This window comes from Rhinopithecus bieti, unplaced genomic scaffold (genome assembly GCF_001698545.2).
Source record: "Rhinopithecus bieti isolate Rb0 unplaced genomic scaffold, ASM169854v2 scaffold_21601, whole genome shotgun sequence".
Classification (NCBI taxonomy): domain Eukaryota; kingdom Metazoa; phylum Chordata; class Mammalia; order Primates; family Cercopithecidae; genus Rhinopithecus; species Rhinopithecus bieti.
The window spans coordinates 393647-461470 of record NW_016810227.1 but is presented as its reverse complement, the minus strand read 5'-3'; the positions used below and the strand labels follow the sequence as shown (position 1 = coordinate 461470).

Here is a 67824-nt window from a genome sequence, read left to right as displayed (position 1 = left end):
TTCCTAGGTATTTCAGGTTTTGTAGCCAAAATTGAATACAGCCAATTTTCTAATTTGAATGAATGTTATCCTAGGAGGTTAGTATCTTTAGCATATTATAAATGCAAATGTAAATACTTTCTAGATAAATAACATTACCACAGTCCTAAAATTATTTCTACAGTTTTAATAGTCAATGTCCAGCACATAATCAAAATAGCCAGACACACAAGGGGATAAGGCTATATTAATAAAACCAGTTCCTCCCCCTACACACAGAAAATAAAAATTTAAGAGACTCTGTACATTGGAGTTATCAGACACAGACTTTTAAAACACTGTGCTTATTACACTCAAGGAGATGAAAGATGCAAATGAGAATTCCAGCAGAGAATGAGAAAAAAATTTTAAATAGTTAAATGAAAATTATAGTACTGAAAAATATGCCAGCCCCCCATCCCCTTAGGCCACATTGCCAGTGGAAACTCTGTGGGGGACCTGGAATTCAATCTCTATCTGACAGTAATAAGGCAGGGCTCGCCACCAACTCACCCCTGCTTTCTTGCCAGAGGAGTGTCATAGGAGGCCAGCTAAAACAAAAGATTTAAGGCAGATATAGAATCTCATAACATAATACTCCAGAAGTCAATGATTCAATAAAAAATTACTCATCATACTCAAGATTACTTCAAGATGAGGAAAATATCAACTTGAATGAAAAATAACAACCAGTGGGCACAAACACCAAGATGACAGTGATGCTGGGATTATCTGACATCTGACTAATATCATTAGTTATTTTTCCTGCTTTTCTCCCTCCTCTCACCATCCATCCTCCACCCTCCAATAGGCTCCAGTGTGTGTTGTTCCCCTCTATGTGTCCATGTGTTCTTATCATTTAGCTCCCACTTATAAATGAGAACATGCAGTATTTGGTTTTCTGTCCCTGTGTTAGTTTGCTAAGAAAAATGGCCTCCAGTTCCATCCATGCCCCTGCAAAGAACAAGACTGCATTCTTTTTTATGGCTGCATAGTATTCCATGGTATATATATACCATATTTTATTTATCCAGTCTATCATTGATGGGCATTTATATTGATTCCATGTCTTTGCAGTTGTGAATAGTGTTGCAATGAACATGTGTGTGCATGTGTCTTTATAATACAATGATTTATATTCTCATTACTGAGTATATATCCAAATATATACTTAATCACTATAAGTAGTTGCAGATTAACTGAGCTCCTTCTCTTGATACTGGAAATACCTCAAAACTATAGGTAGTTGCAGATGAGCTCCCTCTCTTTTAAAAAGTTCAAAGGGATGTTGAGACACAATAGAGGGTGGAGACTGGACTGTGAAAACATAGTTACTTCGATGATTAGTGCTTCCAGTGAGACCAAGTAAATTTTGAATGGACCTGGAGGTGATACTCAGAGTGGGGTGTTTGAAATTGATGTGATGAAGTTGCTAAACTGACTGACAATGACAAAATCTGTTCCATGACCATATGAATGTGTGTGAAGAGTAGAAGCCTTTTCTCTCTTTATCTTTTCTTTGTCTCTTTACCCTTTCCCATTTATAATAGAATGTCTTAAAAAATTATCTCTACGTATATTGAGAACCACATCAGACAGTGTTATAATTTTTGTTATGACAATAAAAAACAATTTAGAAAACTTAAGAGGAGCAGAGAAATGTATTTATCTATATGTTTACATCTTTTGTTTTATTTTCTTCCTTCCTGCTGTTTAAAGATTCCTTCTTTGATTAGTTGTTTTCTGTTTTGAGAACTTTCTTTAGCTATTCTTTTAGGGTACGTCAGCTGGTGATAAATTCTGTTAGTTTTCTTTCATCTGAGAATGTCTTATCTCCCCGTAATTCCTGAAAGATACTAGCTAGACAGAGAATTCACACTTGACTGTTTCTTTCCTTTACAAATAAAAAACTCTTTTTTGACCTCTGTGGTTCCTAGTGAGGAATCTGCAGTCATTTGAATTGGTTTTCTGCTGTAGGTAAGGTGCCATTTTTTTTCACTGCTTTCAATTGTTTTCTTTGTTTCTAATTTTAGAAATTTGATTATGATGCATTTAAGCATGGATTTCCTTAGGAAATTTGCTGAAAATTTATTAAATGTATGGGTCTTTGCCAAATTTGAAAATTGTAAGTCATTATTCCTTCAGCTTTCATAATTTTCTCCTCTTTTTCTGCTGCTTTGATGACATAAATGTTAGATCCTGTATTATACAGGTTGAGTATCCCTAATCCAAAAACCTAAAATCCAAAATACTACAAAATCTGAAACTTTTTCAGTGCTGACATGATACTCAGAAGAAATGCTCACTGGAGCATTTTGGATTTCAGATTTTCCGATTAGGGATGCTCCATTGGTAAGTATGATGCAAATATTTAAAAATCTGAAAAAATCCAAATGCTGAAACACTTGTGGTCCCAAGTATTTTGAATATGGAATATTCAATCTGTAGTTCCATAGTTCCCTGAGCCTCTGTTCATCTTTTTAAAATTTGTTTTCTCACTCTTAGAATGGTTTATTTTGTTTGTTATATCTACAAGATTAATGATTCTTTCTTATGTCTCCTCTATTCTACAGTTGTGCCCATTCACTATTTTTTAAATTTTGAATATTATATTTTTCAGTTCTAAATTTCCATTTGCTTCTTTTTTATATGTTTTGACTCTTTGCTGAGACTTCCTATTAAAAATTATTTCAGTCATATTTGTGATTGCTTGTTGAAGCATTTTCAGGTTGCCTGCTTTAAAATTCTTGTCAGATAATCCCAGTATCGCTGTCATCTTGGTGTTTGTGCCCACTGGTTGTTATTTTTCATTCAAGTTGATATTTTCCTCATCTTGAAGTAATCTTGAGTATGATGAGTAATTTTTTATTGAATCATTGACTTCTGGAGTATTATGTTATGAGATTCTATATCTGCCTTAAATCTTTTGTTTTAGCTGGCCTCCTATGACACTCCTCTGGCAAGAAAGCAGGGGTGAGTTGGTGGCGAGCCCTGCCTTATTACTGTCAGATAGAGATTGAATTCCAGGTCCCCCACAGAGTTTCCACTGGCAATGTGGCCTAAGGGGATGGGGGGGCTGGCATATTTTTCAGAACTATAATTTTCATTTAACTATTTAAAATTTTTTTCTCATTCTCTGCTGGAATTCTCATTTGCATCTTTCATCTCCTTGAGTGTAATAAGCACAGTGTTTTAAAAGTCTGTGTCTGATAACTCCAATGTACAGAGTCTCTTAAATTTTTATTTTCTGTGTGTAGGGGGAGGAACTGGTTTTATTAATATAGCCTTATCCCCTTGTGTGTCTGGCTATTTTGATTATGTGCTGGACATTGACTATTAAAACTGTAGAAATAATTTTAGGACTGTGGTAATGTTATTTATCTAGAAAGTATTTACATTTGCATTTATAATATGCTAAAGATACTAACCTCCTAGGATAACATTCATTCAAATTAGAAAATTGGCTGTATTCAATTTTGGCTACAAAACCTGAAATACCTAGGCTTAATACCTGGGTGATGAAATAATCTGTACAACAAACTCCCATAACACAAGTTTACCTATATAACAAACCTGCACATATAGCCCTGAACTTAAAGTAAAAGTTAAAAAAAAAAAAACTTAAAAAAAGAAAATATTAGAAAAGAAAAGAAGATTTCAGCCAAAATGTATATAAATAAATTTCAGTTCTGTCACTTACTAAGTGATCTTGGGAAAGTTACATAACCCTCTGAGTCTCATTTTTCTTATTTTTAAAATTGAGATGCAGTAATAATAATATTTATCTCACATGACCACTATTTTAAATAAAATGATTTATGTTGAAACACCTAGCAATGGATAGCAATGAATGAGTAATCCATAAATAAGAATCTACTTAAAACTGCAACTATTAGCTTCTACTAGCAATGCAAAGGACATTTATATATCAATAATAATGAATGTTGTCTGCCAAAGATAATGACAAACTCCAGGAATCATCTCTGTGCAGCAGGGCTTATTTGTGCAGGATTTGGGACCATTTGGAATAAAAGACCAAAAGTACCTCAACACCAGACCTGCACAGGTTTGTCAACATCTTACTGAAAATCCAGTGGGAGGAAATCCAATAAGATTGAGACAATTACGTGTGTTTATGTATTCATACAAAATTATGCTGGCCAATATAATTCATTAAGATCCCAGGGGTTTCATTAATTCTCTTCATTATTTGTATACAGTTATTTTAACTACATAGATCTAATTAGTTTTGAAACTTGATTTGGGTCAACATTATTATTGTAGGCTATGCTGTACTCATCTGCGCCATCTCTGAGAAGCAGCTATGACGAGGTTCCAGGAACTATTTATTTTATTTTTTTTTAGCATTTTCATGTTTTTTTATAATTAGTTGCATCTTAGAGAGCTGCATGGAAAGCCTTAATGCTTTTCTCCACATGAAGGTGACCTATGTTTCAATTCAACTTTGGCATACCCCCCTTATGTAGATTTTTTTTTTCCCGAAATCTTGGACTCTCGAGGTAGAGATCTGGTTATTGAAGATACTTCATCCTTTTTCCACCTTATATTTATCTCTAATCCAGTGCTCTCTTTCCAGATAACCCAAGACTCTCTTCCTTGTTCCTAACTTCCATGTGTTTTTTAGTAAGTGATTTTTACCATTTATATTGTTCTAAAATTGCTTTTATAATTCAAGAATATTTTTTAGATAATTCCATGTATGTATTAATATCCTTCAGGCTTTTAATGAAAGCATTTCATTAGTATTTACTTAACTGTACTCCTACCAATGCTTCATTGTACCAGCATTTCTCTCGGATGTATTCCTGGGTCAAAAGGTTTGCACAATTTAAATTCTAATAGATTCTGCCAAATTGTCCTCAAAGAAAATTAGCACAACTTAACTCATAGTGCTTTATGTTAACAATCTATTAGATCAAACATTTTTTGTTACTTATTTGATCTATCAATTTCTGAAACTCTTGCACTATGATTGTATATTTTTCAGTTTCACATACTCCTATCAGATTTTTCTTTAAATATTTCAACACTGTGTTATTAGGTATTTAAATGTTTAAGACTGCTATGACTTCCTTGTGAATGACACTTTTTATTTTAATAAAACCTTTAAAAGTAACATTGCCAATTTACTTCCCACCAGCAATAATTTGAAAGCAATTTATTCACTCCTTAAACTGTTAATAGTATTGAACTTTTTTACAATGAATAATATGATCTATTATAATGTAACTAATTTTGTTTTTTTAAAAAAAGTTTAATGGTTGTCATTGTGCGTAATTTTTTCTATTTACCATGCTTTCTTTGTCACTGTTGTTTTTGTTGTTTGTTTTCCTATCATTATTTCCTTTAAATTGAATCAATCTTCTTTTTACTACTTTAACCATATGGAATTTATGCATCATATTTCTATTCTTCCAGTAGTCATAGTTCTTAAGGTTCTAACACTTTGTTTACATTTTCTACTAGTGTCTATAATTAATTTGTTTATAAATCCTGACTTTAAATTAGTTAAGAATCTTAGCATATCTTTACCTCGCATTCTGTTCTTACCATTGCCCATCTTGCTTGTGAAATCCTCAGGAAATTACTGGCTGGGCACGGTGGCTCATTCCTGTAATCCCAGCACTTTGGGAGGCCCAGGCGGGTGGATCACCTGAGGTCAGGAGCTTGAGACCAGCCTGGCCAACATGGCAAAACCCCATCTCTAGTGAAAATACAAAAGTTAGCCAGGTGTGGTGGTGCATGCCTGTAATCCCAGCTACTCGGGAGGCTGAGGCAGGAGAATCACTTGAACCTGGGAGGTGGAGGTTGCGGTGAGCCAAGATCGCGTGATTAAACTCTAGCCTGGGCAACAACAGTGAAACGCTGTCTCAAAAAATAAAAAAGAAAAAAAGAAAAGTTGTGATAAATGCTGGATTCATTTTCTTTTTTCTTTTCTTCTATTTATTTGTTTGTTTGTTTGTTTGTTTGTTTGTTTATTTATTTATTTGAGACAGGATCTCTGTCACCCAGGCTGGAGTGCAATGGTGGCAGTCTTGAACTCTTGGGCTGAAGTATTCCTCCTGCCTCGGCCTCCTAAAGTGCTGGGATTATAGGCATGAGCCACTATACCCAGTGACTATTTTTCTTTATTAATCATTTCAAAGACTGCTGAATAGTCATTAGTCTTGGTCCCATGCATCTTCCAAAGATGATTAATTTTTCTAGTGTTATTGTGAAGTCATGTAACACATCACAATCTAAACAGTCCCCATGTGTATCATTCCACTAACTACCAAAGAATTACCCCATATGCTGTTATCTATATTTTACATACGAGGAATACAAGGATCTAATGGCTTGATGGACTTGCCCAAGGCTACACTATTAGTAAGTGTTGCAGTCTTGCTTTCAATTTATGGTTTTTTTAAAAATTATTGATGCCCTATCCTTTCTATGATGCTATCATGTCATCTAAGCCCTTGTCACTTTTCTGCGTGTTTTTTATTTTTCTCTGGCAGGTCAGAGGATTTGGTCCAATTTTGTCTTTCTTTTTCTTTTTGGCTTCCACCAATCACTAGCTTCAAAATTGACACAAAAGAAAGATGCATTTGCTAAATTTATCTTCTCAACTGGCCTCCTTCACCACTTCATAATTGTAAGAGTTACCTTTTTTATTGTCCTAAACTACTACTTTTTTTCTGGCTGTTCTCACTCATCTACATCTCCTGCTAACTTCCTTTCTCCATCATACCATGAAAATTTTGTCTTCATAAAAACTAGTATCTTGGAGACAAGCTACAGAGGCTGAAGCATAACACATCAAGTTCTCACCAAGAATTTGGGAGCTAATTATAACTCTTCCAAACAGACTCCTATACAGCTTCCTTTCCCCTATTTTCTACATGCCTGTGTGTGAAATTTTTTGCTTTTGCAGACACTGACTCAGACAAATCCCTACATAATTTTCCTTCTATTCCCTCTCATTCCTGGCCAGCTCACTTTTGCCTAAGTTTGTTTCTTTGCTATCTATCTCCTGTGCTTAGTATGTATAGGAACTTCCCCACTCTTCCTTACCCCAGTATTCCTGAAATTCCTGGGTATAACTAAACCTCTTTCTGGCGTACTCTCATTTCTATTCTAAGACTCAAATGGTGAGAAGGGGCAAGGTGCTCCTTCCTTTGCACAATTCACAGCACACCTCAGTTCCAAATCATCTCTTCCATTTTAAAATTTATTTTTTAAAATACCCTTATTGTGTTTGATTATCCTTGAGGCATTCTCATATTGTTCTTAATTATTTTACACTTCAACTTACCTTGCATTTGCCTTTAGTGTCGTCTATTAGTTGCAACAGGGAATATGCAGGTGTTTATAAAGGAGGATTCAGTGCTTCCCACTTGGGGATTGGATTAAGTAGGCAGCCTGAGAACATACAGTGTGTCCTGCTCCTGCTCCAAATTTATGATAAGAAGAATGTATTAAATAAATGAACTCATAGCAGTGCTGGAAAACCTGAAAAAGGAAAGCACTTTTAGTGGTACCAAATTATGAATATTCCTAGAAAGATAAAAAGTAGATGGAATTCAATTAAGGAAAGAACCACAACCTCACATCCCTGTTAGGAGAAAACTGCTGAAAAAGTTCTGGAGTAGACCCACTCCAATTTATTCCAAATAAGAACCAGTTGGTGTTTTCCCCTGGGAGGGAGATGTGAGGGGACATTTGGGCCCATGGAGCAGGGCAATTCCAGGTGGCTGGAAACTTCAGGGAGAATGAGAAGCAGACAGGTCCAGAAACCCAGTTCCTGGGACTGTCTACCAGACAGTACATTCTGTTACTTTCTCTGGGCCCCTGGGAGTGGCTGAGAATATTCCTGGTGGTGAGTGTTTATGGCACTGTTGATCAAAATTAGGCTGTCAAGACAGAAAAAAAAATTATGAAGGTTTTTTGAACCTCAAATGTGAGGATTGATCCAGGAAGACACAGCAACAAAGTTGGAGGTGTTCTGAGGTCTGTCAGAAGGTGAAGGGTTTTGATAGAAAAATCTGAGAAAAGAGAGAGGGAATTCCTCATACTGTAGTCGTTCTCTTTTCATTGGAGGGTACAATACAGAAGTCATCATTAGCTATGGATTATATCACAGGGTTATAGGAACATATTAAAGTCACAGCTCTGTAATCAGTAAAATACAGAATGTAGAAAATGCTAAAGGACTAAATAACCAATTCTTTCAACAAAATAATTGCATAAACAAAAAAAAAAAAAAGAGAGAAGAAAGATATAGCTTTAAGAAAAACAGAAGATATAACAACTAAATGAAACAGGTAGACCTGGGATTTTTTAGGTATAGAATCATATCATCTGTGAAGACAGAGAGTTTTGCTTTCAGGATAAATTTTGATACTAATTTCTCAACTTGGGGATATATAGACAGAGAAAACAATATATTTGAATCCCAAATCCATGTTTGGTGCAGACTTTGGTCCAAAATTCCCAAGAGAGTTTTTTTCCCCTTTAAAAGGTTTAATAGTTTCATGTATAAAAAATTGATTTTATACTACCATGCCAAGCAACACTTTAATATAGTCCTCTCTGTAAGTAACTACAATGTACAGTTATTATAGTTCCTATCCAAACTCTGGGAGGGTTGAATAGCTGGCCTTACAAAAACGTAGTGTCTTAGAACCTGCTACACCACCTATGAAGAGCAAATATTTTAATAGCAAGGGGGACATATTTTAGCCCCTTAAGAGATGAAAGTAACAAACTCTTAATGACCAGCTTCAGGTGGTGAAGAGTGTGTTGATGTGTATTGACAGTTGTGTTGATGCAAGAGCGTGAAGCAAATATCCTCTTCTGAAACTAAGGAGTAAGCAAGAGCTCATCATATTCCTGTGTGACAATCAATAAAAATGCTCCACTCCCACATTACAGAGGAAAACTCATCATTTTTTCAGTATAGAGTCAAATTTTATTGTCCTATGCTATGTGCCTACTTTAGGCTTGTCAAGTTTGGTGCATCCTAGGCCCACGCTAGGTCTTTCTGCACTTTTGACATTAGCAGTACACAACTTTTAGACAGAATATAGTGAATTTGGGATCAGAAAGGTCATATTCCTACTCAAGTTGCTCTCAAAAGTGATTGATAAAACACAATAGCAATTTAAAGAGAGCTTGCTGTCAAAGGAAGATTGAGACTTTGTTTAGGGCTTAGACATCGATTGATTACCTCTTGGGGCTATCACCCCATACCAATAGCCAAAAATGCTTGGCATCAGGATTACAGTAGTTGTAGACAAAGCCTCAATAGAGGTTTGAGTTTCGTTTCTTTCCATAAGGCTACAGTCTAGATTAGTGCACCTAAACATGTAGTGCTTACAAATGTTAGGTTTTACAACTTCTCTGTTTTGCATTTATATTATCTGTATGTGTTGTATTTTCATACTTTTTTTGTACAAAGACAAAAGTTGCCAAAAGGAAATTAAGAGTTTTGGGTTGACATTTGTTATTTTAGTGGGTAACTTATAAAAGTTGACAGAAAAGTGTTATATTTCTATGTGGTCATAGATGGCATTGACTGTCTTATAAATATTTCTCACACACTGACCATGTGCCCAAAACTCATTGAGGAAAGAGGAGGATGTACAGGTCATCATAGCCACTTTACTCCCTCAAACATCTACCAAGCATAGAAGTAAAGGAGATTTAGTGTTTCCCTTCTATAAATACAAAAATGATAGGGGAATGCAGAGTCACAAATGCCCCAATGGACAGTATCCTAGATGACTTTCTAATAGCAGGGCTTCCTGAGTGTGACACCCAAGTATCTTTCCACTTCTCTCCTTCACCAACATATGTTTATAATAACCGCATAGTTACATTTGCAAAATAAGATAAATAAAAATATTTTAGAATATTGGCAGGGCATGGTGGCTCACACTTGTAATCCCAGTCCTTTGGGAGGACGAGGCAAGCAGATCCCTTGAGCCCAGGAATTTGAGATCAGTCTGGGCAACATGAGGAAACTCCAACTCTAACCAAAAAAAATTATATACATTTGGATGGGTCGTTTGCAAAAAAGTAGGGACGTGTACCCTTGTAAACAAGGACAACTTTAATAGTCAATCCTTTTATAGAAAGTAGTAAGCTCCACAAAGGAGCAAGTAATGTTTGCAAATGCAAACCTTACATGCTAACCACTTTGCTAGCCAGATATACTCTGGAGGAATCAACTAATTGATGTAGGCGTAATAGGATATGTAAAATTGTTTGATCAAGACTTTGCTTCTGTGGTTGTTTCTCCACGTCTTGCAAAAGATCTTTGCGAAACACTACATTCGGAAACATCAGATGGACATGCTTGATATACCAAGTCTTGGTTAATGAATAAACTTGTTTTAAATTGGCTTATTCTGGAATCCCAAGGCTTCCTATTTTTCTTTGCTGTAGTCTCTCTAAAATTTCAGGGGAAAACTGTGAATCTCAAAATGCTTATAAGCAGGAACAAGCTGATTTTACTACTAGGAATAGTCTTTTTTGAACAAGGTAAATCTGCAACTCTTTTGCTCCCCAAAGGTAAGTTTCAAATGAACTCTATAATTACCTTTGTCTGAACCTTTGATGGCAATGGACATCACAACTCCACTCCATGTTTCTTTGGGAAAATAGGAGAAGCAAATATATTTTGGTTATCTAATTGTTTTTAAACAATTATTTCGGACTTGTCTCCTGCAATCAGCATAGGACACAGGGTGAAACATTTATAGAATGCAACTAATGTATCCAATTAAGTGAACAATCCCTGTTTTCTTCACTTAGTTTCCCTAAGTGAACTGAGATTGTTCACTTACTTGGACCCATTACATAATCCCATCTTCATTCATAGAGCAAAGTCTGGAAATCAGCATGGATTTGGAAGCATTTTTAATCTTTTGCAAAATCATCTTGCTGAGAAATATGATGTTCACTGTAGTATATTATAAATGGTCTTTTTTTCCCTTTCAACTAACTTAAGCTGAAAACAGTTCTTGGCAGACTTCTCCTTGGTCAGACTTGTGCCAACCCTGAGAATCAACACATTTTCTGACTTTGCTTTAGTGAATTCGGGAAATTGTAAATTTTGTATTTAAAGTATTTATGACTCATTCGACTGAAACAGTTAGAAAATAAGCTTTTGATCCAATGTCATCCTGGCATTGGGTTCAGGATCAAAACACTTATTGTTACATTCATGCTCTGCCATTATTCAGCTGTGCATCTCCTTGATTCTTAGTTTTCTCATCTGCAATGTGGGGATAACAGTGCTTTATTTATAGGCATAGAGTGGCATTAAACGAGAAGCTGTATGAAAGAGCTTTGAATGCTTTAACATGTTGATCTAAATAGCTATGCTCTTAAGGATGTGTTCTCAAGAAAAATCATTTGTTCGTCCATCCAGTGTTTCTAAGTGCTTACTTATGCCAAGAATTAAGCTAAACCTTAGAAATGCAGAGGTGAATAAGGCAATTTTTTTTTCCCTCGAGTAGTTAATCGTCCGATGATGGAGGCAAATAATTCATTATCACAATTCTGCATGACGAGAACTGTAAAAGGGGTGAAGAAAGCATGCTACACAACACAGGGGAGAGGCAACCCCACTTTGAGGAAATCAAGGAAGACCTCCTAGTTGAGGTGATCTGCAAGCTTAGGAATAAGAATTACAGAATTTAGGTAGGCAGTGAAGCATGGTGATCATGAGGCAAGGCTAGTTCTAATCCTCCTTCGAAATATGGAAAAGGATGACCTCCAGGAGGGACAGAAGATGTGCCATCCTTGAGTTACCAGGTGGTGACAAACATCCTTAATCTAGCCTATCCCTTGGCTGAGGAGTCAGAAAACCCATTGAGGGCAAAGAAATAAAAACAACGTTTTCAGGGATAAAGTATTTTACATAAAGAGAAAGGAGGTTTTTCTTCTATTACCTAGCAAACCTCTATCCAGGTACCTGCTTGTGAATCAGGACACTTCACTCCACTCTCCTTAAATAACCTGTCACTTTCCATCCCTCAAAAGAATTAAACCCAATAAAGATTTATTGATATTTGTCTGTGTGCTGGGCACCATACACTATAGTCTCAGACTCAGTTTCAGGGGTAAAATAGTGAAGATATTACCTCAATCCTAGAAGCTATCTAATCATTTAATGTTTGTCTCGTTTTTTTCTCAGCTCCCAGTTGTGGGCGGAGTCTGGTTAAGGTACAGCCTTGGAATTATTTTAACATTTTCAGTCGCATTCTTGGAGGAAGCCAAGTGGAGAAGGGTTCCTATCCCTGGCAAGTGAGTCTCAAGGACTTCTATGCATCAGGAACTGTGCTAGATTTTATGGTTATAGATATTTCTAAGGTTAAGTTTATATCTTTGAGGAGTCTACAGCCTAGTTGGGTTGAAAGACACAGAAGAGTCATCATGGCATGTGATGAATGTCATAAGAAAAAGTATTTACTTGTACATAGTAAATCATTTTAGAATCAAGTCAAATATCGAAATAGGATAAGCAAAAATTAGAAAGCATATTGGAGCGGTAGGGTAAAGAAGAGGCTTGAAGAAGCTATAGGAGTCAAAGAGTTAGGAGTATGAGCAAAGCAGTAGATCCAAACAATTTTCCTAAGAGGCTTAGAGAAATTGGAGGATGTGTTGAAAGGCTCCCCAGCCCTCACCTTGCCTTTCTTCCAAACCTCTTCAGCTAGACTCTGCTATATCTTATACTCTTTTATCTTCATTCACAGACACTGTTCATATTGTTAGAACAACAGGTCTGCGTCAACAGTGTTATAAAAATAAGTAAATACATCCCAACGCTTCTAACTACTACCTCTGTTGACACATACTTACAGCCAATCATCTCAAATTAACTACCTTTCATCTAGACCAGGGTTGCCAGCACCACTCTTCTTTCTGAGCGGTAGTGTGTGAACTTCTCACAGTTCATGATTCTCGATATTTACGAGTGAGATATCTGAGTCTGGTTTTGAGAATAGGCTTCATCACCATGTTTAGGGGGATCCCAGAGCATGAACTTGCTTTCATTTAAGGTATTTGCATTTTAGGTGTCTCTGAAACAAAGACAGAAGCATATTTGTGGAGGAAGCATAGTCTCGCCACAGTGGGTGATCACAGCGGCTCACTGCGTTGCAAACAGGTAAGAAAGGTCTAGCTCATGGGTGAAGATCAGACCACCATTTCCTCTCCCTTGGAATTATCAGCAATAACTCTATTAAGACATGGACCTGTGTGATGGGTGAGTATTGCTTTAATAGAGGAACATCCTAATTGCATGACACAAATGGGGCTGGGTGACACTGTCAGGTGGCACTTGGTCGATGACATATATTCTTTTCAGAGGCAAAATTCATTTTTACTTAAAATAACTGGAAGTTAATAATACTATCCAAATCAGAAAAAAAAAGAGCATTATAAAGAAGGATTTGTGAGCGTTTTCTTAGTTTTCTTAAATTTCAGTGAAAAACTATCTAGTTCATTATGCATCTGAAGAAATGGATAAAAGAAAACAAAGGGGATCCAGGAAAATAGAAAGTAGGCTCCCTGTCTTCTTTCCCATTGATCCTGCCTCTCTGGGATTCAACCCAACAACTTCCCTTTACCCACTTTCTTGTGTTATCCAAATATCCTATTATTGGCTATGTTCTGGGCATATACTAGGCTGTAATCAAGATCATGTTCCCATATAGTCATTCTTTCATTTCAAGTCTGCAAACACTTCCTGGATGTTTACTTTGTGCTAGATACCAAAGATACCAAAATGACTAAGACATGATTTCTGCCCCCAGAGACTTGACTCTTCTTTTGAAAAGAGTCAACCGATCATCTCACAGCAATGTGGCAAGTGGTAGGTAAGAGAGACATTATGTGTTAAGTTAGGTACCTAATTTGGCCAAGAGTCAGGGAAGTATAACCAGAGAAAACATGCCTTTTTCAATTTTGTATAGAAGCATCACTTCTGGGAATGAAGGGTCTCAAAGGATGGCAAGCTGAAGTCTTTATCTATCTCAATGCATCCCACCAAGTTCCTTTCAGATAACATTAGTTAGTTATAACACAGTCTGTGCTTTATAATATACACTAAGCATAGGATCTCTGACACTGAAGTAGCATGTTTACTGGGAATCACAAATCATTCCCAAAGGATCTCACTGATATTAGGTCAGGTCAACCTCCCAGGGTAAACTCCACTATAGCTGTAGAGACCTGAACTATAATGTATGTGCCTCTCTAGATATTTTCAAATAATATTGCAAAGTATTAAATTCATCATATCCTTGGCTCTATATGAACCCACTCTTCACTAGTCCTCTACTGGAAGTTGGAATCTCTGAATTTTTTTCTAACAGTGCTGGAATTATTCTCATTTTCTCTGCTCAGCAGCCTCACACCCCATATTATTTATCCCTATCATTTTAAAGAAGCCGGTGTGTCAACCATTGCAACTGTATTCAGAGGCACAATGAAATTCATTCATTTTACTGTTTGCTTTCCATAGAAACGTTGTGTCAACTTTGAATGTTACTGCTGGAGAATATGACTTAAGCCAGACAGAGCCGGGAGAGCAAACTCTCACTATTGAAACTGTCATCATACATCCACATTTCTCCACCAAGAAACCAATGGACTATGATATTGCCCTTTTAAAGATGGCTGGAGCCTTCCAATTTGGTAAACATTTGAGGATCATGTTGAATTGTCTACCCCAAATTCTCTATAACCTCTGTGCCATAGCACATTTTCTACGGTATATGTTCTGGGTCATGCACTTTGAGACAGGGATTTGGGCTTGGGGGTCCTACCTGAAACTCTTTTTGGTTGTGGTTCTGGAGATAGTATTACATGGAGTCAGGAGAGGGTTTTCTTGATCTGACAAGTAACCCCTGGAGGTGCCAGGCAAAGCTATCACCACTCTTACGAGGTCTTTAGGGGACCACCTGGATACCAACTGGTAAGTGGCTTTATAGTGTCCTCTCCTCCATGAATAAGACAAGCCCTACCTTGCTCTTTTCTTCAGACCATTTTGTGGGACCCATATGTCTTCCAGAGCTGCGGGAGCAGTTTGAGGCTGGTTTTACTTGTACAACTGCAGGTTGGGGCCGCTTAACTGAAGGTAAGAACTTGTGTGCCATTCCTCTTAGGCAAAGGTCAGAACTTTCTGATGGGTAATCAGAAAATGGAATTTTTAATCAATTTTTTAAAGACAATTGTGCATACATTTTTAAAGATAGAGAATGCCACATTGTACTTAGAAATTCAAGTCTTTCCAAGTGACACAAACACAAATGATGCATCTTCAACTCAGACAGGGTGAAAGAGTTCCTGCTGGGGCTTCCATCTCTATGTTTTTCAGATGGCGATCTCTCACAAGTCTTGCAGGAAGTGAATCTGCCTATTTTGACCTGGGAAGAGTGTATGGCAGCTCTGTTAACACTAAAGAGGCCCATCAGTGGGGAGACCTTTCTTTGCACAGGCTTTCCTGATGGAGGGAGAGACGCATGTCAGGTGGGTGGGAGCTGCGGGGCTGTCAGGCCCCAGGCAAGGCTTCCCTTGGTTTTGTTTTCTTCTAGTTTTCTTAAATTTCAGTGAAATTTAATTTAATTAGAAAGTATATTGGAGAGATAGAATAAAGAATAGTCTTGAAGAAGATATAGGGGTCAAATAGTGAAGAGTATGAGAAAAATGGTAGATCCAAACCATTTCCCTAAGAGGCTCACCTGATAACAGGTGAGCGGCTGCAGGAAGACTGATCCCAGGTAAGACAGGAATCTGGAAGGAAGGGTTAGGAGTACCAAGGGAGGTTACGTCAAAATAAACGGACAGTGGAAACAATCTGTTTTTAGCAGGAAGTGCGATTTAAAAGAAGTATTCTGCTTTTTCCAAAAGACCAAATAACAGAGATAATGCCAAGAATGAACTCGGGGTTCTCCCATTCCTGAAGGATGGCTGACTCTTTTCTATTTAGAAGTTTCCAGTTTGTGGACATCGGAAACTTTACACTTTGCCTCCATTCTTCCTACTAACCAAGGCCTGAAGTCAGTCTCATTGCTGGCCAAGACTTCTCTGAGTCTACAGCATGAGATGAGAGAAAGAAGAAAGTCTGCTACTTTGATGAAAGCCATCGATGAGGAAAAGGGAGGTGGGATTGTTGGGTTCCAGTGATATTTGAGGATCATACGGGAATTGTGCTGGGATCTTCAGACACAGGACCCCGAGTCTAAATTATCAGAAGTGAGGAAATGACATTGATCCTCCTCCAGCATCCTTGTGAGGAAAAAGTGAGCACTTTGGGGCATAGACACTGACAGTGGTGCTAACAGAGGCTTTTTCCCTCTGCAGGGAGATTCAGGAGGTTCACTCATGTGCCGGAATAAAAGGGGGGCCTGGACTCTGGCTGGTGTGACTTCCTGGGGTTTGGGCTGTGGTCGAGGCTGGAGAAACAATGTGAGGAAAAATGATCAAGGATCCCCTGGAATCTTCACGGACCTTAGTAAAGTGCTTCCCTGGATCCACAAACACATCCAAACTGGTAACTAAGCCATCATACAAGGTTGAGAAGCTGCCATTCTGCTAGGGTCAGAGAGAGCATCATCTGAGTCTTGGCAAATCAGAACACCTGAACAGAGGGGCTCTACCTCTGTTCTCAGTGTAGCACACAAGGATTGTGAGATTTAGCAAGTCTGAATAAAACAAGAGTAAAATATGGTATGTGGAGCAGCATGCAAATATTCAATGAAAAATGAATCCATCCATCCTAGACCTTCTCAAACTGGTCTTTAATTGAAACTATCTCAGTTGATCATATGCTTTCACCACTTACTTCTCAACAAAATCCAGCAAACTATAACAGATCAGTAGTTATCAACCAGGGGCAATTTTGCCCCCAGGGACAGTATCAGGAGACATTTTTATTGTCACAACTGGCAGGGCTGAGGAGTGGCTCTGGTGTCCAGTGGGTAGGGGCCTTGGATGCTGCTAAACATCCTACAAAGTACAGGACAGCCTCTCACAACAAAGAATGATCCCAACCAAAAGGTTAATAGTACCCACATTGAGAATCCCTGGCATAGATCCAGGTACAGTAAGTCTGAGAAAGCCAGGATGTACATGCAGCCAGACCTCCATATCTGCAGGTTCCACATCAGCAGATTCAACCAACTGTGGATCAAAAATATTTAGAGAAAATAAAACGATAAAAATAACAATAAAATAATAACGACAATACAAATTTTTAAAAATACAGTATAACAACTACTTACATAGCATTTACATTGTCTTAGGTATGGCAAGTACTCCAGAGACAATTTAGCGTGCTGCATAGGGGAAGACATGCCTAGGTTATCTGCAAATACTATGCCGTTTAATCTAAGGATTTGAGCATCCTCAGATTTTTGGTATCTGCAAAGGTTCTGAAACCAACACCCCACAGATATTGAGGGACAAGTGTATACCCTTATGATAGACTAGTGAACTCATTGCAACTTCTTTGCTACCTCCAAATCCAGCTTAATTGTTTTCTTATCTGGTGGCTTCCAACCTCAAAAAGGCCTTTATCCTTTTCTAAAGAAGTTAATTTAAATTAAGTTTAGTAAGGGTTTGAGTTTGTTTTCAAGTGTATTGTACAGTGGCAGGTATCTGAGCCCTCAAAGTTTTACCTATTTAACCCAGCAACTCTTTTATAGTTATGGACAAATTATTTCCAACTCTAGCCTCTGTTCTTATGTAAAATGACCCCCTTGCTCTGTGAAACCTCCAGTTAATTACTCTTTCTTATTAGCCCACTCAATAAAGAGAATTAAATCATTTTAAAACACCAGAGCCCCTTTCCTACTTTATCCATTTATCCCTTCCCTTCTTTCCACAGATTAGATTTTTATTAGTTGCATATTGACTTAAAAATCTCTTCTGCACCAAGGAGATGCTAACTTCTTGAAGTATTGTTCAGGATACCACAGGCTTTCAATTGCATCTTTCTTTTTTTTTCCCAGGTAATCGGAGAAAGAGCTCCAGAGGTGGGTATTCCTTGCAGGCTGCTCCATCGGGAGCACAAATTAACATGTAGCATTTCTGAATGTCAGTTCCTAAAGTCTTCCTCTCCAAGAGCGCTCCATGCTCAGTAGGTCTAAAACTACCACCTGGAGCACCTACAGCCATTCCCAGCCAGTCCAGGCAAGCCCATGCCCGGCAGAAGCCCCAGTTGCCCTCCCATTTCATTTCTTAGCAATCCAGAGCTCTGCCCCAATTCAGTCAACCTTTGCCAAACACTAGCTTGGAATCAGAGACTCAAGGAAACAGGGCAAGGCAGTGCTGATGTGGTCAGTAAGCTACACGCCTTGCCCTGAAAGTGTCCCTACTTATATAGGGTCTCATCCCCTTTGTTCCGTTGCGATCCTGCAATGAATTCACTCTGTGACTTTGGGTGAGCCTTTTCCTAACTCTGGCCCTCATCCATAAAGAAAATAGCGTGGGCCAGATGGTCTCTAAGACATTTTAGTTCAAATCATTCAGTGGTTCTTTGAACCTGTGGAAAGATCTACAAAGAGCAATATAGAAAAATAGTACCCTGAGAGCTCAGAGGAGTGAGAGGCTGCTTCTAGTTGGAAACAAACTCACAGGGGAGCTCTGATGCACAGACATCTTTGAGGCTGCACCTTGAAGGAGGAGTAGGATTTTGTCAGGTGGAAATGGAATATGGGTAAAGAAAAATATTCCAGCTCAAGGAATCATCCTTATTAAAGGAAGGATCTTAAAGATGAAGACAAAAAAATATAGGGCATAAATCAGCTAAAGCAACAAAAGCATAGGGCATGTGATGAGGATTTATAAGGGAGAAGAATAGAAACATAACTTGAGATCAAACTATGGAAACTTTAAATGCCAGCCAAAAAAGTTTGGATATGATTGAGTAATAGAAAGCTGATTAATTAGATAAGTAGATTTGAACTATACTTTAATAGCATAAGAGCAGCACGTACGGGATGGGTTGTGAGGGGACAAATGCATAGGCGTATGAAATTCTGCATTAGTTTTAGAGACAAGAAGTGAAGGCTTGAACCAAGGCAATGTCCACAGAATGAAAAGGAAGGAATAGAAACAAGAAATGAGGATTGGGAGCCAATTAGATGAAAGGTTGTAAGGAAGAAGGAGGAGGAGAAGATAGTATCAAAGTTTTGAGCACTAGAGACTAAGAAAAGGGTGCACAACAATAATAAAATCAGAAGTGGGTGCAGTTTTGCTGACCCAAGGAATTCTATTTGTAGCACATTGAGTTCTGAGGGAGACATCTAAGAAACCATCATAAAAAATCAGGTCTGAAGTTCAGAAATGTAGAGATGACGTCTGAAACGGAGTGTATGAATGAAACTGGTCCAAGGGATCATAGAGAGAGAGCATATGAGGATGAAGGCTAGAACCTGGGAAATACCTGCACTTATAGAATAAAGTATGAGGTCAGCAAAAGAAGAGTAAAGGGCCAGAGGTGGCTCATGCCTGTAATCACAGCAATTTGGGAGGCCCAGGTGGGAGGATCGCTTGAGTCCAGGAGTTCAAGACCCAGCCTAGGCAACAAAGTGAGACTCCATCTCTCAAATAATTTCTCCAAAAAAATTAGCTGGGTGTGGTGGTGTGAGTCTGTGGTCTCAGCTACTTGAGAGGCTGAAGCAGGAGGATTGCCTGAGCCTGGGAGGTTGAGGTTGCAGTGAGCTGTGATCGTGCCACTGCACTCCACCCTGGGTGAGAGACTGAGGCGCTGCCTCAAAAATAAAGAAGAGTTAAAGAAAGAAAACCAATCATAGAATCTCAAGGTTAAGCAGGATCTAAAAGGAACCAAAAAGGCATCATAGAAGCAAAGACAGGAGAAGATTTCATGAAGAACAAAGAGTACATCAAGAAGAACCAGGAGGCTATGGTGTTTGCAGCTTCTAGAGGGAGGGGCTGTTGTGGTTAGCCGACACAGCTAACCCTGACTCTCCTGGCTTTTCCTCCCAGCCTGGTGCAGTGAGCAGGATGTCACAGTCAGCGGGGCTGAGGGGGAGCTGCACTTCCCAGAAAGCCTCCACCTATATTATGAGAGCAAGCAGTGAGTAACCCCCTTTGCACTCCTCCTCCTTACTCCCACCTCCAGTCTGGCTGTGGCCACTAATTGGACTGTGATAGTCATTTTCTGTCTAGAAATAACACCCTCTCCATGATCTGCCTACAGATGGTGTGTCTGGACCCTGCTGGTACCAGAGGATATGCATGTGTTGCTCAGTTTTTCCCACCTAGATGTTGAGTCTTGTCACCACAATTACTTGTCAATGTATTCTTTAGAAGACAGACCCATCGGTGAGTGGATTTTCACAGTGTCAAATGGAAACTGGTGCCAAGTGGGCTTAATGAGGCCTCGTTATCTTATGTCTGGCACTGAGCCATCTGTAAATGACCTTTCCCTGCCTCATCAAGCTAAGAAGGGAAATACAAATAGACAGCCATGAGAAGGAGACAGGTTACTTATAAGAAACAGAAATGGAATGGCGTTTCTGTGGTTTCTCAGCTGGAGGTGATTCTGTACCCCCAACCCTCAGGACACATTTGGCAATGACTGAGAAGCATTTTTCAGTTGTCACAAGTGCAGGAATTGTCACTGGTAGAGGCCAGGAATGCTACCAAATATCCTACAAAAGATGCAGGATAGCAAGAACACAAAGTTCTGGCTCAAAATGTCAACTGTGACAAGACTGAGAAACTTAGGATTGGACAACTCCTGAAATATCATGGCAAATTCAGTTCTTCTTAAGTCACTGAAGGGGGACTATTTTCTAGATTCTGAACAAAGAATCTTTTTTTCTCATCCTGCAGGAAAATTTTGTGCAGAAAGCCTCCCTTCATCCATTCTTGTTGGCTCTAATTCTCTAAGGCTGAAATTCATCTCTGATGCCACAGATTATGCAGCTGGGTTTAATCTTACCTATAAAGCTCTTAAACCAAACTACATTCCTGGTAAAACCATTTACTTTTAATTACGTACTATCCCCACCTTCTGTAGAAACTTAGGCCCTATAGGAATTAGGTGAGAGGCAGGGACGCCTCTCCCAAGGCTCAGCTGGCTCCACATGGGAGAGGGGCACAGGCCAACTAGGGAACAGGGGACAGTCTCCCCCTCAACCCTGAGTTCACCCTGCTAGCTCGTAGTGATTGCCATCCAAGTGAGTCGAGAGGGCCTGAAGAGTTATGGAGAATCATGCACTATCTCTTTTCTTGTTGGCAATGTCTGAAAATGCAATTGGTATGCATCATTTTCAGGAGACAGGAGGGAGAGCAGTGAGAATTCTTCTTCATTTGAATGGTGCCATCTGTTTGGACTTTTTCTTATGTTTCAGATTCAGGTTGCAGTTACTTAACTGTCCTTTTTGAAGAAGGCCTCATACAGAGTCTAAACTATCCTGAAAACTACAGTGACATGGCTAACTGTGACTGGATTTTTCAAGCCCCCAAACATCAACTAATTAAGGTATTGACTTTGGCTGTGCTTACTTAGCTATGGTAAATTCACAAAATAGCTAACATAAGCACCATGAGGTCAGAGGTTTTATCTGATTTATTCACTGCTGTATTTGCAGTACCTAGAACCTGGCACCTGACACACAAAGCTGTCAATAAATACTTGCTGAATGATGGATCCGCCCAGTTTCCCCTGCAACTACACATTTTTCCACTAGATGACACTCTGCTCTTTACTTTTTGTTTTTTTTAAAAAAAGTGCTGCTTTAATCTTTGCATTGAATTAGCCGGGCACAGTGGCGGGCACCTGTAGTCCCAGCTACTTGGGAGGCTGAGGCAGGAGAATTGCTTGAACCTGGGAGACGGAGGTTGCAGTGAGTCGAGATTGTGCCACTGCACTCCAGCCTGGGCTACAAGAGCGAAACTCTTTTTTTTTTTTTTTTTTTGCCACGAAGTGTGTTTTATTTTCATTATTCATACAAATAATTTTCTATAATATTCCAGGGCAAACCGGAGAATTTGGCAGTCCGATTGGGGGGGTCCCTTCAGAGACCCACAGGTGGCATCCGGCGTCGGAGGTGCCCAGGTTTCACAGTGCAGCTGTGGCGTCGTGTCCATCTTGCAGGTGGCCTCTTCCTCCCATCCACGACTGGGGCTCGAAGATGACGGGGGTAGGAGAATCCTCCAGGATTTAAGGAAATTTCACTCCGCTTCTCCTGCGTCAATGGTCCCCCCTTTTGGTCGGCAGGCGTGTTCTTCTCCTGCGACTCCGTTTTCTTCAGTTGCCTTATCGAACTGGCGATTTCCCTCCATGTCTGGTTTGTTGCCATTTTTCTTAAACAAATTCCGGTGTAGTCGGGTTCCAAGCCCGGGATCCCGGTGCTCCCACTCGCTGTTGCTGCAGCAAGCAGACCCGAGCGAAACTCTAAAAAAAAAAAAAAAAAGAAAGAAAGAAAGAAATTATTCTTTTGTGTTCTGGCGACTTTCTTTTTTTTTTTTTTTTTGTTTTTGTTGAGTACGAGGTCCTCGCTCTAGTCCCCAGGTTGGAGGTGCAGTGACCGGATCTCAGCCACTGCAAGCTCCGCCTCCCGGGTTCCCGCCATTCTCCTGCTAGCCTCCCAAGTAGCTGGAGACTACAGGACGGCCCGCCCGACCCACCGCCCGGCTAGTTTTTTGTATTTTGTTAGTAGAGACGGGGTTTTCATGTGTTACCCAGGATGGTTCGACTTCCTGACCTCGATGAATCCGCCCGTTCTCGCGTCCTCCCAAAGTGCTGGCTGGGATTACAGGCTTGAGCCACCGAGCCCGGCTGGCATGTGTTGGTGACTTTCTTAGTCCATTCCAGAAACAAACATTTCTTCCTTATTTATTAAACTGCTCACAAACACATTGTAAGTTATAGATAACAAAAGTCAAGGACAATCAGGCCAAAATCATCAAGCCTTTCAAGCAGAGAGGACAGAGCAAGCCTAGAGGAACCAGCACAGATCAGGCTCAGGGAATCGCTGGTTTAAGAGGGTCTTAAGGTGTCCTGGAGTGGGCGGTGGAAGGCAAGGCGGAAGTCAATGTATGGAGGCCTTTGAACATCTGGAAATGGAGTTTATTCCACATTTGATTAGCAGTGTTTGTGGTTACTTGTTTGTCCATTAAACACTAATGGACCATCTACAGAGAGATATCATCAAGGAGGTAGAAGAAAGTGCAGTCAGGGTGAGATTGGAACAAGGCGTTTTCTTACAGGTCTTTCTCTTAAAATAATAATTGAAAACAAGACAGTGTAAGATGGAGAGAAAGGAGAGTAGAAAATAAAAGGGAGAGGAGTGAGGGATGATGAGACCCCAGCGTTCTCATGTACTTAAGAGATGGAAAGAACTCTGAGATGTGGGAGAAACAAATTGGTGTGTTCTTATGACAGCCTGGAGAAAGCAGCCTTTAACTTAAAACACAAACCAAACAAAAAGATGTGACCAATCGTTTGGATACCACACTAAGTTAGAACTTCAAGAGATGAGAACTGAAGTGTCCAGTCCCCACCACATACCTCCATAAAAAGGGAGAATAATTAGACTGGAAATTGAACAACTGAGAGGAGCTGGGATTGGTGGTATCTGAAATATCACGTTAAGTCAGACACTAATGGCAGAAAGAAGATCACACAGGTTTTATGAATGAGTGGGGAAAGATGATACGGAGGCAGTTGGTATAGATTTCTTTCTAAAAGTTCCTCAAACTTAAACAGAGTTGGGACAAAAATTTCAGCAGAATTAAGGAAAATTTATTAGTGATGGAGGATAAAATTTAGGTTGTGAGCATGTTTCCAGGTGGAGGAAGAAGAGGAAATTTAGTTGAAAATCTGAAAATGCCAGAGCCAGAAGTGATTGAAAAATATCTCTTCAATAAAGGTTGAGTGTTGTGCATCAGTGAAGTGATGTTCTCATACCCTGCCAGTGACAGCGTCAGTTTGCAGAACTCATCTAAGATAGTAATTTGGAAATTGGTGTTACAAGTCATAGCAATATGCTCATCATTTGACTTGGAGTGAAAAGGTCCCTTTCCCAGAAAGTATCCCAGTAAGGGTTTAAATGTTTGAATGAATCCTATTTCTGATACATGCCCCCTCCCCAAGCCTACCTTCACCATTAGTAATTATTTGCCTCCAGTTTTGTTTTATCCACACAGTCCTTTTTGCATCTCGCTCAGAGTCCGGGTCCCATTGAATCCCCACCAAACTGTGTGTTAAAACCAGAACTCCTATTTCATCTGCCCTCTTTCCCAGCACTCTTCACTTCAAATTCAATTGGCTAGTGCTCACCAAACTGCTCCAAGATCACTCTTTATTGTTTCTTTGTTTCTCCTTCACACTGTTCCTTCTATCTAGATAGTTCTCCCTTCTCCTGACACAAAACAAGTGCCCCATGCAGGGAATTATAAAAGAGAAGAAAAAAAGTAAATGCATAAAGATATTCACTGCCAAATTTTTAAGATAGCAAAAAATGCAGGTGTCAAGGATAGAGATAAATGAAATATGCTACCAATAAGCATCACGATTACAGAAACTATGAGAAAAAGTTTGTCATTATTTATTCTTGGTGAACCTAGGTTGATTCCAGGTGATCACCTTTGTTTTCTAGGTCATTACTCATCACAGCTTAATAATCTACTCGAGAATTTTGCTGAGGTTTACGTTTAAGCTTAGTATCCAAAATCAACTCTAACTCATACAAGGATTTCCTTTTTCATGCACATTCATGAGACTTGCTACATTTGACTCTGAGCCCACTTATGCAAATGCTTTCAGTAGCTCAGATGATGCTTTGTTTTATATCAGCAATTAGACTCACTCATATCTGTGCCTTATCAGAATTTTGCTGTGAGGCATGGAAATTCAGTGGCAACAGGACAGAGTAGGTGAGAAGAATAGCCAGATATATCCTGCTGGGTAGAAAGACATGGTCTTCAAGGGGCACAACCAATTTTAGTCTTGATTCAGGAGAACTAGGAGTTCAAGATGAAATATCAGGAACCAGGTGAACAACACTAAGATGTCCAGAGAAGCAGTTTTGTGAATATGCAATTAGTTGAGTTGAGTGTCTAGTTGCTTCCAGGGAAAAAAATCCCCATGCGGTAGCTCTTTTAATCTCTTAGAGTCGCTAGGAAGCTAAAATATTTGCACAGTTTCCTGCCCTTTGATTCAGGCCATATCTGGTAGCTATTTCAAAAAGTTAGACAGCCTGTGATATAGAATCCTTTTGTTGGTAATCTGACCCACTCCTGAATACCCCATTAACTTTCTCATCTAAAGTCTTACTCTAACAAGTTGAGCAATCCAAATTTTTCTGCTGAATCAAAGTCAGGTAATTCATTCAGATTGTTTACTCTGCATGTAACTTCACGTCTTCTCAGCTTTCATTTCAGAGTCTGGAAATAGAAGAAAGTGGAGACTGCACTTCCGACTATGTGACAGTGCACAGTGATGTAGAAAGGAAGAAGGAAATAGGTTTGTGTCCCCTGAGCCTCAGCTTGCTCTGGTTTGCATTTGGACCCAGTCTTGAGATGGGAATGAAAAGGAGACGGATCAATCTTCCTTCATCTTCCTGCACCACCTCCACCCCTCCCTGTGGTCTCACCATCACTCCTTTGTGTTCTTCATTATGGGGGCAGGAATAGAAAGAGGGAGAATCAAAGAACCACTGAAATGTGAAAGGCCCATGAGGAAACTAGGAGCCAGAAGGGGGAAGTTCCACTGAAACAAGTCCTGAGGCTAGAACCAGTTCCCTTAACATCATTGAGTGTGGGAGTGTTCGGGAGAGAAAACCAAATTGAAATGTCTTGGTGTTAATTACCTGTTTAAGGAGTGAGCTGCCTTTATTTTGAAAATGAATTGTGAAAAGCGTATTTCTCAACAATTACCTGAAGGACGATTTTCTTTTTTCTTCTCCCCAATGCCATGGGTATCTGCTGGGTGCTGGACAATGTCTTGCCTGGGCTGGCCTTCAACAAGCTCGGGTGTGTGGCTATGATGTCCCCACCCCTGTGCTGAGCCCCTCCAGCATCATGCTCATCAGCTTCCAATCGGATGAAAATGGGACCTTCAGGGGCTTTCAGGCTACAGTCTCCTTCATTCCTAAAGCAGGTAAGAAGATAGACTCACCAACTCTTTGGCTCCCAGTTCTAATCCTTGTGATGTGAATTAGAGGGCAGTCTTTAGCGCCCAACACGGAGACAGTCGATTCTCACTATCTTCAATAATTACATCCTATCAAGCCACCATGGACACTGAACAAGAGAATACTCAGCCATTGCTCCTAGGAAATGTACAGGGTTAGGTGCCTGCAAGGTACATTTTCATCAGCTGATCAGTACATAAACTTGTTTTATGTGTGTTTCTGTTTAAAGACACCTTATTTAATATATATTGTTGGTTCATTACAATGAATTCATGGCCATTAAATTCATGGCCAACAGCACTGTGACTCATGTCTGAACAAAGCTTATCTAACACGTGTGTTTTCTATGTGAGGCACATCACAGACTTTTGCACTTAGGAACACTAGATGGCACTTCAGCACTATGCTTGGGGCCATTTTAAACATCGAGGTCACCAATAAAAAGAACAGACTTGAAAAAAAAAAAGTGCTACTGAATAGACCATGAAAAGGACACTTGTTTGCAAAAAGGCAAAACATTGCCTTGTTTTACCTCATCTGGAAACATGTGTGTCTATTTTTTGTCACTCTTCACAAGCCTATGAATGATCCTGAGAACAACATAACTATCACTTCTGGAGCTGTAAATAATTTTTAGTGAGTAAGTGAATTCACATATATGGAGTTCACAAAGAACGAGTGACTGTATGTCTGAATCCTGGCCGATCATTACTAGATGTGTAATCTTAAGAAAGAGACATCTAAGACTCATTTATTTCAACCCTACTAAGGGAAAACAATGCATCCCTAATAAGAATGCAGTGAGGATTAAATCAAATAAGATACACTTGGCCACAAGCAAGTGTGCAATACATAACAGAGACATAGAAATATGAAGTATCTTCACCAGTTCCAGACCCTGGACATCTGAACTACCTAACCAGCTTCCTTACACATTCTCATACCCATGATTCTTCTTTCCAAACCCCACAAAGTCAGGTACCTGCTTTCCAAGTTGTTCATTCTTGTCAGTATTAAGCAGCTGCAGATGGCAAAGCCACGTTATAATTAAAATGCCCCACTCCTCATTTGAAATACCTACAGAGTCTAGCTGACTGAGGTGCCCCAGAACTCTAACAATAGCGTCATAAATCATTTTCTGATAAATCTTCAACCCTGGCCATCTTTGTGGGAGCTGAGTAATTGTATCATACTTATACCCAATATACCTAGATTTAAACATCTCCTTATCAGAGGATGAATCAATGTTTCTGGAGACATGAGATGTGCCAAATGGACAAACCAATGTTTCTGGTAAGCTGTTTTTGGTACCAAGTGATACACACAGATATAATCCAGGGTTCAACTGGAGAAGCAGGTGGTATAGATTTAATTACATCTTCCTCTAAAATATACTGGAGTCCTAACCTCCAGTACCGCAGAATGTGACCTTATTTAGAGACAGGGTTGTTATAGAGTTAATCAGTTAAAATGAGGTTATTAGCCTGGGCCCTAATCCAACATGACTAGTGTCCTTATTAAAAGGAGAAAATTGGAAGCAGAGAGACAAACGCACATAGGGAGAATATTGTGTAATGATGAAGGCAGAGGTTGGGGCAATACATCATCTACAGGCCAAGGGGCACCAGTGAGTGCCAGTAAACCACCAGAAGCTAGAGGAGAGGCCTGGAGCAGACTCCTCATCAGAGCCCTCAGACAGAGTCAACCCTGCCGACACCTTGTTCTTGGACTTCTAGCCTCCAGAATTATGAGACAATAAATTTCTGTTGTTCTAAGCCACCTAGTTTGTGATACTTTGTCATGGCAGCCCTAACAAACTGATACACCAGAATTGGCTTACGCAATTCTGGGGGCTGACTAAGCAGGTAAATCTACAGGCCAGGCGGTCAGAAAGGGAAAATTGTAGAAACACTGGAATTCCACAGCATGGGCTGAAGCTGTTCTTTACAGGCAGAATTTCTTCTCTCTTTTGCAGAAGCCTCAGCCTTGCTTTTAGGGCCTCCAAACTAATCAAGTCAGGTTCACCCAGATTATTCAAGATGATCTTCCTTACCTAGAGTCAAATGATTAGGAACTTTAATTACTTCTGCAAAATTTCTTTACAGCAACAATTAGATTAGTGTCTGATTTAATAACTGTGGGTTGTCACCTAGCCAAGCTGACATATCAAAAAAGCCATCACATGGAGCTTCATGGGATGTGGTCATTGTCCCTTTTGCTCAAAGCAACACTGGAATATTTCCAGTCACCAGAATACAAGTTCCCTGTGAATAATACAAGTTCCAAGTGAATAATTCAGTGGCAATGACTACTTTCTGTGCCAAATTGTGGTCTCATTCACAAGATCCCACCTCTGAAAAATAGCAAGTATACCACTATGTTCTAGTGCCAATGAGCATTGAGAAGTTCTGAGCTTTCTGTGTTCCTTGTTTGTCCATGACATCCATTGGCATATATGAGTGACATCTTGTTCCATGTGGAAAATACAGTTGTGAGGAGAGCAGGCAGAAGATGAGGTGGGGAAACTTTTATAGTTTGCCATTTTGATACTTTATCAGGAGAAAAGTCAAGCCCTTTATTTTTTATTTTTATTTTCATAAATTTTCTGACACATAGGACACAGAATAATAGAGAGAGTGGAGAATGAAAATTCCTTTTCCCGAGAAGGGATAAAAGCAGTTGGACTCTTTTTGTTCTGGCTTCTTTGACAATGACCTTATAATGCATGGAAGCCCTGGGTGGAAAAATTTTTGTGAAGTGTGTCTGCAGTGATTCCTTCTCTTGGCCACCAGGGGGTACATTCAGCAAAGTCATTGCAAAGCACAGTATTTCCAAAGACCAAAAAAGAGAACTATCATAGCAGTAGCACATTTGAGGAGGGTGTGAGAGGTTGAAGATGAATTTAGTGTGTGCCTGTCAATTTACCTGTGGAATATCCAGCTGCAGATGTCCAGGAATTAAGAATCAAGCCTGGGATAGGGTGGTCTGGGAAGTAGCAGAGAAAGGTGAGAGTTGCAACCCAAAAGAACCTATTTTTAGGTTCTTTAGGAAAAAGAAAAGGGAAGACAGAAGAACCAAAGAAAGAGGCTGAAAGGAGCCTGGCATAAGAGGAGGAGAACCAGGACAGATATGGCAGCTGTGGGGAGAGAGATTAGGTTTTGCTGTGGACTGAATGTTTGTACCCCTACCAAATTCATGTGTTGAAGCTTGATCTCCAATGTGATGATATTTGGAGTGGGTCCTTAGGGAGATAATTAGGTTCTGAGGGTGGAGCCCTCATGGATGGGATTAGTACTTTTATAAGAAGAGATGCATGAGAGCGTGCTTCCTTTCTTTCTGCTCTCCCCTATGTGAGGATAAAAGAAGAAGACAGACATCTGCAAACCAGGAAGGGGGCCCTCGCCAGACACTGGATCTGCCAATACCTTGATCTTGGACTTGGCAGTCTCCAGAACTTTGCGAAATAAATTTCTTATTTAAACCAACAAGTCAATGGTGTATTTGTTATAGCAGCCCAAGCAAAGACAGGGGAGAGAGGCATCAATAATGAAAAATGCTGGACAGAATCTAGTAATATAACAGTGGGAAAACAGGCCTTTGGATTTGGCCATTGGGATGTTTTAGGTAACCTCAGTGAGTCGGAATTCCACAGTCTGATTGCTAAAGATGGAGAGTGAATAGGAGTTGAGAAAGAGGCTCCCTGGAAGTAGATTTCACTTTCATAAAGAAAGGTCCCCAAGTGTTGTTCTGAGCCTCTGGCCTCTGTTGCCTGAAGCTCTCAGGTTTCAGGAGTCATAGGGTCATAGAGGCAGTTCTGATACACTAGCATAATCCCAGTAACAATTTATTTCTCAGCCTTAGCCTTCAATTTTCTCAAAATTATGTCTTAGGCTTTATTATTATTATTCTTCCCACAGCCATCGCTTCTTACAAATAATGTTTTGGGTAACATCATATTTTTCGACAATTTGCACAGAAATATCACATACCTTTTAAGCCACATGGTGGAATCACCTTTCTTTTCATCTGTATGAATAAAATGCCCTAAAATATATCCTCCGAAACTATATTCTTTTTTGGGGGGGGCGGAGGGGGGATCTTTATGACCTTAACAGAGATTCCTTGCCTTTAAGATAGAAAGAAGTCTAACAAGCTACAGCAGCTTAAAATCCCCACCTTTGCATCAGAAGCATGCCAGGAGTATGCTGTGTTTCTCTCCAGAAATTCTAAGGAGCGTAGCAGATGCGGGCAACAATTCCCGCTGGGTGAGCGCTCCAGCCGCCATCTTTCTGCTCTCCACAGGACACTTGGGGGCTGGGAGTGTCACTTTGTGGTTTGATGAAACAGCCTCTGGGTGGAGCTGCTGTGACAACTTATTTAAAATCTTCAGGATGCTTAGGGACACACTATAGACAATTTTAAGAACCTTCTTCTCAGAATTGAATGGTCTGTTCTAAAAAAAGCTTTCTGTGAATTTTCGAAAATGTTCTACTCTCTGATATGAAGTAAGGGAAAGGGTCCTTCTTTCATAGTTCAGGATTTTGATTTCCTTTCTTCCTGCAGATACTTTATAGATTTGGGATCAGGCTCAGTATAGACAAATTCATTTGTGAGAATGAGGGTGCTTCTTTTTCTCTGTTGTTTTAATAATTTTAAAATGTATTAAACAACAAATGTCTGTCATTTTAATAATTTAAAATATGTAGTACTTGCTTGTTCATCATGAAAGAATGGCAACTAACATACATTAAGTGATAATTACTCTTATGGGTACTCTACACTCATTTTTAAATCAAAACTTATGTAAGATTAATAATAGCATTAATATATAATTCATTATATGCTAGGCTTCATTCTAAATGTTTCATATGAATTAACTAATAAAATCATCGTATGACCCTAAGAAGTAAGAATCATTGTCATCATCATACCCATTTTAAAGATGAAGAAACCAAGACCTGGAAATGTTCAGTAATAGTCCCTAGCCAGATCATTTGTAAACTGGTGGAGCAGGACTTCATACCTCAGCAACCTTCTACTAGAGTTTGGCACAGTGCTATGCTACCTCTCAGGTGGGCATATTTGGGTAGAAATAGAATTGCCTTAATAACACCCAAGTTCCACTTATTCCTGTGCCCACCTGTCATGAAGGGTCTCAGCTCTTGCAAAATGCCCTTCCAATGTCCTGTAGCCCTCATAGTAGCTGGTATCTCACGTAGCTGGGTACAAGTATGCTCTCATGGGGTGGTGTGGTTCTTCTCCCTCCCACTCTGTGTCTACCAGGAACAGCATGTCCCTGCTCAGCCTCCAGCCCTCCTGGGGGACCCTGCCACCTGACTTCTCTGTGGGCCCCCACTCTCCTACCAGCTCCTCCACCAAGTCACTGGAAACCCAGCAGTGTCAAGACTCTCATGTTTCTTGTAAAGTGAGAAATAATGTTTCTCCTCCATGAGAATTTCTTGAGTCCCAGTGTTTAAAGCAGACTTTAATGAAACTATTTTTTCAGTTTTGACTTAAGGGCCTCAGTCTTGCTTTCCTTGAGATAAGTCTGGCAAGCTCAAGAGAGGGAGACAAACACAAGAGACAGATACCACGATGTTCTCAGAATTACCCCCTTAAGATGCTAAGATTTCATTGTCTCCCCAGACTCTCTGTGCCTGGATCACTGTTCCCTCAACCTAAGTTCCTCCTCAGGAAGCTCCTCAGCACTAAACAAATAGACTTTTGCTGATTCCATCACACCAGTTCATACATCACTGGATATGTCTGAAATCTGATTAGACTAAAACTGAGACTACCCATCACACAAGAGAATCAAATATGTCTTATAAATAGACCATACACCTCATTTGTCGGGGCTAATTTGTAGTTACACTTAAGAAGCTAGGGACAAGATGAAAAAGAAATGTGCTCTAATATACCTTACTGAAGCTGGATTTAAGAACCATTTTATACACACACACACGTGTATATATATTTGAGGGCAGGCAGCTGGCTTCCCAGGCAGAGTGTCCCAAGGTGCTCTTCAGGGTCCAGGTCCTCAGCAATGTTGGCCCAGAAACTCAACCATGTCAAGATACTCACAGGGACAAGGCTCACAAGAAATGAGTTCCTGACTCAACAAGAGGCTATGCAGACACGAAGTCCGGTAGGTGAATGTGTGAGAAGGGCTATTCCTTTCCAGCAAATAGAATATATGTGGCATGAGATCCATACCTCCACTTCTCCTAACTTCTGCTGACAAAGTGTTTTGATGGTCAAGAAAGGTCAGGCATTATCCTCAAGGGCACCTCATCCAGGCATCCAGGTATAGAACAGGTCTGCTGACAAAGGATTCTGCAGTGAGAAAAACAGACAACAGTTTAGTGGGGATGGGGAAGCAGATAATAAGCAAAGAAGTAATATATATATTATATAATATATATATATTAGTATAAATATACATATATAAAATATGCCATGATGGCAATAAAATGATACTGAGAAAAATCAGGAATAGGGGATAGTGAATGCAGGTGGGCAGGGTATTGCAATTGTAAAAAAAAATGGTCAGAGAAGAGCTGATAAAGAGACATCTGAGAAAAGGCCTGAACGAGTTGAAGGCAAAGGCTATGCAGATAATAGGGGTTAGAGAATTCCAGGCACAAGGAATGAAAGGCAAGTGCGAAAGACCTGAGGTAAGAGCATGCCTGATATATATGAAAGCCAGCCAGGAGGTCAGTTATGTCTGGAGAGTCATGAGCATGGGGATATCAGAGAAGGTAGGTGGGAGGGCAACTTGTGTAGGATGTTATGGGCTAAGGTAAAATTATTGGCTTTTACTCTAAGTGGAATGGGATGACATCAAATGGAGTAACGGGACCTAAAATCATTTTAACAAGATCACTCTTTCTATTGTATTGAAATTAGACTGCAGGAGAGGGAAAGGGAGGAAGCAGAGAGATCAGTTAGGAGACTATTGCAATAATCAAGGTAAGATACTGAGATCTGAATGCTAACAGTGGAAGTGGTAAGTCAGATTCTGGACATATTTTCAAGAAAAAACCAACAGGATCCCCTGATATATTGGATATGAGGTGTGAAAGAGAGACATCAAAGATGACCCTGGAGCTTTTGGCCTGATCAACTGGAAGTATGACATAGACCAAGGTATCAGAATTCAGGGTCAGGGTGGGCGGGGGGCGATAGAGACCAGGAGTTAGTATTTGATCATGCCAAGTTTGATTTGCCTATTCATTGAAAAGGATATATCAAGTGGGCAGTTGGATATATGAATGTGGAGTTCAGAGGACTGACCCATCCTGGATACGAAAACTTCAAAATTATGAGCATATTGTTGATATTTAAACCCAGGATGCAGGACAAGATCACCAAAGGAGCTGTCTGTGATTTGAGCCCTGGGACACTCCAACATTTCCAGGGGTTGGAAATGAGGAGAATTGACTGAGAATTGACCATTACATTAAATTTAGCAATGTGAGGATATTGGTGATTGCAACATGGGTGGTTTCAAAGGAGTGGTGAGAGTAAAAGCTTTTTTGGAGTAGACTTTAGAGAGAATATGATGGGAAAAAATAGAGATCACAAGTGTAGACAATTCTTTCAAGGAATCTTGTCATAAATAGGAACGTGGAAGTGTGTTAGCACCTGGATGGGGATAAGGAAGTAAAGAGAAGATATTTTGTCATTTAAAACATGGCAGAAATTACAGCATATATGTCTATTAATAAGAATTATCAAATGGAGAGAAGGAACTGATCATAAGGGGCAAAGAGAAAAGAACTGCTAGGGCAATGTTCTTGAGCACTGAGAGGAAAAGAGTGCTAGGACACAAAAGGAGCATGTAGTCAGATGGGAACAGTAACTGGAGGAAATGCAGAGGAAAAATGTATATTTTCTACATCTCTATACTTTCTCAATTTTCTTCCACTGGCTCTTAATCAAACTGCAGGCTGTGCAAAGCTGACACCTCAATACCAATGACCCAGTCATAGCCCTTCCTCTAAAAGCATCACTTAACATCTCCGGGCCTCAGCTTTACCAGCTGAAAATGGGGAGCTTCTTTCAATTTGAAATCAGAAATTTAAATTTTCATGGCATTAAAACAAAAATGTTATTTATGCATTTGCTGGCCCACAGGTTGCTGTGGTGTAGGGGAAGAACACTAGGCTGGATTTAGGAACATGGGCTTACGTCCCAGCTTCGCTACTGTCGAGCGATGTGATCTTGGAGAAGGCAGAGAATCTTTCTGAGATTTTTTTTTCTCCAAACTAAATTGTTTGGAAAAAGATTATAACAATTTCAGAAAGATGTTTCATTGTTATGCTTTATAAACTATACAGCTCTATGAAAACGAAGGCTTTAGAATAACACCCAGAATGGAGACTTTAGCCCAATTTGTTCTATTTTCACTTGTTTCGCTTTTTAAAACAGAAATTGTCATCACAAACAAAACTCTTATCTGAAAAGCTCCTGCTTTTGTCCCCATAAAAGAAAAGGAAGCAGAGGCTGGGGCAAATTTGTGAAAAACCAAAGTCCTTGTCATGTTTAAGTAGGAGTCTGGAATGCGTCCCTTCATTTCTCTTTTTTTTTGGACATTTTCCCCTTCTCCCCGTCATGGAAGCCAGTTTTTCTCCTATTACAAATCTGAAGCTCCCAGCCCCAGGCTTGCTCATGCAGGTGGAATTCTCCACTGGAAACTGCCTCACTTACTCCTGGTTGTCTCCACAGCCCAAGCTGTGAACTCACAAGCAATTCCTGCTAGAGGCTCTAACCCAGCCCCTGCCACAATAGATGCTGTTTATAAAGAGTTGAAACAACTGCTGTAAATATTGGTGAAGTAATTGACTAGCATCATTAGCACAGCTCTATACACATAGCTGGGTGTGGAAGGTTCTACAGGAATAGGACCCTGAAAGTGGTTCTGTTGACTCTTCACAACCACACCATTTCTAGCAAATTCTGACCACTCCAGATGTCTCAAGACTCTTGCTTTTATGCAGTCTTACCCTATCATGCCCATGTTAGCCCCACACTGCCAGGAGTGCACAAGGTTTTCCATGGGCACATTTATGTTGTATAAGTAATGGTTGAAGATATTCCGGAAAGCAAAATATTGCCATTGTTTTATGCCTGTCTATAGTGCTCCTTAGAGAATTCTGAACAGGTAGCATTAACATGCTTGGCATGTTAAAATCCTTGAAAAGGGAAGCTAATGAAACTCTGATTTAAGAAATATTCTGCATTGGTCAGCATTGAGTGTCTGAGTGGGCTGGGTGCTCCATCAGTGGTCCCTCATGAAGCTCAGCCCAGTCAACTGTACTAGTCCGCTGAGCCTCTTTGTTCAGGATGACATTTTAGCAAAATACACAAAAGATGGGCCAGCGCCAGGGTGAAGAGGAAGAGATGGAGTGGGTGGGCTGCTTACAAGCTCTGGCAGAGACAACGAGCTGAAGATGTGACTGGGTACCAGGGGGCACATTGGAAAAGAGGCCCACAATCAAAGCAAACAGAACATCAGAACAGGGGGCTCCTCCCTTGGGGGACTTCTGATCCAAGCCTTAGGAGATTTTTTAATACAGTAAATTCAAGTATAAATAAATAAGCCCTATGAGACAAAAGCAATCGTTCATTTATTGTATTAGTTTCCTATTGCTACTGCAACAAATTACTACAAATTTAGTGGCTTAAAGCAACACAAATCTGTTCTATTACAGTTCTGGAAGCAAGAAGTATGAAACAGTTTCACAGGGCTAAAGGCAATGCATCAACAGGGCTGATTCTTTCCAGAGTCTCTGAGGGGAAAATCCATTTCTTTGCCTTTCAGCCTCTAGTGGTTGCCTGTATCCCTTGGCATGTGGCCCCTTCCCTCATCTTCAAAATTCATTACGCCAATCAATCGCTGCTTCTGTTATGGCACTGCCTTCTCCTCTGACTCTCTTCTCCTGTGTCTCTCTTATAAAGACCCTTGTGATCACATCAGGACCACCTGTATAATTCAGGAGAGCCTCTCTGTCTCAAGATCTTTAAATTAATCACAGTTTGAGAGCCAGAAAAAAAAAAAGTGTCCTGTTCTTTCTCTCAATGATCAACACTTCTGTGACCCTAGATTTGTGGAAATTTTCCCCCACACACCACGTGAGCCATTCTCCAGTAGACACTGGCTGAGAGTCCTCTAATTCAATTCATTTCTGACATCATCTACTTGGAAGTAGCCTAAGAGACCACACATTGAGGGTTCAGTCCCTAAGACTGCCAACCACCCCAGATGCCAGTCTCAAGGCTGGGCTTCCAGAATTTCTGACTGATTGGCTGTGAAGTGGGGTTCCCACGACTCCCTACTCAAATTAGATTAATTTGCTAGAGTTGCTCATAGAACTCAGGGAATCATGCTAGTTATGTTGATCATTTTATAATAAAGGATATTCCAAAGAATACAGTTGAACAGCCAGATGGAAGAGATGCACAGGGCAAGGCATATAGGAAGGGTCATGGAGCTCCCATGCCTTCTCCTGGCACACTGTGCTCTAGGTTCTTCCACATGTTCAGCTATCCAGAAGCTCCCTGATCTCAGCCCTTTGAGATATTTATGGAAGCTTTGTTATGTAGGCATAATTGGTTAAATTATTGACCACGGGTGAGCGATTCATCTTTCAGTCCCTTTCCCCTCCCTGGAGGTTGGAGGGTGGGAGGCTGAAGGTTCCATCCAACCTGCTGTATTAGTCCATTTTCATATTGCTATAAAGAACATCCCTGAGACTGGATAGTTTATAAAGGAAAGAGGTTTAATTGACTCACAGTTTTGCATGGCTGGGGAGGCCTCAGGAAACTTACAATCATGTCAGAGGGTGAAGGGGAAGCAAGCATCTTCTTCACAAGGCAGCAAGAGAGAGAATGAAGGAAGAACTTCCAAACACCTATGAAACCATCAGATCTGGTGAGAACTCACTCACTATTACGAGAACAGCATGGGGAAACCGCCCCTTAATCCCATCACCTACCTCCCTCTTTCCCTCTACACATAGGGATTATAATTCAAGATGATGAGATTTGGATGGGGATAAAGAGCCAAACCATATCACCCTCTAAACATGGGGTTGGTTTCCTTGGCAACCAGCACCCATCAGGAGGCTATTCAGGAGCCCCTAACAATCAGTCAACTCATTATCATACAAAAAGATCCTTATCACTTGGGAGATTTCAAGGATTTTGGTTGTCGTATGCCAGGAAACTGGGAGGAAGATCAAATGTATATTTTACAATATCATGCACAGCTACAAAGTCCCTTTTGTCATAAAGGGTAGCATTCATAGGTTGTGGGCATATCTGGGGTGCCATTATTCAGTCTGCCCCAATTTAGGTTTAACAGCTAGGACCTAAGAAATGGTCATTTATATAGAGAGTAAAATGGAAATAAATTATTTTCAAGATTAAACACCTAATGAAAAGTTCATAGCTGCCTGGAAACTGTTTTGTGAGCAAACATTCATTTAAAGAAATTTTTGCCTTTTATTTTAGATTCAGAGGGTGCATGCACAGGTTTGCTACATGCATATTACTGCACAATGCTGAGGTTTGGGATACAAATGATCGTGTGACCTAGGTAATGAGAATATTCGCCAAGAGGTAATTTTTCAGCCCATGCCTCCCTCCCTTCCTCCCCGTTCTAGTAGTCCCAGTGGCTACTGCTCCCATCTTTATGTCCATGTGTACTCAATGCTTAGCTCCCACTTAGAAGTGAGAATATGTGGTATTAAGTTTTCTGTTTCTGTGGTAATTCACTTAGGATAATGGCCTCCAGCTGCACCCACATTGCTGCAAAGAACATGATTTTGTTTTTTTTATGGCTATGTAGTATTCCATGGTGTATCTGTACCACATTTTCCTTTTCTAATCCACCATTGATGGGCACCTAAGTTGATTCCATGTCTTTGCTATTCTGAATAGTGCTTTGATGAACATGTAAGTGCATGTGTCTTTTTGGTAGAATGATTTATTTGCCTTTGGGGATATATCCAGTAATGGGATTGCTGAGTCAAATTGTAGTTCTGTTTTCAGTTCTTTGAGAAATCTCCAAACTGCTTTTCACAGTGGCTGAGCTAATTTACATTCCCACCAACAGTGTATAAGTGTTCTTTTTTCTCCACAGCCTCACCAACATCTGTTATTTTTTGACTTTTTAGTAATAGCCATTCTGATTGGTGCAAGATGGTATCTCATTGTAGTTTTTATTTGCCTACCTCTGATGATTAGTGATGGGGAGCACTTTTCCATATGGCAATCACTCATTGACCAATGACTTGGGCAGGACATCGGTTCCCCAGAGGATACTCAGTAATGAAGGAGGCCTCACTCCTGCACAGGAAGAGCTGAATCTTTTGGGGTGGAGTCTCACAGATGTTCAAACAGTGACAACAGAGATTCATCTTGTTTTGTTTTTCTTTTCCTTAGCAAATGCATGCTGACAGCCTACCCTTGCCAGGCCCTATTATCAACCTGGGGATTTAGAGACATGAGACTTGTGCTCATGGTTTATTTCAGGGAATTAGTAGAAAATGAGCCAAAATCCAGGCAGCACATGAGCATGTGAGGGACACATTTACAGTGTTTAGGAGTTAGGAGAAGAGAGGGGAATCACTGCCCTTTCAAGATTACTGGGAGCCCATATAAACACCTTTTATCCTGCTCCAAGAATGAATAAAGAGAATGTGCTTGCTATCTGCCTCTCTAATAACAAGAGGGAACAGGCAGAGAAAATGAGAAGGAAGAATGAAGGGTAGAAACAAACTACTAAGAAAACCACAGGAAAAGGTGAGGTGCCTCTGGATTTCAAAGCCAAAAGTAAAGGTTTTTGACAGAGTCAAAGGGAGAAAACAATGTTTGTTCATTCATTCATACATGCAATAACTATTGAGCATCTATCAATTGCCAGACACTGTTCTAGGGATATAGCAGTAGCTAAAATAGAGAAAGTAACTCCCATCCTCATGAAGCTTACTGATATGGTTTGGCTGTGTCCTCATCCAAATCTCACCCTGTAGTTCCCATAATCTCCATGTATTGTGGGAGGGACCTAGTGGGAGGTGGTTGAATCATGAATCATGGGGGCAATTACCCTTAGGCTGTTCTCGTGATAGTGAGTGAGTTATTACAAGATCTGATGGTTTTATAAGGGGCTTTTCCCCTTTTGCTCAGCACTTCTCCTTCCTGCTGCCATGTGAAGAAGGATGTGTTTGCTTCCCCTTTCGCCATGATTGTAAGTTTCCTGAGGCCGCCCCAGCCAGGCTGAACTGTGAGTCAATGGAAAACTTTTTCCTTTGTAAATTAGCCAGTGTCGGGTATGTCCTTATGGGAGCATGAGAATGGACTAATACACTTACAATCTATGTAACAAATAAGTAAAATATGTTGTATAGGTAAAAAAGTATATGATCTGGTGCTATCTTACGGAGACAAATTAAGCAAGGAAGGGAACAGAGTGCAATGGAAAGGATTGTTCCTCTCCTAGGTGAAGAAGTATTTATGGACCATCTATCATGTGTGCTAAATGCTATAGGCAGAGATGAATTCATTCATTTCTTCATTAAATATTAATTGAATGTTGTCTTTGTGACAGTCAGTGTGCTAAACCCTGGGAAAACAAGGTGTCTGCCATCAAAGAACTTCCAGACTATTGTGAAAGTCAGTCATTTAATAATGCACTGTTCAAATGTACAATTACAAACTAAAGTAAAAGCTATGAATAGGACCGGGTGTGGTGGCTCACACCTAAAATCTCAGGACTTTGGGAGGCCAAGGAGGAAAGATCCCTTGAGGCTAGGAGTTCCAGGCTGTACTGTGCAATGACCATGCTTGTGAATAGCCATTGGTCTCCACCCTGGGCAACAAAGCGAGACCGTTATCTCTACAAAAAATACAAAAATTACCCAGGTATATGGCAACAGTCCTTGCTACTCAGAGGCTGAGGCTGGAGGCTAGCTTGAGCTGGGGAGTTCAAAGTTGTAGTGATCTATGATCACACCATTGTACTCCAGCCTGGGCAACAGAGTGAGACTTTGTCTCCGAAAAAAGAAAAAGGCTATGAATAGAATAGTTAAAGTAAGAGAAAAATTAAATTTAACAGAGTTTCCTTGAGCAAAAAACAAGTTATGAATCAGGTAACCCTAAGAACCAGAATAAGTTCAGAGCAACTCTGGGGCTGCCACATGGTTGCATAATACTTATGGACAGAAACAGGAAAGCGATGTACAGAAAACATAAGTGAAGTACAGAAACAGCGGGATTGGTTACAGCTTATCATTTGCCTTATTTGCACACAGTCTGAACAGTTGGCTGCCTATAATGGGCTGAAACTCCATGATTGGTACAATAGTCGGTTACAGTTCACTATGTATGAAGAAACTTTTAGGGTGAACCTAAAATATGTAAGGAGGCAGCTTTAAATTAAACTTAGTTTGACAGACTATAATATGTACATGTACTTAAGTTGGGGGATCACAGAAGCATCTCCAAGGGAGTGATATCTGACCCGAGATCCAAAGAATGTATAAGAATGAAAGACATAAACACTTGTTATAAACTACTGTAACTAAAACAGTGTGGTATTGTGACATGGTTAGGCAACTAAATAATGTAAGAGAAATGGGAGGCCAGAGCTACATTCACACACTTATGAAAACTGACATAGCACAGGGGTAGCAGATCAGTTGCAGGTCAGTGGCCAGGTGTGAGCAATTCAATAAATGTTACTGAAAAAAACACATTAGCCACATGGAAAAATGAAATTGTATCCCTGCCTCACACCCTACACAGAAATCAATTCCAAGTGGTTGAAAAACTTAAATGTGAAAGGAAAATCTTTAAATGTTATTGGGGAAAATACACAATATCTTTAAGGGCTTGGGTAGAAATAGACAAGCCACAAAAATCACTAACTATAAAGGCAAAAAAATTGAAGATTGGTACATTTGGTTACACTGCAATTCAAATTTCTATTTGTCAGACTACATCACAAAAAAGTGGGACAGAAAATAAAGAAAGAAAAAAGAAAAAGTTACAAATTATGAGAAAACATTTATAACTCATGTAACTGGCAAAGAAGGGATATCTAAAATATATATAAAAGACTCCTAAAAATCAGTAAGAAAAAAACAATGCAACAGAAAAATGAGCAAAAATCATGAGGAGGCATTTCTTTTTTCTGAAAAGGAAGCTCCATGGGAAATAAATATATTAAAGATGTTCAACCTTATTAGCAGTTATTAGGTAATGCAAATTGGGTTCCTGAGACATCATTTTACACTTATCGCATTGTCAAAAATTAAAATATCTGACAATAATATCCAAGCACCTACGGGTAAATCAAAAGTAAAGGCATTTGATTAAGTCAAAGAGAGAAAATTAAGTTTGTTTATTCATTCACACAGCAAGAATTTTTGAGCCTGTGGTGGTGTGTGTTTTGGGGATAAGGGTTGGTGAAGTGTTACGGGTTATTGTTTTCACCCCAATTCTTATGTTGAAGCACTAACCCCCAGTACCTAAGGATGTGACCTTATTTGAAGATAGAGCCTTTACATAAGTAATCAAGTTAAAACAAGGTCATTAGGATGGACCCTAATTGAACATGACTGGTGTCCTCATAAAAGGGGAAATTTGGACACAGGGGACACACATAGAGGGATGAAGATATGGAGATACAGGAAGAAGATGCCCCTTCTCCTAGCCCCTCTCCTACAAACCTAGGAGAGGCATGGAACGATCCCTCCCTCCCAGCCCTCAGAAGGAACCTACTCTGCCCACACCTTGATTTTGGACTTCCAGCCCCCAGACCTGTGAGACAATAAACTTTTGTTGTTTAAGCCGCTCAGTCTGTGGCACTTTGTTACAGCAGCCCTAGCAGAGTCAAACAGGTGGGGATCTGCTTCTGGGCGTCTCTGTTTCACACAGGTCCTGAGGCAAGAATTTGCCTTTGCCTGTAATCAAGGGTGAGCGGGCAGCGAAGGTTCCAAAATGCACCGTGAAGACCCTCTAACTGTGCCTACTGTTCTGCTCCCCTCCGATTGGCGCGGGGCCCTCGTCCTCCCTCTCCAACCAGCGAATGAATGAACGCATGAATACAGGAGTCTTCAACTCGGTGACGCCCCTGCTTCGGCCCCACCCGGAAAACCCCCCGCCCCGGACCAGGCCCAGAGTAGGTGCCCAAGAGGCATACTGAATGAATATATTCACGCGTTCTTTGCAGTTGCCTGAATTCTTCCTTCACCAGCATCCCCTTCCGCCCAGTCCCCCAGACGGCCTTCTCCAGCCTTGCCGAGTTTAAGTAAGCTGAGGGGTGCTCAGTGTGGCAGCTCTGCGTGTGCAGGGAAGGGGCCAGGATGCAGAGAGGCAGCACAGGAGCGAGGACGCCCCGGCTCAGCGCCCCGCCAGCCTCAGGATCGAGCGCTGCCCTGGGGGCAGGGCTGACCCAGAGCCAGCGGCTCGCGAGTGAGAGCCCCCCGACCACGGCCCTTCTCGGGGAGCGGGCCAGCAGCCGAGGTCCCAGCCTGCGGGGTCCGCCCGAGCCTCTGCCCTCCTGGGCGCGCGTGTCCGCGTCTCGGCCGGTTCCTCGTCGGCCAGGCGGAGCTGCAGGGCGGCGCCACGAGTCTGCGGGCCCGCGGGGGGAGCCGCGCTCCGGCCCCCGGCCAACCCCAGTTGGACGACATGTTGGGCGTCTCACTCCGGGTGGGTTCCGCGGCGGGGTGTATTTATGGAGTATTTAAGAAATATCTCCGTCGGGACGGCCGGAACAAAAGAGGCCGGAGGCCGGCTAGAGCCGGGAACGTCAGACCGGGCGGCTGGGAGCCGGAGCCAGAGGCTGGGGAGCGGTCGTGGGCGGGACCGCGAAGGGCTGGGAGCCGGGCGGGCCGGCTCGGATTCCGGAAGGCGTGGTGAGGGCTGAGACTCCAGTGCCCGGGCGGGAGGAGAGGGAACTTTCCCCGTCAGGCTTGCGTTGGGAGAGGAGCAGACCGGCGTTGTGAGGTAGGGACAGATGCGGGGAGGCTGGCCGAGTCTCTGGCAGTTGAGTGCCCAGGCCCCCCTCGCCCTGTCCAGGAGAGTGTTGGGGAGTCCCCAGGCTCTAAGTCACGGGACACCTCTTAGAGCTACGCACCCTAGTTCTGTCTTTAGGGACTGGGCCCCTCATTCCAGATTGTGTGTTAGGGGTAATGTCCTCCACCTTCACCTCGAGGAAGGGACTTCCAGTGTGTGAACCTTTGGCTGTAGCTAGGAGGGGCCTGGTGACCTGAGCACCCCAGGCCATGTGTGCGGCCCGGTCCAGGGGCCTGAAACATCCTTCCTGTGTGACCTGCAGCTGACCCCTCCCTACCTTCTGGTCCGCCACAGGCTGTCCCAGCCGCCTTCTGTGTCACTACGGCTCTCTTTGCCTATTTCCTTCAGGCCTGAGCTCAGCTTCTGTGCCTTTGGTGAGGGGAGGGTGTACTGCACCCGAGAGCTGCCCTGTCCAGCGCGGGCAAGACCTGAGGTGCTTTGCTTACATTGTGTCTGCCAGGACCCGTCACTGCTCCTGACCATCACCGTCATTGGGGTCACTGTTCTCGTGTTGGTCCTGAAGAGCATGAACTCCAGGAAGAGAGAGCCTATCACCTTACAAGACCCTGAAGCCAAGTACCCGCTGCCCTTGATTGAGAAAGAGGTAATGGGTCAGCCCTGTGGGTGTAAGGCAGTAAGTGGATGATGGCTGGGATGGCAGGGCAGCCAGACAGTCATCTCATGGCCTCCAGTTCACTCCCTACCGCCCTGTGTGCGTGTGCTGGAATAGCGCCAAACGGATCTCCTTTCCCAGGCATCTCACCTGCCCAACAAGGCTTCTAGAAAGCTGACAGAACCTGCCTATGTTTTGTTTTGTTAGAAAATCAGCCACAACACCCGGAGGTTCCGCTTTGAACTGCCTTCGCCTGACCATGTCTTAGGACTTCCTGTAGGTGAGCTGGGCTTGGGTCATCACCAGGACTGGGGCCTCTGGGGGCTAAGCCCTCCTCTCCGAACAGAAACACAGGTTTCCCACGTCCTGAGGTGTGGAAGATGCCCTCATGCTCCTCCTGAGCCTTTGTGCTCAGGGAGATAGGTGGATGGATGTGGGACAGAAAATTTATTTTCTTCATTATTCCAATTGGGCTGACACAAGAATGGTACCTCAGTGAGCATTGAAAAGAACTGAACCTAGAGCCAAAAGGCCTAAGATCTCATGGAAGGCTCCTTGCTGGGGAACTTTAGGGAAGTCCTTCAATCTCTCTGAGCCCCAGTCTATGAAATGGGATTTCCCAGGCCTGCCTGTCTACCTCACTTGGGTTGTTGTGAAAGTAGAGTGACTGATGGATATGAAAATTCAGAAACTGCAAACTATTGTGCACCAGGGAGGGATGGGAGGAACCAATGGTCAGGGGAAAGGCCCAGAATGTGCAGGCAGGCAGGAATGAGTCAGGTGTGCCCTGCCCCCACGGTCACTTAGATTCTCTGCAGGGGCCTCAGACCCACATAAGGAGGGGCCAGCCCTAGGAGTCCTAGAGTTGAGTTATCCCATTTCTAATCTGTAACACCACCAGATAGCTGAGTCAGTCTTAGTGCAGTAGAAAACTGCTAGAATCAGGGATTCAGAGAAGCTTTGTATAATTTGCTAGTGCTGCTTGCCTGCCTGGTGGATCCTACTCCATGGCCTATTTTTCTTATATGCACAGGACAAAACCTTGACCTCAACTCCATCAGGGGGTGAGATTACACTCTAGCCAGCTGGCTGGGCCCCTGAGCCTCCTTGCTGCTCCCTCACTCCCTCTGTATGCACGAGAGCTCAGTGTTGTGCGTGCGGTCTCCCAGCTCTCTGCTTGGCCTGTCAGGCCGGTCCTGTTGGCAGGAAGCCTAAAAGAATGAAAAACTTTGAGATACAGAATTTCTTAGAAACTGTCTTGACCCACTATCTCCTCAGCCTTGACCTAGGCCGTGCAGAGTTAGTGGGACAAGGTAATGTAGAGGCTTCTGGGAGAGTCTAATATGAAGCCTCAGAATTCGCTGCTTTGTCCCAGGTCAGTGGAAGTGAAGCCAGTTAGAGATAGGGCCTGAAGGACCAGCCAGGGAGCCCCATTTGCCCAGGGGACACCCTTGGGCCAGGCCTAGGTGGCTGCATATGAAGGAGCCTTTCCAGGTTTCCAGTTTCAGGTTCTCAGAAGGAAGCTAGGTGTCTCAGGCACTTATTCCTGCGTATCCCTGGTGCCCAGAGGGACCATGACCAGAGTCATTGAGCCTGTTCTGAGCCCAGAGTGTTGGCACCTCAAAGACTTGGCTCATCCCCTTGAATCAGCTTCAGGGAGCAACCCCTCTAGTGCCTACTCTGCCTCCTTTCTTCTCCTCTTGCCTCCTCCTCCTCCCTGCACCTTAGGTCTTGGTTTCTATCCATATTTCTGTTCCATCTTCCTTGTCTCTTGACTAATTTCCTGTATGTAGTCCACTCAGTTTCTGAGCGAGTAGAAACTGAGGGAGTAGAAACTGACTACATACAGGAAATTAGTCAAGGTTTAGGGTTAGGGTTAGGGTTACAAAACTTTATCTCTTGATTGCACTCCTGTCCCTGCCACTAATTGCCTTAGTAATTTGAGTCTCACATTTTGGATCCAACAGGTTGTAGCTGCCCAGTGTATCATCTGACGGTGGGATGTAGTCATGATCCATAGGTCTCCGGCCATACCTGCTTTATTGAATTCTACCCAGGAAGGGCAGAGTTACATGGTTTAAAACTTCACTGCTACTCCTCACAGGGCCATAGGCCAGGAAGACATGATATTGTTGCTTCATTTGCTCCATGGGTACCCAAATCCTAGGACCCTATAGTGTCTATGAGCCCAGGCCTGCTCTGTGCCTAATACCAGGATACAGATGGAGTAGTTGTAATTTATTCACAGACCCCAGTGATACATCCAGTTTAGGAAGAAATTAGTGTGTGAAGGCCACATATCTTTCTTGAATAGACAAATACTCCTTCCTGTAATTTTTTTTTTTTTTTTTTTTTTTTTGAGACAGGGTCTCATTCTGTCGTCCAGGCTGGAATGCAGTGGCACGGTCTCAGCTCACTGCAGCCTTGACTTCTGGGCTCAGGTGATGCTCCCACCTCAGCCTCCCAAGTAGCTGAGACTACAGGTGTGCACCACCACACCTGGCTAATTTTTTGCATTTTTTTGTAGAGATGGGGTTTCGCCATGTTGGCCAGGCTGGTCTCAAACTCCTGAGCTCAAGCAATCCACCCGCCTCTGGGCTGGGATTACAGGGGTGAGCTACCATGTCTGACCCCTTTCTGTAATTTTTAATATTCACCCTCCAACTTTAATGATCTTTTCCTGCTCCAAAAGCAGTTATACTATGATCACAGGTGGGCAGACATATCATCCCTATTTTACAGATTAAGACACCAAAACCCAGAGAGGTGAAGTGACTTGCCTAGGGTAGCACAGTGAGGCAGAGCAGGCCTAGGATCCAGGCATCCCATATTGGGGCTCCTTCCCTGCTCTCTCCTTCCCGCCCCCCTTAACATTCTGCCCCAGTATTTGCTGCCTTCACTGAAGCTCAGTCCTTTATCCCTGGGCCTTATTTAAGCTAAGTATGCTTTGACTCAGTGCTTGATGCCTTTTCTATAGGTAACTATGTCCAGCTCTTGGCGAAAATTGATAATGAATTGGTGGTCAGGGCTTACACGCCTGTCTCCAGTGATGATGACAGAGGCTTTGTGGACCTAATTATAAAGGTAAAGAGTGCCCACCATATCTGGCTGCCTCGTGCTTTCAAGCCTATTGAGGGTGGTGGGGTGGAGGGGCAGTGCTTTTTCTCTGAGGGGACATATGCCCTAGACAGGGCTTTCCAGCAGTGAAGCTACAGTTAACCTTAAGACAGCTTCATCTTCAGGGACTGAGTACAGCAATTGAGAGAGCAGAACATTTTCTCTGCAAAGCTTCCAGCAGTAAATGCATTTTCTGGTTGTGTGTGGCTGTGGCATTGTGTCTGGGAATGTGAAAGCAGTGCTGCCTTGCTTTTCAGATCTACTTCAAAAATGTACACCCCCAATATCCTGAAGGGGGGAAGATGACTCAGTATTTGGAGAACTTGAAAATCGGGGACACCATCTTTTTTCGAGGGCCAAAGGGACGCTTGTTTTACCATGGGCCAGGTACTGGAGGGGTTCATACTGGGCTCCCAGCCGGAGGAAGATTCCTTCAATGGTTCCATTGTTCTCGTACACGCCTCAGATTTGAGTCACAAGGGGTTGTCCTTAGTCTTTATTCATTCACACACAATGCATAATGACCACACTTGTTATACATTCACACACCCACTTCATGAGGTTGTAAGCTTTTTTAAGGTAGGGGAATGATTTGGCGTTTCCTCGTCATTGTATCAATGTCTCCAGCACAATGCCTGATACATAAATGTTGCCTGCTAATACTGAAAAATGGATGGAGGAGTCTATGCTCCTTTGTTTACTCACATAGCCATTATTTACTCACTGGTTCACCTCTGTGAGTGAGAGTGCTCTTTGAGTCTCTGTGTTAACTTCAGCTTGCCCCTCTTTTTCCTCAGAACCAAAGGTCCGGCGATGCCCTGAGCAGGCTCAGGCTCTATTCCCACTTTGTGCACTGGGGCGCCAGAACTCGCTGAGGAGACTGCCCTGGCCTACTTCACCAGCTTAAAATGGTGCAGACAGTCCCTTAGTTGGAGCTGCCTCCTGGGAGTCCCAAGGAATGTCAGTGATCTTTTGCAGTCTCTTAGGCAAGAACTGCAGAGGTCATAAGTATTCTCTGTGTTTCCAGGGAATCTTGGAATCAGACCAGACCAGACGAGTGAGCCTAAAAAAACACTGGCCCATCACCTGGGAATGATTGCTGGGGGCACAGGTAAGAGGCTTCTAGGGGCTCCATCCGGAGAATGAGCCCTGAGACCATTCTGACTTGGGAGTCATTTGATCCTCGAAGGGACAACATGAGCGATTTCACCCCCAGCTGTAGAAGGTGGGAATGATGAATCAGTGACAGGTCTTGAAACTGACCCTGTGTGCCCTGCTTCCCCTAACTAACATGGTGGTTGCTCAGGAGCCTTGTGGGGACCTCTCAGGTCAGGCTGGGGGCCAAGCTGGGCAGGCCCACCCATGCTGTCCCAGGAGCGCCTGGACCCAGTTCAAGTCTGACTCTCCCCATCCCTTGAAAGTGACTGCCTGAAGGAAGAGAACAGTCTTTGAAGGAGACATACAATGTGCCAGGCACTGTAATAGGCACTCTTAAAGCTATCACATTTACCCGTCATTAATTGTTTGATGAATGAGGACACGGAAGAACTTAGAGTGTTCTTTCCATCTTGCCATATGAAAATGAGAAAGACCTTCTGACTTACTGTTGCATTAGAAAGGAAAACCAAAATGAAGGGCTGTTTCCCACTTTTGAGTTTTGGGGGCAGAAGTGAGAAAAGGATAACTGGGGCTGGGGGCAGGTAAGCTTGCTGCAGGTCAGGGACTGTGGGCTTCAGAGACAGGGAGAAAGCTGGCTGCCCACTCACTATGTTCCAGGCATCACACCCATGTTGCAGCTCATTCGCCACATCACCAAGGACCCCAGTGACAGCACCAGGATATCCCTCATCTTTGCCAACCAGGTCAGTTCCTGCTGAGCTTGCAGTGGTAGGATGGAATGTTTGCTGAGCTGGGCTCTTGTTTTCATTTCTCCTCCATTGACTGAGCTCATGCTGCTTGGGTGCCTGTGACTGTGGGAGGGCTTAGTGGGATCAACAGGGCTGCAGGCAGCTGGAGAAGCTGAGTCTAGGCCTGCTTTTTGTATGTATTTAACTCTTTCGTGTCTCCTCAGCCAACCCTAAGCACTAAGCATTCCTTTTTTCCTTAATATGTATTGCTACATTTTTGCTAAGTGCAAAATCACAGATGTCCTCAGTAGACACTTCAGAAAATATAGAATATAAACAGTTACTTATTTTTTAAATCTTTTTTCTATATATGCTATATATTTATAATTTATATATGCATTTTTTTCACTCAGCATTACCACACAGGCATTTTCTTCTCTTTAAACTGCTTTATAAATATTTTCATCATAGTTTTTATCAAGTTGCACTATAATCTACTCACTTCTATATTCAGGCTGTTTTCAGTTATAAATAATATGGTGATGAATAATTGTGCCTACGCTTGATTACTTTTAGATTATTTTCTAAAACAGAATCCCAGAAGTGGAATGACTGGGATGAGAATCATGAAGATTCTGTGCAGGTCTTCTGTGCAGTATGTTTGAGCCTATGACAGGTTATTTTTGGCTTTGGTTCCCTTTCCCCCAAATGAGGCTCCAGACTGTTTTCCTCTCCTTCACATATCCAGTGCTGTTCTATCACAGGACTTTCTGAGCCCATTACATTTCTTCCAGGAGATCCTGGGCCTGCACTGAGCTTGTTCCAGTTAGGTTTGCTGTGCTAGAACTCAGTGTAGATGTAGGAGGCAGGGCTGGAGCTCTGTGTGAAGCCATCCTGGCCAGTGCTTGGCAAAGGTCCTTCTAGCTGGAGGCAGTCACTACAGCTCCATGGGAACCTACATCCTACCACCAACTTCATCCACAAGACAAACGGTTCGATCTTCACGAGCAGCAGCAGAACTCTTGTTTGCCCTGAAAGTTGGCAGCGAGCATTCCAGTTGGAGCGGCAGCAGCTTTGGCCAAGAGTATGCTGGCCAGTGTAGTCAGTCCAGGGAACAACAGGGTGGCCCTGGAGGGGCTTTTCTAGTGTTGCTTCTTTTCTAGACAGAGGAGGATATATTGGTCAGAAAAGAGCTTGAAGAAATTGCCAGGACTCACCCAGACCAGTTCGACCTGTGGTACACCCTGGACAGGCCTCCTATTGGTATGATATCCAGTGCCCTCACCCACCATGGGTCAGCACCAACCCTTGACCACTTTGAGGACTGGTCTCTGTTTCTTTGTTTTGTTTTTGTTTTATAGGGTCAGATGTGGGGGTGAAGCCTTGGGCTGTGGCTCCAGGTGGGAAATGTGAGAAATTGAGGGAGAGAGGATTTGGGATGGCCTGCTTTTAAGGGTAATCAAGAGCAGGTGTCTAATACATCAGCAGCACCCCACACACTGCACTGAACATCAAAAGGGGCACTGCCCCTGTCCACTCTGAACACCCACCCACTCCACATACCATCACATACACATCTAATATGGGCACTGACCCCTTCACCACTCACGCCTCTGCTTATGGCCACCACACCCCTCACCACCCACCTCGCCTGAACAGCAATCTTCACATGCTGAGACCCCAGACAGCTGCTGCAGCCCAGGCAGCATCCCAGCAACCACTGTGCACAGAGCACCCCACAGGTGCACATCTCACACTGCCCCTAGCTGTACCTGCTTGTCGTACAGCTTCGTGGTTGGCAGAGGGCGCTACCCGACTGAGCAATTCTGAGCAGTTCCACTAACACCAGGACACACCCTGCCGGACAACTCCAGCTGGCTGTATTGATTCACACACCTCGGTATAACTCATTGTGTTCTCCTTCCTCATCAATGCTGACAGCTGACAGCAGCAGGGCTTCAGGGTCCCCGCAGTGAGCCTGCGACCTGGGGTGACTGCTGCAGAGGGCTGTTTACTAGTTCTGAGGCTTTTTGCAGGGAGCAGTAGTACAGACTTCTAAGCCTTTGTAGAGCAGCTTGTCACCTCCTCCCTGGTTGAGGGTGGGTATATAGGCGGCTTGGGATCAGGAACTCCACCTGGCATCCCACAGCTTTCTCCTGCGTCTGCTTCATTTCAGGCTGGAAGTACAGCTCAGGCTTTGTTACTGCCGACATGATCAAGGAGCACCTTCCTCCTCCAGGGAAGTCCACGCTCATCCTGGTGTGTGGCCCACCACCCCTGATCCAGACGGCGGCTCACCCTAACCTGGAGAAGTTGGGTTATACCCAGGACATGATTTTCACCTACTAACACCTCCATGTGCTCAGGAAATTTGCATGTCCCTTTTCATCTGTTTCAGAGTAAGTTCAATTTCACCATGTTAAACTGGGATGTTTTCAAAAGTGCCTTGCCATGTACCCTCACGCAGACACTGGTTCTCTCTCTTTTGGGTGTGGGCCTAACAAGAAGGGCTTAAGGGGCTGGAGACTGGCTGCTGGGGCCTCCTAGCTTGGAGGCTGGAAGGAGCTCCATTTCAGTATCTTTCTCCATGGTTTTGTGAAATAAACTCAAGTACAAAGCAGATAGCCCGTGAAGTGTGGCTCTGTGGGGGACCTGCTAGGTAGTCAGAGGCCATGGCCTGGCCTGTGAGTTGGCTTCTGCATACCCATGGGGGTCAGAACTGTCAAGTGTCGGGGCAATTCCCAAAAAACTCCAAGTGGGGTCTCATCAACTCTCAAGAATGTCTCCATGGCACTGGGGGTCATGGTAGGAGTGGTTACACACAGAACTTCTCAACTTTCAAAGTCAGATTCCAGAAACTGCCTTAAATCCTTTGTAGTATCATGAAACCCAAACGATACGAGTGACCACGTGGCCCCCTGTGGTTCATGGCCAGGATGACACAGTGCTGCTCTGTTACCTGTGAGTGGGTAGAGCTGCTTCTGCCCTGCTTCATAGAAGTCTCATAACCAACCAGAGATTCTGTAGGGATTTTGTTCTCCAAATTACAGATGAGGAAACTGAGGCCTGGAGACTGTGTTCCCAGGTCATTCAACCAGTGGGTGGCAAAGCTGGCCTTAAACCTGGGCCAGTTTTATTCTAAGTTCCCCTTTTCACAAAAACTGACATAATGGCGGCCACATTGGAACTTGGTGTCACTGGACTTGTTACTCAGTGTGCATGTATGTGAGGGAGAGGGGCGGGGAGAGAGAGAACAGGGCTCTGGGGAGCTCTCTGAAGTACAGCTGTGTCCTACCCTCCGGTGGCCAAACACAGAGATGACCTCACAGAAGGTCTGTGGGGGTGGGAGGGAGGGGTGGCCAACCTCACCCATCCACCTGTTCAGTGTCTCCTTGGGGATCCTTCACTGTTTTCAAGGGAGACCCCACTCTGGCCACCCCTTCTCTCCAGGACGCACTCCAGGGTCTGGCTCCCAAGGCCTTTCTTGATTTGGCTCCTGCTGACTTTGTCAGATTTTCCTTTCCCTGGGCCCTCAACTCCTACCCCATTGTCTCGCCTAGTGGTTCTTCAACTAAGGGTGATTTTGCTGCTCAGGGAACAGATAACAAAGTCCAAAGACATGTTGGTTGTCAACTAGAGAAGGGGTGCATCTACCGTTTATTGGCATCTAGAGGGTAGAGACCAAGGATGCTGCTAAACATCTTAAAACCCACAGGAGAGCCTCCATCACAGAGTATTACGCAGCCCAAAGTGACAGCAGCACAGAGGCCAGGAAACCCTGCTTTAGCCTACCAACTTTTGGCAATTCCTAGGTTGTGCCGGGCTGTTTTCAAGTCTGTCTACCTGGAATGCCCTTCTCCTCTGGCATATCTGGGAAAATATGATTTATCTTTCCAAATTCAAGTGTCACCTCTTCCATGGAACCTATTCAGACTCCTTCCCCAAACCCCCATTAAAAATGGTAACATGCGCTTTTAGGCTGCAGAAACTAATATTGGAGCATCTGTATCCTTTGGCAAAGTCTTGTTTGAAACTGGTCTGTACTCCACTAGACTGTAAGCACCTTCAGGCAGGGACCTTGGCATTCATGCCTATATCTCTAGCCCTGGCATGGAAAGTACTTAACACACACATGTGAAGGAGTGGGTGGACGGGGAACTTAGGAGCATGGATCTCCTTGGCAACTGGAGGACTGTCTGTACAGGAACCAGCCCAGAGCAGGTGCTCCAAGTTTGTGGTGAGGACGGGTATGGTAAGATGACAAGAAACTTCAAGGTGAGCTGTGCTCTGGCTCAAGGGCAGACACGGCACTGTGGGAGAGCTGACCTGTAACTGGATCATGCGGGAGGGCTTCCTGAGAGATGGTCTCTTTGCCTTGCCTTGGGAGACAGGATTTTGCCTCATGAAGGGGACTAGGAGAAAAATGCATTTCCCAGTGAGGGAAGGGCCTGAGCAGACGCCTAGAGGGAGGAAAGACTAAAGAGTGGAGAGGAAACGGACATGTTTGGGAAGTTGGTGAGTTGAGGTGGAAACACGGAGCTTGAGGTGCCCAAGGGCCTTCCACTTGGGGGAGCTATTTAATCAGACATTATGCCTGAGCTGCTCCAAGGGCAAGGCCTGGGAGGCTGGTGTGTCAGCTTGGGCGGAGGCAAAGGGCAGGGCGTGCATGTGTTGGGGATGCCTCTGCTCCAAGCTGGGAGGTTGCACAGATACCCCTTGCAGATGACGAGAGATAGAGTCAGGCAGGGCTGTGGGAAAGGGGCCTCGTTGCTTTCCCCGCTCACACCCTAAACACCTGCCTTGCCCGGCCACAGTGCTGTGAATGGAAAAGCATGCTCCTGTGAAGCAGCCCCGGAGGGAGCTCCCGGTGATCATTTCACAAAACGCAGTCTCTACAGAACATTCAAAACAGTTTTTCAGAACTTTTTTTCCAGCAGGTTTTATTAACTAACAGCTCTCCTCCTCGGGTGTGAGAGCCTCCAGGATGTCACCAGGAATAGCATGAGCCATCTAGTCTGCGTGCTGATATCTCACTGCCCTCCCACAAAAGTGGTCCGCAGACCATGTATAAAAGTACAAAAGGTATGAAGCCTGCGGTGAAGAGCGCAGCATGGTTGAAGACACACACGGACCCTAGTGCCACCCCTGGACACCTGTCCCACAGCTCTGCTTTGTGCCTGTCGGCACCCTATCTGAGACACCCTGCCAGCCCAGAGTGGGCTTGCAGAGAGGGCTGTGTGCCAGCTCCCCACAGAAGCAAAGGCTCCGGACCCCCACACATGCCTCCCTACGCTCTCGGCCATGAAGAAAGTCATCTCCAGTCATCAGAGTCGGGGGCAGGCAGGCGAGAGTCATTCAGCAGCTGGTCCTGGCTCAGCATTGTCTGAAAAGGACACAGCCGAAGGGTCAATTTAACAGAGTTTTGGTCCAGGCTGCCCTGCGGCAGCTGCATGGGAACTAGAGGGCACTGGGTGAGGGCTGCATCTGACGCAGGTGTTTATAGTGTTTATAGTGTCCCAAGAAACCCTGAGTATTGGATCAGAATAAACAATACTATTAAGATAAAAATAAATTGTTCATCTTAGAAATAAATTTTCTATTTTCAGGCCATTGAAGGACTAGATCATAAGGGCAAGTGTGCTCAGATTCCTTTCATGGGTGGGCCAATAAATAAAAACGTTGAATAAAACTGATCCTGTTTGGAGTCAGGGAGACTTCCCTGTTTTGTCCTTGGATACAAGGAGAGTCGTGTGTCCCTGTCCTTGTCCTGTCTTCCCAATGGGCCTTGTTAGACAAGCAAAGTACAGTGGCAGGGGCCTCGATGGGGACAGACACTACAGCCAACAGGCTCAGTGATGGGATGTCCAAGAACTAAAAGGCCTTGGGAGTTATGGGTCCTCAAAAACAAATCCTGTGCTCTGTGGCTGCGCTCTGTGGCTGGCCTTTTCCTGCCGGCTTTAGTCTGCCTGTAAGCCTGGCAAGGAGGGTGTCATTAGCCCTGCTTTACAGATAACTAAGCCAAAGCTCAGGAGAGAATGACACCCCAGGTCACAGAGCTAGTGAAGTCAGAGCAGGGACTTGAGCCTCACTCCAAAACTGCTTTTTGAGGCCAAGCTTCTTCCCCATAATATAGTTTGTCCTTTCGGGCATGCCAGATGTGCTCACAAGGCTGTCAATGCTTTGTGATACCCAAAAAGTCAGAGGCACGGTAGGAAATGCATTTGTCTCTGGGCAGAGGGTGGAAGTGTCCACTAGGACAGGATGCAGCCTGGGCTCTAGGCTGATGAGACAGATGATCCAGAGTTGCTGAGCATTTTTGTTTCCTCATCTCTAAGCCTGGGAAGAGGACCTGAGATCTAGTGTGCTTTAGCTGGCTTTGGCTAATAGCCCATGAGCCTCCCCAATGCCCTTAAGGGCTCAAGGTCCAGTAACAGGCCAACAGAGAAGGCCCCTGGGCTGCTTTCTGCCTCGGGGCTGGCTCAGGCTCAGGCTCAGGCTCAGGCTGTGACCCCAGCACTGAGCACCATTCTTTGCTGTTCTCCAGGCCTTGTGCACTACCACACCAAACTCACTGGGCCTCCCTGGCACCAGTCTGACTGTGGGGAGAGGGTCAGAGTCCTACCGTAAGGCGGTGAATGTCTTGGGAGAGGAGCCCTATTTGCGTCACGGTACCTTCCGAAGGTGCCATCTGTAAAATGGGCAGCAGCCTGGTCAGCACACATGGACGCAGCTCGTGATTCACAGAAATGGCATGCAAGTCCTGTCATACTCAAGCCTGGCTTCTCCAGGGCATGCTTCCCTGGAGGGATGGGCAAGGAGGGGGCCAGGCCCTGAGGAGTGACAGGTGGGTGGAGCACATGCTGCTTCTATTTCCTGGGGAAAGGCATCAATGTCCCACACTGCATGCATACCTCTCCTGGGGCCCCACTGTGAACTGGCATTCAGGGTACACAGAGGTAGGACACAGACTTGTCAGAAGCAGCCCTTCTGCATGTGTTCAATGTTCCAGCTATTTCCAGGAGCAGAGAGCAGTAGCAATGAAGGCCTTCAGGATGCTAAACAGACTCACACTAACCAGGCAACAGGAGCTCAGACACCAATGCCCTGACATAGGTAGGCATCCTTCCTCACTACTCAAGATCCTCCCTCCTGCCCCTCCTTCTCAGGTAATGCTGGTCTCTTCCTTCTTCCCTAAACCTACTTAGACACTGTAGATTTGGAAACATCCTCTGTAAATTTGGAGGGCACCAAGTGTAACCCCTCCCTTGTTTTATAGGTAGGAAAACTGAAGCCCACAAAGGGAACAGGACTCACTTGAGGGTGCAGAGAATCAGTGGCAAAACAGTTCCATGCAGGTTTTGAAAACAGGCACATGCAGAGATCCCTGTACTGTGACATAAGCAGCAAGGGACAAAGCCTGCCCTGACTGGCTCTACAACTCCAATGGCCAGACGTCAGCCTGAATGAGCACTTCTCATCCAGCGGACCTGGGTACCAGGATCTAACAGCAGCACTGCCAGCTGGCAAGCTTGTCCCGACATCTCTCACCTCCCAGAAGGCAGTGGCCTGTGGCAACAGACCATGCCTGAGGCTGCTGGTAGTTTAAGAAGCGAATCTTAGCATAGCCTCCATCTGGGACAGAATCAGAGTGCCACAATGGAATGGGGTCATCAGGCCATGCCCAGGCCATCAGATGGCGGTGATATGGTGTTACTCTTCTGCGATGAGGCCCAGGGGATTGAGGGGAGCCAAACGCGGCCTGGGGCAAACTAAAGTCTCTTGACCAGGAGCCCAGACTGGCAAGGCACGTCTCTCCCTCAGTCCCAGCCAGACAAGGCCCATCTGGAGGAGCCATTATCAGTCAGTCAGTCTCTAAATCAAGGGGACAGATCGCTTTCAGTTTTGCCAGCAGACAAACCAGCCCCCACCATGGTTATGAGCCTGGCTAAGTCAGTAATAGAGAAGCCAGCAAAACACATGAAAGAACAGAGAGTCTTTCCAGCAAAGTGCCCTTCTTATCTCCCCACCATCCCCTTCACTGGAGGGGCTCATGCCACTAAAACCAATCAGCTTTGAGGTCTGCACGACAGATGTGCCGTATGGTCAGGATGTGCATGAGACACGAAGCCCCCTCTGCTTCACAGAGGGAAGCAAATTCTGGAGCAGTGAGGCCACAGACCTCCTCTGAAGGCTATGGGAGGGGGTCCCGCCTTCTTCTACCTCCCGGTGAATCCTGAGCCTGCACCTGGCTGAGCATCAGGCTCAGTGCCATCGGCTCTTCAGCTCTGCGATTGGTAGGACTCCATTTCCAGCTACCCTCAGCTCTCTTTCCCCAACAAAGTTAAAGATATGTTGCACTGCTTGCTTTCCACATAAATATTGCTTTTATTACAAGAAAGAAGAGACCACCTCTGAAGTAAGGCACAACACAATTCCACTGTCACTGTGGCAGAAGTCCCTGTTGCTCATCCCTTTGATTTCAGCCAAGACTGTGGCCCACGGGCCTAAGGCACTTGAGCTTTTCCCTCAACTGAAGCATAGAGGGTGCCTGAGAGCTGAGCCTTGTGGGAGTGTCCATGGTCTCTGGACCTGCATCGAAGTTCATGTGTTTCCACTGGTGCTGAAGATGAACATCAAGACTTACTAGAAATGTAAAGGTGTCTTTAAGTGTCTTTCCTCCTGAGTCCACATTTGACAATGGTCCCCAAAGCCTGGCCCCTTAGAGATGCAGCTCCAGATCCTGGCCACCCTCAGAGTTCAAAGAGAGACTGGCCCAGGGGTACACACTTGCTGGAATGTTCTCTGCGAGTCATGCACATGTGCAGGGGTGAGGTGCAGTTATATGATGACACAGTGTTACTGTGAGCTCTCACGGTACACAGAGGGCAGGTGACAAGGGCATCAGCTAATCTGTCCCACCTGGTCCAGCCCATCCAGTTCAGGGGCATCAAGGGGGCTGAGGCCCCGGTAGCCACTGTAGACCCTGTGACTGTCACTGACACCGTCACTAGGCTCCACTGGGCAAATGTAGTCCGTCGATTCATCGAACTTCTTTTTTCTTATGTTTCCAAAGTGTGAAAATCCTAGTTTCCTTGGCTAAAACACAGCAAATGTAAGATTATGAGAAGGCAATCAGGGCAGTGTGCAGGTATGACTGACAATATAATTAAAATTTAAGAGCAGGCCCGCAAGGAGAGGAATGATGTAAACTGCTCCTAGAAAGATTCTAAACAAAACAGAGCTCTTGTAAGCAATTTGTATGCTGCAGAAAGGCCAACAGGTAAATAATCTTGAACAATAAGAGCTGCCCCTCCAATACTATGCCTGAAACTCATGCCTGGCTGCCCCACCAAAGTGACTTTCTTATTTCCATAGATGAACTGGGAGTTCCTTTAGAATGTACTTGAGGTCTGCACTTGAGGTGAAGCACAGAGAACTTGCCTCAGCACAGCTACTGGCACCCCAACCCTTTCCCATCTGAGCACCTGGCACCATCTAAAGGCATGTAGGATAGCCCCAGGTTGCTCCCTGCCCTAGCTTCACACAGCACTGTTTCTGCTTGACTCCCCCAGACATACTTCCTGTCCTGCTCCCTTGGGGAACGAGGTCTGTGCCTGAGTTATAGCTGGGCATGAAGCCTCAACACTACCAGGGATAGGACCAGCCTGGCCTCCAGAGGTTGCCCGTGGGTCTTTAGTCTGGGAAGAATGTGGTTTGAGGATGCTGTGGCTCAGGCAGGTCTAAAGGGCTTTGTGGGATTCTGGGAGCCCCAGTGAGTAGTGTTGGTGCTTGGAAGACCTTGGGACCTCTGGGTATCTGTGTGCTGGCCACGTCACAAAACAAGACAAATGGAACCAGCTTCCAATGGGAACACTTCCTATGTCAGCAGGACATCTTTGGCCAAGATCCCACGGCACTGTGGCACGCAGGCAGGCCTGACCGAAGGAAAGCCAGACTCGGAGCACTTCCGCTCTGCAAGATGAGTCACGGCAGCAATGGGGTAGAGGGTGAGCTATAAGTCACCTGAGGATAGGTGCTTCCTGAACATATTTTCTAGGCAAAGAAACCTGCACTGTCTTCCTTGGACTCAAAACTGGTGGAGAACTGGCTTAACAAAGACTGGCCTAACAGACCACAAGACCACAGCAGAAGCTGCAAGATCCTCCTTGTCCAGGCTGCGCATGCTGCTCTGGCTGTGGGCATCGAGCCAGGTGCTGTGCTGCCTGAGAGCCAGGAGGCAGCCCAGGGCCCACTCGGAAAGGGTCTGCAACTCACCCGGACTTTGGCTGTGGTGGTCAGTGGTGTGTAAGCTGGTGAGGCCATCTTCTCTCGCTTTTCCTGTTCAGCCTCTGGACCAATCAGGGCATTGAACTTGGTGGTCAGGTGGCGCCTGAGGAGCGTCTTTTGTGGGGGGATATTGAGAAGCATAGCCAGGGTGTCCCCAGTGAAGCGCGGCTCCAGGATCTAAGAAGGAACCAGAGACAAACCTGGCCAGGAGCAAATACAAATGGCTCGAGGGGAGGATGCCGAGAGATTGGCCTGTTGGGCTGGGGGCGCCTCCAGAACAGGGGCAGGAGCTCAGTCACTTGTTCTGAGTCCCACTCCTCTCACTGGCTGGCACAGGACCTGACTCTGAGCACACACTAGCACATTTGCTGACTGACCACCTTGTTTTCACAGAGCAGCAGAGAACTGGGACCTCTTTGGTAAGGCTCTCTCTCAGGATCTCCTCTGGATGACATCCAAGCCACCACACTTCCTCATTTCCCCTCTGCCTTTGTCACTGACAGATCTGAGTAGTGATAAGGATCATATTGCAGCAAGTGGGAAGCTGCATTTTCATGGCTTCCCTGTCCCTTCCCCAGCCCCACTGTTCCCTCAGGGACAGGCAGACCTGCCTTGTAAGCGTTGGTCTTCATGCAACCCACTGACCTAGAATCCTCAGGTCTCGTGCCAAGGAGGTGCTGCCAGAAGGCATCTTGCTTCCCTGAGGTATATTAATTCTCAAGGACAAGTTATCAAAATACTTTGAGATGTCAAATTATGCAAGAGCTTCAGATGAAGTACCTATTATTTTTGTTAGATTTTATGTCTTGTCCTTAATAAATAAGTTTCTGAATATCCCATTTGCACCAAGGCAGGTGGGCTAGGCCAGAGAGCCACTCACAATGAGGCCTCCATGGACTCCACTCCCTCGAAGATTGGGTGCATACTCTGCCAGGTCCACAGATCGCAACCACTCCATCACTCTGTGGTTGGACCACTGTACAACTTCTGAAGGAGAAAGGTTACTCTGTCAGAGGGAGGAAAGTGAGGAAGTTAGGCTTAATAGGTCCCACCATAGTCCTCTGTGGAGTCAGCCCCTGTAAGTAGCCCTGCCCCAGACGCATCACAACAATAGAAGACCCTCAAGCTTAGTGACCCACCCCATCTGCCAGAGCACCAGCCTCCCCAATTTCCAGGAAACAGAGCTCCCACTGAATCTTGCAAGATCTTCCACACTGAGATATCTGAATCCAGAATTCTGTTGCTCCCTCATTTTCTGGCTAACTTGGAGACAAATAAATGAGGACATTATAGTTATTCTTTCAGTGATTCAACAGAACTTTAAAGATGACTGTCAATTACAATCTAAGTGGTTTATAGATGAAAGATCTCCCTGGCATGGCCAACAATTTTAGGAGAGCACACCTTAAGATACTTATTCCTAAGTGCTCTCACCTAGCACTGTGGTCTTAAAAATGCACAGCGTTGTGCTTGACATATACAAGACATTCAAAACATGTTGGTTGAATAAGAAGAAAATAGGAGATAGATGGCAAAGGTAGCAGCCTAGGAAGCTGAGTTAATTTTACATCAAGGTTAGACCTAGTTCCCAGGAACAGAGGAGATAGGATGTGACTGACAATCTTCAGTTTGAGGGTCCACCAAGAACTCCAAAGTTCATGGAACATAATCAGTTATTTCTTCATGACTTGGGGTGCTGTCATTTTCCTATACTGTTTCTTCTGTAGCAAGACTGCTCATGGATCCCTTGTACCTGGGCCTGGAAGTCAGTTAATTTTGGATCTACAAGTAGGGATACCTATTCTGAAATGTCTAGCTTCTATGGGCTCCTCTTCCCCCTCCTCTGTCTCTTCTCTTCTACTGTGACACCCATCTTTCCATTTTTTCTTTCTGTCTCCCTCTCCTTTGCACCATATACTCATCTCCCTTAATCACTATGATGACTTTATAGCATGTGTCTCCCCAGTGGAGGGTGGGAGCTTAGAGGTCTATGGCTACTGTGAGACACAAAGTACAGGTAACGGGTGTTTGGGGCACCAGGAAGCACAAGCAAACAAAAGAATCCCAGGCACCATGATCCGAAAAACAGTGCTTTTATGATGTCATTCTTGTTTGCTCATGGTCGATGTTTCAGAGGTCCTGGTTCAGGGCTACCTGGAGAGATACTATTGTGGTCTCACCTCATCAGCTGGCCGCCGGTGCAGGCAGTGGGGGTTGAACTTGTTGACATGCAGCACGTGAATGGCACATTTGATGCTGAGATGATGTAGTTGGCTGGTGACTTTTAAGAAGAGTAAATCATTCTGAAAGAGGAAAGTTTGGTTGATAAACCAGAGTTTCCAAAGTGACAAAAGACCTCTGATGTCCCTTACGAGACCAAACATAGACAAGTCAACCACATCTCAGGAAGGTGCACGCAGAGACACCAATAGCTTATCACAGTGGTTTGTACTCTGCTACTTGGGACCTCTTTTGTGACAAATGATACTATTTCAAGGCCTTAAGAATATATGGAATCAAGTTTAAAATGACCACTATGGGTACATGTGAGCTGAGTGCTCACAGGGACAACTGAAATATTGAAAGAAAAACTCCTCACCACAGTTAGGTATTGCAGCATTCGTCCGTCAACTCTAGATTCATGAAACTGGTCTTTGTACTGGGGTAAGCCAATATCATCAAGCCACCCTACAAATACAAAAACCCCAGATGTGTCAGGATTCATGAGAATCAGAGAATGTAGATGCCAAAAAAAGGGGAGCAAATTATATTTTGAGGTTCGTGTTATTCCCCCAAAAGTTTAGTAATTCCTCTGCCTTTTACAAGGAGACAGCTGTCCTTGAGGTACTCATTTAACAGGGAAATTCTTTCTACCCTTAGTTGCTGCCAGAGACATACTTAATATATATATGCCTGTCCTTACGTGTCACCCAAATGTGGTCTAGCAGTGCAGATTTCTCCTCCTGTTTGGTGTTGATGGCTTTCACTGCTAAAATAAGCTTCTTCCTGTGGAGAGGGTGCTTAATTCCTAGCTCCTGAAATTAAAAGATGAAGACCACATGTGAAATTTTGGCAGGCAGTTTGGTCCTCAGAGAAAGCTGTGTGTGGGTGGAGATGCTCTGTGAGTATAGCAGTGGATCTCCGCACCGTGCCCTGGGATGCCAACCTGCAGCTACAGAGGGACTATCACCCTCCTTCATCCATCCTCCTGTGTGTGTGACAGGAGTGGTGGACCCTGCCCTCCCCATGCATTGGTTTGGGGAGAAATGGGCGCCTCCTCTCCCCAAGCTCAGCCCTTACCTTTTCCATGTCCTGAGGGGTGGCTGTCAATAAAGTGTGGCCAGAAGATACCCACTGCCTGGCAAAGATCACATACTGAGCCAGGCCAAAGTCCTCCAGCCACGCACACACACGCTCTGTGCTCCACTGGGCAAAGGGGGCATTGGCGTCACTGGGAAGCAGGAAAACAGCATATTCCTGTTAGTGGGAGAGCCTGAGGTTCTGAATCTAATCATGTCTCACAAACAAAACAAAACAAAAAACCTGTTTTTTAACAAACAACTTCCATCATGAGATTCTGTTGAACAAAATTCCACTACAACACACTCATAGGAGGAAGACCCTAGAGTTTTCTTAATAACACAAGATCTGAATTTCAAATCTCAGGCTACTTAGAGAATGGGGCAGCCTGTATGACCCTCCTGAGATCATGTTCACATGTCCTGGGTGCACATACACACATATACATGACACAAGCCCAGAGCTGTGGCCTCATTAGGCGGAATCATCTTTTTAGGAAAATGTTTAGAAAACTAGTTTTCTTAGTATTTAAGAGGGTCAGTTCTCTTAACATAAAAAAAAAAAAAAAAAAAAAAAAACCCAGAAAGAAAACACACACCAAAACTAAAAGCAAAAACTTTCCAATCAACAACAGCTAACACATTACTTATTAACAAAACAAGAGGAACATTCACATTAAAGTCAATAAAAGGACAGTATGTTTTTTATCAGTGCTAACAACACTGCGACAAGAGTCGTAGCCAGTATTAGAGATAAATAAGAACAAGAAGTATAGCTATTAGGCAGAAATAAAGCTATTCTTTACAGATGACAGGACTGCCCATTTAGAAAACCCAAGAAAGCTCAGTAAGATGGCCAGTTATGAAATGCACATATAAACATATGTAAATGTTACAATACAAAGATCAACAATTTTCTAATACCATCAATGCACAGATACTAATGCTGTTAAAACAATTTTAAAATCCCACTCATAGCAACCATCATTATAAAACGTCTAGGAATTGCCTTAACAAGAGATGTTTGGCCTTGTGTGATGATGTGTGGGGATTGCGGGGGTGGGGAGAGGTGTTGACTACAACAGTCAACTGAGTAACATAAAAAAGGACATGAATAAATGAAAAGCTAGATTATGTTCCTAGACAGGATGACTGGCTTTTATAAAGCCATCAATTCTTAAAGACATCCATTTTTCATTTAAAGTGTGAATATAATAGCACACTAAAAATACCAATAGAGTCATTTTTTTAGGAGGGGATTCGACAGAGCAACTTTATGTTCATAAATGAGGATTTATAGAATATTAAAGATTAGATATTCCTTCAAAGACCAGAAAGATTCCTTCAAAGTAGCCCTAACATACTAGATTAAAACATATTTTTTTAAATGCCTGGTTGAGCTGTTCTTAAAGTGAGGGAATTCCTTAAAGGATAAGCATGATAAGAATGACCCATTTTAGAACAAATGCTAGAGATGATGTATACCCTGTGGTAGGGACTGATCAATCGTAATCTGGAACCTGGGCTTTCATGGGTCCTGAAAATGTTTTACGAGGCCTGGAACTTACAAACTTTCTCTTCAAGAAAAGTGTAAAATTTGAATATGTAATTAGAAACAAAGGGAATATTTAGAATTAGAAAACAAGCCACAAAAATTGCAAGTTTTGCAAAACTGAAAAAAATCACAAAATCTAGAAATATTTTATTATATAAAAGCTCGAGATACCTCTATAGTTTGATTCTTTTTTGAGACAGGGTATTTGTTATTTCAGAGATGGGGTATTTATTTTAGAGACAGGGTTTTAGTAATTAATTATTTTTAGAGATGGGGTCTGGCTCTGCTGCCCAGGCTGGAGTGTAGTGATGTAATCATAGCTTATTACAGCCTTGAACTCCTGGGCTCAAGCAATCCTCCTGCCTCCTCCCAAGTAGCTGGGACTACAGGTCTGAGCCACTGTGTCCAGCTATATTACTTTTTTACTCTCATATTTTGGGTGGATACTCTTTGACTGCTTCTTTATATGTCCACAACTTTATAATATTTTCTAGGACAACAGATGGTTGATTTAGTCTTCTAATGTGATCAATATTTATCTTTTATGATAATAGTTAAAAAGTTTTATCTTTACAATTTATAACTGGTATGGTGATGTACATTTTTAGAATCATTTAAATTTAGAAAGGCCTCTATCAAATGTCTTTTATATGTAAGTTGTAAAACTATAACGCATTCAAGTTTTCTAATGCTATGGCTAATCTTAAACTTTCTTTGAATTGACAGTATTCATTTAACTCATGTGTTGTCTATGTCCTTGTGGCAGTACATGAGTTTTATGTTATCTTTGTCACTGTCAGTATATCATGTAAACTCAGCAAGAAATTTCAACTTTTTCCCAGTGGGTTCATATCATTCATCTTATATTAACAACGATCTAGAAGGCTATTCACTTTTTTGTTTAAAACTTATCTCTTGCTCTTAGCAAATAATGCTTTTGGTATGATCTGGATTTTTTGTTTATAATTTGTTTTTTAATGTAAGAAAGTAATTTCTCTCAAATTTCAATGTTCATTTTATCACTTTTGTTTTATATTCTATTTGGTTTTTATTTCATTTGTTTCCTTGTTTCTTGGAAGTGGGAAAAACAAACATATCTGAGGGACCTTTCAGTTCTTTTTTAAATTTTTTAACTTTTATTTTTTGCTTAGTCTTTGTGAACCTAACATTTCAGCTCTAAAGGGGAAATAAGTGTTTTGAGATCATAATTGGAAAACCTCTGTCCTATTGACCTTTTCAAAACCACCTAGAGCTCTGGGCCTCATCTCCAGTAGTCTTCCCATTTTTTTGTTTTGTGAATCCTCTCCTCCCTCCTAAGCCTTGAGGTGTTCACACAGAATCAGACCCAGCTTCTGCACCTCTTCCTCAGCTCCTCTCAGTGCCAGCATCTCCCACCTCAGCCAGGGCACCACTGAACACACTGGGAAATAATTTGGAGATGACAGAGAAGATGCCCTTCATATACAGCCAAACCATTTGTTTTGTTGACACATTCCAAAACATCTTTTCAAATTGCACTTCAAATGATGTAGCTGAGATTTCTCAAATATGCTTTTCTCATGGTAGGGGGAGAGCACGTGGCACATTTAAAATTGTACAGTTCATAAGTGAGTACAGAGCACTGAGCGAATGGGCACAATGGGAAGTAGAAGAAATCCTGGAAGCCATTTGTGCAGTAGGAAAGCTAGTGAATTAAACCTAACTAAACTAAACATGCAGTGACTGCAAACCACAAACATCCTAAACCCAAACTACATGTATCCTCAGGCTAACTTCCCCTTAACAAGTCCCCCAAAACCCCCACAGCTGCCCTAACACCATCTGTTATACGGAAAAGCATAGATCAAGGGAAAGTTGCAGTAAAAAGAGTCAGCAGTCTTAAAACTAGTTGTGTTTAAAATACCTCTTTTATGCAAAATTTTCAAAACACCTGGCCCTGTTAACACTATGATCAGACTCTCTCTGGACCCTGGAAGGGCTCCATACAAAGGAGGGTCCCTGAAGCTTAAGCATCTTTACATTCATGATGAATCTGACTCACTATGCGTGTAGGAAAAGGAAACAAAAAGCGGTCCAAGGTAAGGGAGCAGTAGGATTGGGGACCTCTCCTAAAGCTGGAATCCTGAAGGGCAAAACACTCAGTAGATCAACTCAGGAAAAAAACTCTCCGCAAAGATGGGATCCAGCCATGTGGCTCTAGAGCCTGTTTGCCTTAAACATTCTACTTTACTGCCTTTTCTCAAAACAGTAACTCATAATAAACTCACAAACTAAAATAATTCCTAAATGGATTATTCAAAGTTTTTAAAAATCACAGAAAAAATTTAAAACAAAATGAAAGAATTCACAAAGTGGATAAACCTAATTCTATATCAACATGAAAATTCCATGTATCAAAGTATCAGAAACAAAAGTAAAATTCTGGCACAAACCTAAAAATACTGTCACAATGATTAGACATGACTTAATATCTTAATAGAGAACAGTTAGAAATCTATAAGAAATACATTAATAATGAACAAAAATGCAGATAATTCACAAAAGAATTAAAATGACAAACATGAAAACTAAATTACCAATAAAAAGGAAATTTGGAGTTTCATAAAAGTAGAAAACTTTGAAAAAGAAAAATGTAAATACTTAATGCTGACAAGCATGTGGGTGTAATAGGTGCACTCTGTCCAGCAGTGCTGACTGGAATGTAACTCTGTAAAACTTTACCTGGGAGAAGAAAGCAAATAAAATGTGTTCGTCCATAATCTGAGAGAAAGTGCCTACACAATGTTATCAGTTATCATATTTTTTAAAAAATCAATTGTTTTATTGAACAAAAAAAGGTTGGGGCTGGAGGCTTTCAGTAACAAAGTACTTTTCCTAAAGAATATTAGCAACAACAGTTTTAAAGCTACACCTAAATATTAATATCTAGAAATTATAAATATTACCAGGGGACATTAACATATATCAAATTTCTACTTGAAAGTCATAAAGGCCTTTCTTTTCCACCAGCAAATTCATTTTGCACCATTACGATAAACAAAGCAATCTCATCAGGACCTCTTCACACTTCCCTTTCTCATCCACTGTTACGGTTAATAAAGCACAAAGACATTCGAACAAAGCAGCCTTGTGGCTGGAACTGCAGTTGTTTCCTTTGGCAAAGAAAGCTACTGACCCTGGTCATCCCATACCCTAAAGTGACTGTCAGAATACAGATAGCTCCCTAACCATGCTCTCCTACTCAGGGACAATGCTGAGGGGTCTTAGGAAAGTTTTTATACCCTGACTCAATGATTCCCCTTCTAGAATCAATCCCTCAAGAACTAGCCAGAATTCAAACAAAGATGAATCATTCAAGCTTACTATAGCTTGATTTTTTTTTCAGCTCACATAAATCAGAAACAACAGTAATGTCTACATTGAGAAAATTGCTAAGTAAGTTAGAATATCTAATTACTGAATATACAGGTAATCTTTCTCTGGCTCACTTTCTTTTCTTTTCTTTTTTTTTTTTTTTTATTATACTTTAAGTTCTAGGGTACATGCGCATAACGTGCAGGTTTGTTACATATGTATACTTGTGCCATGTTGGTGTGCTGCACCCATCAACTCGTCAGCACCCATCAATTCGTCATTTATATCAGGTATACTTTCTTTTTTTTTTTTTTTTATACTTTAAGTTCTAGGGTACATGTGCATAACGTGCAGGTTTGTTACATATGTATACTTATGCCGTGTTGGTGTGCTGCACCCATCAACTCGTCAGCACCCATCAATTCGTCATTTATGTCATGTATAACTCCCCAATGCAATC

At 42.9% G+C, this 67824-nt stretch overlaps 3 protein-coding genes across 17 annotated transcripts in view; 2 read left to right on the top strand and 1 right to left on the bottom strand.

Moving 5' to 3' along the window:
* Positions 1 to 10508: 10508 nt before the first annotated feature.
* OVCH2 (ovochymase 2) lies at positions 10509 to 27469 on the top strand. The gene is made up of 15 exons (XM_017891641.1): positions 10509 to 10596; positions 12227 to 12336; positions 13107 to 13198; positions 14558 to 14730; positions 15077 to 15172; positions 15413 to 15564; positions 16399 to 16588; positions 18048 to 18071; positions 20047 to 20137; positions 20261 to 20385; positions 20899 to 21039; positions 21420 to 21550; positions 25444 to 25537; positions 26042 to 26173; positions 27387 to 27469. The coding sequence occupies exons 1-15, from the start codon at positions 10509 to 10511 to the stop codon at positions 27467 to 27469; spliced, it is 1722 nt and encodes a 573-aa protein (XP_017747130.1).
* A 14924-nt stretch (positions 27470 to 42393) lies between these two features.
* On the top strand, positions 42394 to 51491 carry CYB5R2 (cytochrome b5 reductase 2). Of its 3 annotated transcripts, none has more exons than XM_017891656.1 (9): positions 42394 to 42926; positions 43753 to 43896; positions 44113 to 44185; positions 46883 to 46989; positions 47280 to 47409; positions 48050 to 48133; positions 48799 to 48884; positions 50033 to 50132; positions 51046 to 51491. In XM_017891656.1, the coding sequence occupies exons 1-9, from the start codon at positions 42906 to 42908 to the stop codon at positions 51216 to 51218; spliced, it is 918 nt and encodes a 305-aa protein (XP_017747145.1). In that variant the 5' UTR covers positions 42394 to 42905; the 3' UTR covers positions 51219 to 51491. The 3 variants fall into 3 exon arrangements, with proteins under 3 accessions (XP_017747145.1, XP_017747147.1, XP_017747146.1); XM_017891658.1 differs by lacking the exon at positions 42394 to 42926 and adding an exon at positions 42957 to 43132; XM_017891657.1 differs by lacking the exon at positions 42394 to 42926 and adding an exon at positions 42957 to 43223.
* Positions 51492 to 53781: 2290 nt separating this feature from the next.
* The window catches only part of PPFIBP2 (PPFIB scaffold protein 2), a 147985-nt gene continuing 133942 nt past the window's right edge, over positions 53782 to 67824 (bottom strand). For 9 of the 13 annotated variants that reach the window (XM_017891642.1, XM_017891647.1, XM_017891648.1 and 6 more), the window contains 9 exons: positions 62457 to 62607; positions 62080 to 62191; positions 61756 to 61844; positions 61337 to 61459; positions 60037 to 60162; positions 59145 to 59333; positions 57789 to 57965; positions 55492 to 55557; positions 53782 to 54252 (listed from right to left, as the gene is read on the bottom strand). In XM_017891642.1, coding sequence (XP_017747131.1) covers positions 54181 to 54252; positions 55492 to 55557; positions 57789 to 57965; positions 59145 to 59333; positions 60037 to 60162; positions 61337 to 61459; positions 61756 to 61844; positions 62080 to 62191; positions 62457 to 62607 — 1105 coding nt within the window. In that variant the 3' untranslated portion in view covers positions 53782 to 54180. Of the gene's footprint in view, positions 54253 to 55491; positions 55558 to 57230; positions 57966 to 59144; positions 59334 to 60036; positions 60163 to 61336; positions 61460 to 61755; positions 61845 to 62079; positions 62192 to 62456; positions 62608 to 67824 lie in introns of those variants that run through there. The other 4 variants (XM_017891644.1, XM_017891650.1, XM_017891654.1 and 1 more) reach the window with 2 other exon arrangements.

What these genes read in the sequence shown, in the direction of transcription:
- OVCH2 (XM_017891641.1), top strand. Translation starts at nt 10,509, where the DNA reads ATGCTTATAAGCAGGAACAAGCTGATTTTACTACTAGGAATAGTCTTT. An exon ending in AACTCTTTTGCTCCCCAAAG is followed by an intron (nt 10,597 to 12,226) that starts GTAAGTTTCAAA and finishes TTTTTTTCTCAG; the next exon opens with CTCCCAGTTGTGGGCGGAGT. An exon ending in TTGGGGCCGCTTAACTGAAG is followed by an intron (nt 15,173 to 15,412) that starts GTAAGAACTTGT and finishes TATGTTTTTCAG; the next exon opens with ATGGCGATCTCTCACAAGTC.
- CYB5R2 (XM_017891656.1), top strand. Translation starts at nt 42,906, where the DNA reads ATGTTGGGCGTCTCACTCCGG. An exon ending in TGCCCTTGATTGAGAAAGAG is followed by an intron (nt 43,897 to 44,112) that starts GTAATGGGTCAG and finishes TTGTTTTGTTAG; the next exon opens with AAAATCAGCCACAACACCCG. An exon ending in CTTGTTTTACCATGGGCCAG is followed by an intron (nt 47,410 to 48,049) that starts GTACTGGAGGGG and finishes CTGTGTTTCCAG; the next exon opens with GGAATCTTGGAATCAGACCA.